Source organism: Papaver somniferum, chromosome 4 (genome assembly GCF_003573695.1).
Source record: "Papaver somniferum cultivar HN1 chromosome 4, ASM357369v1, whole genome shotgun sequence".
Taxonomy (NCBI): domain Eukaryota; kingdom Viridiplantae; phylum Streptophyta; class Magnoliopsida; order Ranunculales; family Papaveraceae; genus Papaver; species Papaver somniferum.
In genome coordinates this window covers 5074150-5126335 of record NC_039361.1, presented here as the reverse complement: position 1 = coordinate 5126335, position 52186 = coordinate 5074150, and the positions used below count along the sequence as shown (strand labels likewise).

The window sequence follows — 52186 nt, the reverse complement described above, 5'->3', positions numbered from 1 at the left end:
GAAGGAACGAGGTAGGGGGAGATCTTAGCCTCTTTGAGGTGGAAGAGTCAATGGAAGACGCACTAATTCGTCTATTTGAGAATAACGAAGAAATTCCTCGTTCTCCTAGGGAAAGTGGGAGTGTTCCACCTGATAATGGATTGGATCCATCAAATCAGGATCCCCAATCTCGGAGAAGTGAACGTGGAAAAGTCCCTCGTCGTCGTTTTCAGATTGAGGGGGAAAGTTTCATGGTTTGTTCACATGATGACGCATAGCCTAAGAATTTCAAAGAGGCTATGTCATCTCCTAAAAGGGAAAAATGGATTATTACACAGAAAGAAGAGATAGAATCAATGAGGATAAATGGTGTGTGGCAATACGTTGACCTCCTAGAAGGGCGCAAGGCTATTGGAAACAAATGGGTTTTCAAAGTCAAGTGCAATGCGGATGGTTTATATGAAAGATATAGGGCTCGCCTTGTGGAGAAAGGCTACACCCAACAGGAGGGTGTTGACTACGAGGAAACTTTCTCCCCTGTGGTGAGAATTGCCTCGATACGCCTTATGTTAGCTATTGTTGCACATATGAATTTGTAACTTCATCAAATGGATGTTAAAACTGCATTTCTCAATGGAGAACTAGATGAGGAAATTTACATGGAGCAACTATAGGGCTTCGTGATTAAAGGTCAAGAGCGCAAAGTTTGTAGCTCCAAAAATATATTTATGGCCTAAAACAATCATATAGACAATGGTATTTAAAATTTTATCGAGACATTATTTCCAATAGGTTTACGATGATAGAGGAAGACCATTATGTGTACGTTAAATGGTCCGATAAAGGTTCCCTTATCCTGTCCTTATATGTTGATGATATCTTTATAACTGGAAGTAACGTGGAAATTGTTGTCGCCACAAAAGAGTGGTTGTCCTCAAATTTTGAGATGAAGGACATGGGAGAACCAAGCTATGTGCTCGTTGAGATCGTTCAAAGAGACTTTTGGGTATGTCACAAGAGACATACATTAAAAGGGTCCTTGAGCGATTTCACATGAAAGATTGCAATCCCATAGAGACACACCAGTTGCTAAAGGTCAGAACTTAAGCCTTAAGATGTGCCCTAATACCCCTGAAGAGAAAGACAGGATGTCGCGAGTACCCTATTCAAACGCAATTAGGAGCCTGATGTATGCTATGATGTGTACTCTGCCTGATATAGTTAGTCGGTACCAGTCGAATCCCGGTTTTGAGCACTGGCAAGCAATCAAGAGGATACTGAGGTATCTCAAAGGGACGAGCGACCTCATGCTATGCTACAAGGGTTCAGATCTACGTCTCAGTGGTTATTGTGATGATAACTAGAATGGAGAAATGAGAGAGAAAAAATGCACATCAGGGTATGCTTTCTTGCTAAATAGCGGGGCCATCACATGGAGTAGTAAGAAACAGTCAATTGTCGCTATGTCATCAATGGAATCTGAGTTTGTAGCTTGTCAAGCTGCAGTACAAGAATCTAATTGGTTAAGGAGGTTCTTTGAGAGTTTTGAATTTGTCACTGACGCTACTGATGCGGTGAAAATTCACACTGATAGCACATCAATGATTGCTTATGAAAAATACCCAAAGTACCATTGTAAGACTAAGCACATTGATAGGAGGTGTTGCTTTATTAGAGCTGTTCTTGCGAAGAAAGAAATAGTTTTGGAGTACATGCCTATAGAATTTATGATAATTGATCCTCGTACTAAACCTATACCAAAATATGTTTTCTTGTCTCATGTTAGAGCGTTAGGTTTACGTAGGTGGTAATGAATGTCTCTATATTTATTTCATTTTATTTTTTAAGACATGATGATCGTAGATGCATATGTTTTATGGATATTTATTAATGATCAATACAATTTGATAATGGATCATTGTTATGATTAATTATTTATTTATGGAGATGGATACACACGCTGAAATTGGTGCATAAAGAATGTATTATGTCAAAACTTGATTGATATGTCACCAGGTATGGACTGGCTTACTCACATAAGCAGTCACCTTTTGGCGCTAAGGAGAGCGAGCAAAGATGAGATGATGCATCACCTTGGCAATTCCAAGATGAGATCTATATAGTGAACATCGATGATGAATGTACCTATTGTTCATCTTACCTTAAAAGATAGACAAATAAGAAATATCTTTCACGACACTTGTTGAAAGAGAGCAGTTAGAAATTTCGGATTAGGCACAAGAGTCGTGACTAAGTTAAGATTTGTATAGTGTAAGAGTTTGTGACATATACTTGTATAAACTATTAAAACTCCACTCTACCGCATTTTCATATTATGCGTGCTTGCGACCACTACAGAGGTGCGAAAATGGTTCCCTGCTTTTCTCACCATGTGAGTCCGTATGATAATTAGATTGTACACAGGTAACCTTACGACTTTTGACTTTGTTATTTAGTAAAGATTCAATGATTTCTACTTTAGTATGTGTCATGTGTCCATGGATGATCCGTATTAAAGTGTACATATATGGGAAAGCAGTTGATTATGAAACTTCATGGCAATAGGGCGAGAGGAAGGTCACCAAACTCATGAATGTTTTATATTCACAGTCGACAACTTGAGTTGCAACACAAGTGTGACTGGCAATTCTAGGTAATCTTTTACTGTTATCTTTTTTTTTATTTTTTCATTATCACTAATAAGGTAACTGAAAATTAGTGATATTCCATAGCATACACAAACAAAACACAAGATAATTGTTATTTATCAACAAAATTGAAGATTCAACTGGATTTATGCAGCAATATCACTATGTCCATGGCTTCCTTTATGTGTGTGGCATCAGTAACCTGGAATTCAATCAATTTCCATATCTAAACATACCATAAGATAAGGCTGAATAAAAAATGAATGTACTTTCGGCTAAAGCACACAAGTTTTATTTCCAAATTCATAATTTTTCATAGGATTGGGGCATAAAGTTAGTTCCCATAAACAACCTAACCAATGTACTTTTTAGGGTAAAAAAATATCTCTGAATAATAAATGAACTTAGATAGTGAGTCCAAAAACATCTGAAGGTTCCAATAGTATTAGACTAAGTGAAAACAATAACAAAACATAATCTAATTCCCAACCTGGCCTTGAGCGAGACAACCCTTATCCATTTCTATAACGAATTCTGTTACACTGTCCATGGCTTCCTTTAAGTGTGTGGTATCAGTAACCTGGAAGTAGATCAATGTCCACATTTAAACATTAGAGAAGGATGAATAAAAAACGGATGCACTTCCTGTGAAAGCAGCCAAGAAGTATCATTTCCACATTCAAAAGTGTTCTTAGGATTGTAGGTTAAATATTCTTTCCAGAAACAACCTAACCAGTAGCCAGTGTATGTTTCAGGGTTAAAAAAAGTATGTCTGATCAATAAATGAACTTAGATCATGAAACAAAGCACGTCTGGAGTTTTCAAGAGTATCAGACAAGTGAAATAAAATAACAAAAGGAAATTTTATTCCCAACCTAGCCTTGAGAAAGACCACCCATATCTCTTTTTGTAGCGTGATCCGTTGCTTTGTACATGGCTTCCTTTATGTGTGTGGCATCAGGAACCTGGAATTTAATCAGTTTCCACATTTAAGCATACTATACATCAAAGTTAGAGAAAGCTGAAGTGTCAAAATTCAAAAGTGTTCTTAGGATTAAAAATGAGTATCAACATGAAGTTGATGTGGTAATCTAACTGCTATGTGGATTAAAAAAATGAAGTATAAACTAAGCAATCTGGTATTTATGAAGATGTGTATGCACATTATCCATGCACATAACTCTCTACACATTCTCTATTATTTGTCAAGACTTTCTTATAACTCTCTGTTTATGCACATTCTATATCATATATAAGAATACAAGTCTTAATGTTTGTCGTGTGAAAGATGCCATGTGTATATGTAGGATGTGGTAATGTTTTTCAACTGTAGCAATACTTTAGGTAATATGCATCTTTATGTGGTATCAGCTCTTGTTTAGAGTAATACTGAAATTGGACAGGTCTACAAGAATGTAATGCAAAATTGAGAATCGTTAGGTGTAATTTAGTGAAACTAGTAATTTCATAAGAGCATGAATTTATAGTGCGACTTGATAACTATGTCATTTACATTGGATAAAATTTGTTTGTTGTTATATCTGCAGTGAGGAGGATAAGATATAGTTTATGGAAGCTATGCAGCTCAGACGGTTGATGTGGTCAAAAGGATGAAAGAGATTACTCTTGTTAAGAAGACTCCTGAGAATATATTGGAAGATCAAGGTGTTACTTCCGCAGAGATCTAAGGTATACTAGATTCAACATGAAATGTTATCGCTTTGGGTTTTGTTATGTTATCATTGTGTCAGTTTAAGTAACCTACTTATTGGTTGTTGATTTTGCAGATCTGTTGGACGAATTGCAAGACCATGTTTAATCCATTGACATGGCGAACGGTAAGTTGATTCCTTTGTATGACTTAGTGATATTTGATTTCGTGTTGTATGTAAATTAATGTTTTGGTATGTGCCTGATAGATTTGCGTACAATTGGTAATTGAGTGCACGCATCCAGGAAAAGCATGTCGAGGTTATAACTACCATAGTTCAAAGCAATCATAAAATTCAGCAACTTGTAATGGAAGATCGAACCCCTGCTGGCTAATCTCATATCAGATCCAGATGTTACTGCTCGAACCGCACTTGGTGTAATATCATGCAAGTAATATATGCCGTTTGTTCTGTATGCATGTCATCGGTTTAGATATGCAGCTTTATTATCTATACTGAGGCTGGTTGATGTTCAATGGCGTCACTTGAAATACTTATGACCTCTTATGTATTTTCTATGGATGTCTTTCATCTTTGATACGATACAACAAGCCTGAAGTTGCTGCATTCAGTCTGGAAAATGGTTATGGAGCTTTGAGGGATGTACTGGATTCAGACGCTGTTAGGTTTCAAAGGTAATATGCTCCTCACTTGATTAATTTTATTTTTTTTTACTGCTTCCACACTGGAAAATACGGTATTAACGTTTAGATAGCTTTTAAACATGTCTTCCTTTGTTGATATCTATGATTGTGAAGGTTAAGCTGCTAATTAACCACCAATGGTTTTGTGAATTCAATTTCTGATGTTGTTATGTGTTCTTGAATTTTGATGTTGATTTTGTTGTTGTGTATTCAGGCCTAATTAAGAAGGTGGTGACAGACTCGCAAGATTTGGTGGTCCAAGAGGTGGAGCACCAGGAGAGTTTGAAGGAGTTAAGGTTGGTGCTCCAGTAGAGTATCAGCCATAATTTAAGGTTTAAACCTAGTCCCTTGGTTATCAATGAACTGTTTATGATTTTTGATTATCAGTTGAATGCAAAGGATTTTTCTTTTGCAGGGTTCACAGAGACGAAGCCGGTTTCTGCCAAGAACTTGTTACAAGCTGCAGGGGTTTTGCTACTTTGGATCCCAGGAACTCATTGATAAAATGGATATTTTAGGTGAGTCATTAGAAGATGGCTGAGTTATTTACCTTCAGATTGAGAACAACAATGCACCTTTAATTTTGTGAATGTCTATTTTCCTTTTTCAGGGAATTCTACTAACCCAAGTGAAAGAAAGAACCTATAAGGATCCAGACTTGAGTATGAACCATTGATGTCATGAATCGATTTATTGCTCGAGGGCCGAAGAAACTTCTGTTCCTGCATATATTTGTCACCGAGATGGATATAGGTTGAACATATTGAACTTACCTTCAAGTTTCTTGTTATGAACTCAGAATTTCATCCATTTTTGTGTAAATTTAAACCCAGTAGATAAAGGAATGAATGTTGAATTCTCAGATTGAGTTTATTTGGAGTTTCATTTCAATTTGAGTCTGGGTGTCATTTGACTTTAATTTAAATTCCTTTTGAATGAATGAGTATGGAATTCTCAAGTTTGAGTTTATATTTGAATTTCAGATTGGGTTTCATTTGAGTTTAATTTGAGTTTCATTTGACTTGACTTTGGCTTGACTTCCATTTGACTTGACTTCCATTTGACGCAGTCAGATTATTTCAGATTTAGCCATTCAGGCATTTCAGCAAATTTGAATCAATTTTTTTTATATTATAATTTAAATCTGAGACTCACGGTTTAGGGTCTGTACCTCATACCCTTAAAATAAGTCGTTATTTTGAGACACACGGCTAAGGGTCGTACAAAACAGCTACGCTTTATCAGAGGCCCCAACAGAGACGGTTAATAATGGTCGTATAACTCGTATATATGACTTGTCCTGACGGTCGCGGAACTTCCGTTTTCCACTAGTGACAGTTTGATTAAGGTGATCGAATTCATAAGCTTAGAATGACAAGGAATAATTGGATAGTTAAGTTTGAGCTTAAGGTAGGATGGTATCGTATTAATCTCAAACATGGAGATTGAAGAGTTTGTGGCAGAAACTTGGAAATCTTACAAAGTGTGGCAGACTTTGTGATAGTTATTGCTTGTGGCAAAAGCATAACAAGAGAAAGATTATGAGAGAATCTTGTAAAAACAAAGAAGTGTGAAAGTTTCGACTCTAACAAGCGTCACTGGAACAAAGAAGAAAAGAGAAGAAGAAAAAACAATAAAGTTGTGAAGAAAGAAAAGTAAGAGAAGCAATCACCAAGGGTGATGTGTGAAAAGACAACAAAATAAGGTTATAATACCTATGAGTTGTGGAATAGACGTCACAAGGGTGTGATCGTGAGAAGTGAAGCAATCCCAATTTGGGGATTTGAGAAGAGAAGTGAAGCAATTCCATTGTGGAATTTGAAGATGAGGTTGAGCTAAAATGCTCAGTGCAGAAAGTTGAATATGAGCTACAATGCTCGGTGATGAGTTAAAGAATTTGGTTTTGTGTTTGGTTAGCAAGTTTGAATAGAGAACAAAGAGGTGATTCTAGCTTGTTAAAAATGGTGAAGAATGTGAAAAGAAGTATGATGATTGCTGTTAAGCAAAAAAAAGAAGTTTGTTTTGTGAGTTAATGATGACGGAATTCTGGAATGAGAAAAGACAAGAACGTGTTAACGTTTATCAATGGAAGAAGAGGAATAGAAAATGATAAAAGATAAGGACGTGCAAACGTTTATCAATGGAAGAAGAGGATTACAGAATTATCGTTGAATGATATTTTGGTTTAAGGAAGGATGTTGGAAGTTAAACCAAGATATGGTGTTTTGGTTCGTGGATCAACATATGATGTTGATCCAGTCCGAATGGATCAACTGCTGGAGTTGACACAGTCAAGTTGTATCAACAGGAACAGTTGACACATTATGCGATATTTGGAAGTTCGAGTTAACTAGAAGACCAAGTTGTGTCGGTTCCTTGTTTTAGAGTTTTACTATATTTAGAGTTTCTTTGTATTTCTAGAAGTGTGCTTTATTTAGAGTTTGTTTTTATTAGGAAACTACTTTGAGTGATTCTCAAGTTTGTGAGACTATAAGTAGGCTAGTAAGCCATGAGATAATGTACACCGAATTTGATTATCAATGTAATCGTATATTTGCTTCCGCGTGTGCTCTCCTCTCTCTTGCTCGATCCTACATGTATACTGTTCAAAATAAATAATAATGTAATGATGATGTCACTAGCACCACCTTGAGCAATGTTTTGCCTACCGGTGGTCTATGGCTGAAAAGTTTAGTAGGTAGTTAAAGCTTTTACCTGGTATGCCTTTATACAGATCATAGAAGTCATCAGCATAAGAAAAGAAAAACAGAAAGCATAGTCTAAGGCCAAGTCCTATGGTCTTCTAATCTAGCAGCTAGATTGGTAATTACGTCATCTAGGACAACCTTGTAGGTCCTACGATATTGCTAATCTAGCAGCGAAACGCTGAATAAAATAGCGTTGAACACTGAACCAAACAACGCCACATAATTTTATTTTTCAAATAATTAATCATTACCATTTTTCTCTCCATCTTTTCCTCTTTCTTCCCCTCTTTTTCTTCTCTCTCCATTTTTTCCTCTCTCCCTCTTTTTCTTCTCTCCCTCCATCTTTTCCTCTCTCTCCACGTTCCTCTAAATTTTCTTTCAACTTTTTCCTCTTTCTCTCCATCACGTTCTCGCTCTCCATAAGAAAAAAGTACAGAGCACTGATCCATTCAGCCGTAATATCACTTTTCAAGCGCTTGATGATTCAGCGTTTCAATCTCGTTGCTAGTTGAACTGCGAGCAAATGTTGAGAGAGAGAACTAGCAAGTACAAGTGTTAACTTTTAAACCACACTTTTTTTTGAATTGCAACACTTTTTGGCCAATCTAGCAGCTCAATCTAGCTCATAGGGGTTAGCCTAAGGTAAATGAACCAAGTAATTTTGTACATGACAATAATACAAAAAACTGATGAAAGAAAGAGTTAAAACTAAATATCATTTCCATACAAAAAACCCATAGCAAATAAAAAATAAAAACTTGTTCATTCAACGGGTTGATCATCATTTCAATACCAAATACCAGCATACAGAAATCACATTCTGACTCAATCATATACTGGCACTGATATTGATTGAATTACTGGACTAAAAATCATCCTCACAATATTAAATATAAAAGTGCCTTTGGGGTTCATATCTCAATTCTATTGCTACAGTTTTCTTTTACATATAATTCTAAAGGAAGTCAGACCAAGGTTTTAAACATTTCATGAAAAGACATAATAGCTACGAAAATAACCAGGAAAGTTAACCTTAACAAGAAAAATGGGTGTTGTACTGCTATCCACCTTTTCTATGCATCAATATCCAAGCCAGCTTCCAAAGGAACTGAAAGTCGTTGCTTATCTGGAATCTCAATATTGCTTTACTTTTAGATGCTATCACGAGGATGCTGCAACTCCTGCCGAAAAAAATATTTCTACTTCTTCTTCTTGCCTTTATTCTTTCCAGCCTGCTTCTTGGACTTTTCTCTTTCTTCAGTCTTGATTTTCTTACTATAAGGAGTATCTTTAATAATCATCCCAAACAAACCATCGATTAAAAATTGTTTAGTTCCCGGAGGCACACTCAACTTCTTAAAGCAGTCGTCAATTTTTGCATAATGAATATCGGGGTCCTCATCACTGAAACAAATTAGTCACAAACTCGGTGAATAAAAAGTCAAGTATGCTCAAACACAACAAATTGATCCTAAGAGAGCTAGATAGCACATGCTTCTATGAACCAGACAGTAAGTAAAATGCTCTAAATACATTGGCCGGGAAATGGAGAGATACACTTTATTCATATGGTATTCCTTGCTAGAGCTTATCTCTGTTTAGAAACGAAGTTGATCAAAAGAATTGAATATGCTCGTAAGAATGAGAGCTAAATCGTAGAACAGTACTAGTATTTGTTTGGACCCAAAATTACTTTTAGGCACTAAACACGATGATTTGATGATGATAAATTAGGGCTAAAAAACGATTGAAAACAAATAAGAAAATAAGAAGACAAAGGTTTAACGTGTTTCGGCAAGTGTTGCCTACATCCACGGTGGAAAGGAGATATGTTTTATTGATTATGATGATACAAAGGATTTTCTCCGGGTTAGCTAACCTAAATTCCATTTCTTTTTAGGGTTTAGGATACATGTATTTATATAGTTTATGTAACCCTAATTCTGGTTTAAGCTTGATGTGCAAGCAACTTGGGCAACAAGACTTCTGGAATCTTCTTTACGCGCTTGACTAGCAAGCTTGATTAATGGGCCTTCCGTGTATTTTATACACGGTACAAACATCGCCTCCTCTTAACCTCCAACTTGTTGGTGGTTAAGAAATTTTTTTTCCTTTTGCGTCGATAGTTGATGATGAAACTCGCCCCCAAGCGTGAGTAGAAATATTACAAGGACGCCCCCAACTGTAATTACCTGCAAAAAATTTGCTCACGTCGAGAGCTAGTCGAGTCTTGAGACGAATGTATTGTGTGTGCTTTCGGCTGGGGAAAGGCTTTTTGTTCGCAACGTAACAAGGATGTAGTGCTCGTTGCTCGGGCAGGCTGGTTGTATTGCTTTTGCTCACAAAAGATGACATGTCTATGGGTTACGCTTTCATTATTTACTCCGTAAACCACGAGTCTTTTATGCACGTTTCAGCGGGTTCGGAGAAGGCGTCTTCGGCTCTACATGCGGAATCAATAGCCTTGTTAAAGGATGTAATTTGGTTGAAAGAGAACTTATTGTCAAGCGTCTCAATAGTCTCTGATTGCAAAACTCTAGTTGACACTATAAATTTGATGAGCGCAAGCTTCTCTTGGTCAAACGAAAACACTCTACGGGAGATCAAGGTACTTTTGAAAGACCTTCCTCAAGCACATGTAAAATTTATACAAAGGAAACACAACTCAGCAGCGGACTACATGGCTAAAGAAGTAAGGATAAAAAATATTCAGCACATGTCCTCCAAATTGCAACAAAAGGTTCTGAAGACTAGCATTCTTTCTAATGTTTTTGATAACAAAGAAATTATAAATCTCTTGTATTATATTTGATAGTTAATAAAATTACCTTTCTCATAAAAAAAAAGGAAAGATAAAATTTACTGCTTCCTATTTAACTTTCACAAAAAATAATGATTTCCCCACATCTTATGATTTTTTTTTATTAGGCATACTGTTAGAGCAAGGTTTGTGGTGGAAAAATTTCATCGTCCACACTACCTTAGCATTTGGAATAGTTCACGAAAGGTCAAGTGTAGTGGTGGAATCGTAAAAATGGTAATCAAAATAACGTTTTACGCTAATAAGAATAGCGTCAGAAAAACGATGTTTAGAATAGCGCTTTACGCTATTAAGATTATCGCTTTTTCTTCAGCCATTAGATTTTCAACGGCTCGTTTGAAATCTACTGATAAAAAAAAAGCGTTATTCTGAATAGCACTTTACGTTATATATTTAGATTATCGTTGGACACTATTTTTATTGGCGTTTTCCGTCTTCTACCGCACTATTCTGATTAGGGCTTCCATGGATTCCACTGACGATCCCACGAAATCATAGAACATGGCTTGGAAAAACTGTGGAGGACCCCAACTTGGAAGCCACTAGACTTGACGTTCCACAATTTTTTCACACTTGCAATAGGTTGGATTCCAATATAAGGCTTGATCCTATGCACATGCCAAACATCAAAATTTGCCACTTTTTCATCCATTATTATGGGTATGCCAGAGTGGTAAACGTATGTGATAATGTGTCAAATATACCATATAGGCGTACAAGGTGGAGTTTCCACCGAACGATAGAATGCCCACCGCTATATGGTCTTAATATCGCTCGCTGACCATTATAGTGCCAGAGCTAGTCATGTTGTCCCTCGCTGATTAAATCATCGCTCAACAGTTCCTCATCCAACGGCTAGAAATTCCCCACTTTGTGAATACCTAAGTTCAAAGTCATTTCAAATCACACCAGAATTTCTAAGTCTCTTAGTATTCTTCTAATCTAAAACAAGATTAACTAATCAAATTAAACTTCTCTACACTTCTTAATTTCTTGTAATATGGATTCACAATCTCAAAGTCAAGGCACTGGTAAAGGTAAAAAGGTCAAAGTTAAGGGTGAAAAACTCAACATCACAGAAGATGAATGTGTTTGTCGTACTTACGTTTATTTTACCCAAGATTGTATCGATGGTGCTTAGTAACATGGTAACTTCATGTGGGAGAACATATTTTTTAGATATCAAAAGCAAACCATGTACATCAACGATCATGATGCGAGTGGGTTGGCACAATGCTTTGTTGTAATCAATAAGGAAGTCGCATCTTATGTTGCTTTGTTAATGCAAGCCAAGAGAGGGCGAAAGAGTGGTCTTGTGGATGGTGATATTTAAAGACAGGTTCGTACAGAATGGCAACGCAAAAATGGCAAAAAAAATCCAATTCAAAAGTTGTTATCATATTTTGAAGGTGTTGAACAAATATAATCCAGACGTGTTAGCATCTAATTAACAGGCACCTGAAAGGTCACCGTACAATTCTTCACTCTCAACACCAAATTCTACACCATTTTCAGCAGGTCCATCAAACCCAAATTCTTCACCGGATATCGCCGGAATCCCAAATTCCAACTTAGTTCTCAATGATGGTAAGAGAAAATTACTATGGAGAAACAATGCAAGACTGTCTAGAAAATTAACTCAAGAAGGAGGAAGCTCTGATTGATTTAACATGGCGGAGTTTATGGAACATCAGAAGACCATTGAGAAGAAAAGAGTGGTTGACAGAAAATTTGAAAACATGGAAACTAAAAAAAATCGCCATTCTCCCAAATATGCTCTTGTAAAAAGGAATCAATCATTAGCGAAGAAAATATGAGAGAATTCGGTGCTTGGTTGTTGATTTTTAGCCCAGAGTTTTTCTTTCTGTGATAAATTTATCAAGGAGTCTAAACAGAATTTCCATCCAGATAAGAAATAGGTATGTGGAGAGAAGATCACTCTGCCGAGTTCCCCTTGAATTGATAAAAATTGATCCCGGATAACCATTTAAGAGAATAGAGAAAAATGTTGTGGAAATCCATTGCATTATAAGGTTTACTCATACATCATTGAAACCAAAGGAAGTCAGCGCCTTCTTTATAAAAGACCATTCCACCCGATCAAAGGTTTTTGAGAAATCTAATTTTAAAGCCAAGAACCATTTCTTTGCTTTTGAAATTTTCACTGAACGAAGGAGCTCATGTGCAATGATTATGCTGTTATTAATATGTCTTCCAAGAAAGAAAGAAAAAAACCGATTAACCTATTTACTATCAAGGTTTTTACCTATTTAATGATAATAAAAAATTTATAAATGAACAAACAAAAAAATTGATTTTTTTTTTTTTGATCAGAAAAGAGATTATATATTAGAGATTAAGAAGTTACAGGGCTACCAAAGGTAGCATGAAAGAAGAAAAGAGAATTACAAAATCTTACAAAAACAGATTATCCCAGTCCATGACAACAGTGCTAATAAAATTCAGGTGCACTAGTCTTCCCGCAACAGCAGCCCAAAGAAGAACAGAAGTTTTAGCTTCATTCCCCATGTCTTCATCCGTTTTGAAATTACTATTATTATCAAAACAAATTGATTTCCTGATTATCAAGCCGATGATAAGTACATGGGCCGTAAATAACGGCTCGTGTAATAAGAAAGCAACCACGAGGTTCTACTCAGTCTATGGCTTAGATTAAAAGAGACCCCACTATTTCCACAAATTGGCCCTTCTTTTTTCTGGCTCCAATTGATTCAATCTTGACAAAAGCTCAACAAAAATCTGTGACAAAATTTCTTGAGTTCCAGTTAGCAGAAAATGTCTTCAATTGTTCCATTTTCCACCATTAACAATCTTCAAACTAATTCAGTTCACAGCGGCGTCATCATTCGACAAACAAATACCCGGAAATTCCACACTGTTCAGTGTACAGGAAAGAACACTAGAAGCACCAGTTCTTCAACGAGCAGTCCAAATGATTCAGATAAGAATGTGTTTCTCAAACTAGCTTGGTATGGATCAGAACTACTCGGAATCGCTGCTTCCTTTCTCCGACAACCTCCTTCTAGTGAAGTTCAGAAAAATGAGGTTGAGTTAATTGGAAATGATGAGTCCGGTGGTGTAATTGAGCGTGACCAGGTTGTCAAAACCATCAAACAAGATTTTGAACGATCTTATTTCGTCACTGGTAAGCTAATTACATCTACTGCTGCACTAGTCTTTTCGTAAGATTATTGAAGCGATTTGACAATCTTTGAGTGGAATCTCTATTTTGTTTCAGGGAATTTGACACTTGATGCCTATGAAGAGGAGTGCGAATTTGCTGACCCAGCTAGTTCATTCAAAGGGCTTCGACGTTTCAAAAGGAATTGTTCGAATTTCGGGTCCTTAGTTGAAAATTCTAAGATGAAACTCATGAAGTGGGAAGATTTTGATGTGAGTTTAACATTTAATTTCAATGTTGCATTAGCTTGTAATCTTGCCGACAAACGGTAACCATTCTTACATACATAATTGCAGGTTAAGGGTATTGGGCATTGGCGTTTTAGCTGTACCTTATTGTTTCCTTGGAGACCCATTCTTTCTGGTAAATCTGACATGATCTTTATTCTTCTATCAGAATTTTTTTCTGGTAATTTTCAATTTCCAATGCTTACTTGCTTTTTCGTGCTTCTTCCGCAGCTACTGGATATACCGAGTACTATTTTGATCCACAGTCTGGAAGGGTTTGCAGGTAGAGAATGATATTCGGGATCGATCTAGTTTGAATTGGTTTGGATTCATCATGTTTTCACTAACCTAGGCAAGCATGTTTCAGGCATATTGAGCATTGGAATGTTCCAAAAAGTGCACTTTTCAAGCAGATGCTGCGGCCTGGTCGGCGAAAGAGTAAAAAAACAAGTGCTTGAACATTGAACAATACCAAGTTGTGCAATATAGTCATTCATCCTCAGCACTCAATTACTATAAGGCCTATGCAGGATCAATAATTTGGCTGCAAGTACATGGAGAAATCAGATGTTCATGTTAACTAAGAAGCTGTACGCATTGCAATTCACGCATACAATAAGCCGTGCATCGAGGCAGCTACTGCATATGGTGCAGCAGGATATGGTAATAGAACTATGAATATTGGATTATTGATCTGCTTCTGTTTGTAAGAAATTAGAAGATGCTGAAGCTAATGAAACCAAGAAAAGTATCAATGAGGCAATATCACAAGCCAATTCAATTTCTTGGAAACAAAAAAATACCAATCCAAATATGTTTATGTTTTCTCACTATTAACAATCAAAAATCTATGAAACACAACTTTAAGTTTTGTCATTACAACATAAAAGGTGAAGATTTACCAGTTGAATCCACAAAACCAAGAACCTCAGCCCTGCTCCTGACAATCCGATGAAAAACTTCTCTAACCTGACGCTGCAACGGAACCAATCCTTCCTCCATCTTCCTACAAATCTCAGACAATTCATTCGTCCGCGCTTTGATTTCGTCCATTTGTTCCGATTCGACGGGATATTGAACTGTATCGGCCAGTTCAATCAACGCTTGGCTACATTTCTCTAACCTTTGAATCTCATCTAACAACCCAACCGACCCTTTCTTCTCTTTCTTCTTCCATTCATCAGAAATCCGATCCTGCAATCCAATTATCGGACCCGTCCACGAAAGCTGCCGCGGAATTTGGAAATGATTCGACAATCCAGTCCTGTCCTGACAAGGAATCGCTGCAACAAAAACCCACATTACAAACACCAACACGGTACTCATCATATAAACCGGCAACGCCAACCCCGTCGATTCACCGCCTCGGGGAACGACCAAATTCGCTGACATTGATTGAATCTGTTTTGAAGCCGACCAATTTCTCGAAACACCCCACCAAAACGATCTCGGATTTTGATTTGCAGCATGAGCAGCACTGTTATTACCTCTTCTACCAAATGACCAATTCCGTTCGGGTGTTTTACCACTACTACCATCTTTATCATCTACGGCCATCGACGCGACCAGAGACGTTAACGCCTTTTTAACACGACGAAGTTGACCTTCACCGATCAAATCCTGTTCAAGAACTGATACGGCCAGCAATGCCAATTGCTGCCAATGAAGAATCGAATCGATACTATTCGTAATCGCGTTACAGAAATCCAACGCCTTCACGGCACGATCCAGCAATTCAGGAATCAAACGATCTAAAGGCGGCTTAACGAACTGAGACGGGTCGCGTCCTAATATCAAAACCGCTTTAAATTCTGCCTCGCAACATAAAAACACGTCGAGAAGGTTTCTTAGCCACCCGAGCGAAAGAAAATTGTCGCCACCGCCGCCGTCGAGACTGGTGGTGGGATCATTTGAAAGGTGTAGAAAACGTTCTGAAGTATGTTTCTGAAAGAGTTCAAGATCATGAGTATCTTGATCATTGTGGGAATCCATTGAAGAAGAAGAAGATGAAACAACAGCAACCTGATTTCTTCGGAAACTTAGAATCGAACGGCCTAAAAAGGCTGAACGGGAAGAACTTCTTTGGTACTCAGTTGTAGGCATTTTTTGTGGAGAGTGTTTTTATTTTTAGACATGAAAACGGTTTTGGCAGTTAATATACGTTGTGTTATGTGCCTAGTGTTTGATAGCTTCTAGGAGATGAGTGAAAGACCATTTCTTCTTCTTTCATTTTTCGGGATTTTAACTTTATCTGATTCTTGCTTATGGAGATTGGTCTGTTTCATTTTCTGATTCCCAAAATGCCCTTTTGGTTAACGTATATTTACCATAACTGGGTAACTTATGCTTTTGTTGAATTTGTGGTTTACATAACGAGGTCTTGTAGTTATCAGGATTAATAATCATTGTGTTTGGCAAGGTTTGAGTCACATAAACTGTTTGAATCGGTTTTAGCTCATGCTGCCTACCAGGTTAATTTTAGAAATCACCGCTATAGATTTATCATAGTTCTAAGACAATTGTATCTAAAAACTATGAAGGTTTTTCTTTTAGTTGCGGCTAATTATCCATTGCCAAATGAAACATGGGCTTTCCTAACAATCTCGCGCCCGAAGGGAGAGGTATAATTTTTACCTTGCAATATGTCAATTGTTCTTGATTTAAATCCAAAACTTACCATCCCTTTAACTATCATTTCGAAAAAAGTTCAAGAATCAGCATATCACAGAAAACGTGGCAATTTGGATGATATCGAGAATTAGTGAGGGCAAAGTTGTCCAAATGATAAATATTGCCTGCGCAACAAGATTGACAGGCCCGTAATAATCGAGTGCTTTGAACTGGTACTACTTTTCTATGACGAAAGTGAGATAATGACACTCTTTCTGACTTCGTCTCCACACCTTTGGATTCTTCTTCTTCTTCTTCTCGGAAGAGACTAAAATTACAAACAACAACACTTCTTCCACGTTCTACTTACTAAATCTTGATTACTTAATCAACGATTCGGATTCTTCCTCCTTGCCGGCTTCATTTAATATTTCATTTTTGTGGATATTTGAGTGAGTCCTGTCAACAAAAATATCATCATCACCTGATGGTGACATGATATGCAAAAGTCTGATGTGTTGTTGGTAATGGATTATGGACCTCACTATCATCATCTGAATGTCCAAGGCCGGTATATTGTACTTTAGCTTCAGCTTTTTGCTTAACCAAGCTTTTTGTTGTAATTGGTGGTTTGCTGCGTTAGGCAATGTGATGATGCACGCAGTTGCGAGCCCCTGTTGTCAAATTCTTAATCCACGTACCTTTATAATGGGGGAGTCATCTCAGGAAACAAGATAAAACACACACTTGGATACTGTCAAGATACGCAAGCATTTTCCATCCTGACATTGTTTTCAGGACCCCTTAACAAATGTTCGGGCCCCTTTAACAGATGCTATTTTTCGTGAAAAATTGTGATCCTATCAGCGATGAATTGAAGATGTCTGGATGCTATTTAAAAAGTTGATTTTCGACTTAAAATGACTTGTAAAATGATGCAATTCTCATCCAGCCAAATGTTAGATAATCAAGTCTTTAATTAATTAAATACACACCTCAAAGCACGATTTATAGTAGGGATACCAGTACTGCGTGGGGATACCATTTCACATAAGCAATTGATCCCGACGGTTGGACCGACCAAATGATATCCCCTAGTTGTCCTGGTATTAGCCCATATAAGTCGCAGCCAACAAACATGACATGAGTCATCAAAAAACTACATTTACGTAACATTGTAATGGTGTACTTGCATACGGTTTTCGTGTCCAGCTATCTTTTCTAAATAAGTGAACTAGCAGCAGTCACTTAATCTTGGAGGTGGCTTTTGGAAAAGCGTGCGTTATTACTCTCAAAAACAAATATATATGTGAAAACTTGATTTAGCGAAAATATGATACGAAAATCGATGGCAATTGAGACTTTGAGATGTTGGAGGAAGCTAACCAATGAGGCAATAAATATATTTAAGTAGCACTGCACTGATACTTAATAAGAGATTAGGAAAACTTCAAAAGCAAGTTGTTTGAGAGTAAAAATTAGGGGTGAGCATCTTATCCAACGGATTAGGAAAACTTCAGCGGATTTAGTCGGGATCATCCGTATTTTTGTGGATGCCCAGACCGTTCACTATTGGATTGGACGCAGATGAGATTTTTGAAATCCAACGGAGTACGGATTGGGCCCGGATATAACCTTGAAAATTCGTTGGACATCCATATCCGTTAGATTAAAGGCATCTATATAGTTTCTAGAAAATATATAAATAGTTTTGGAATTTTTAAGGTGTTTGCTTGGAGTGTTGTCCATGACACTTCTATATTTATATACATATATAAAATGTATAGGTTCTATAAGAAGTCATCTATATTGGTTTTATTGTTTCATTATAAATTTTAACTAACACAAATCCATTGGATTATCCGCACCCAATTGTCAGGATTTTCTTGGGGAATAATCACTGACAACCGCGGAATAACGGATCTTGAGATATTATGATGAATAATAAGTAAACCAAGCATAACCAACCATAATAATACGAGAAAGATAAATCAACTCACAAGACACAAGATTTATAGTGGTTCGACCAATACATACAACTTGTATATATTGTCTACGTCCACTTTGAGCCGCACCAACTCAAATCCACTATGAAGAAAAACGATTACAACGTCGTGAGAATCCCAGTAAACCCTTGGTTACACCGCAACAATTACCCGAGATGATAACCTTGTCTCTTGTTCCTCACCAATATGCTATCACAACGAAACCCTAGTTTGAGCCCTAAAAGCTATACAAGAAATCTCTCACCGATCTCTTAATCGTTTTCTACACCATGCACAAATTATACAAGGCCTAACTACCTATTTATATAGGTTACAAACTTGGCCACCAAGAATTCTAACCGGTTTAGGAAACCCCTTCCCTAAATAACCACGGCTAACTTTAGGAAATATTTAATTAGTCTTCAACAACTAACAATCTCCCACTTTGAAGACTTATTGATTGTCTTCCATTCTTCAACTTAGGATTGACGGTGCTAAAACATCTTCCTTGTTAGTGCGCCTTCCCTCTCAGATCCTCATTCTGAGAGACCAACTAAAGCCTTGCAGAGCTTTAGCTTGTCTGATGTAACTCCCTTGGTAAACATATCCGCCGGATTCTTCGAACCAAGAATCTTCTCGAGCTTCAACTCTCCTTCTTCTAAGAGATCCTGAATGAGATGATAACGAATATCTATATGCTTTTTCCTAGCATGATAGGATGAGTTCTTGGCTAAATGTATAGCACTTTGACTGTCGCTAAACAAAACACTATCTCCTTGTTCCTTGCCCAACTCAGCTAATAATCCTTGTAACCAAATCATCTCCTTGCTCGCTTCCGTCACCGCTACGTACTCCGCTTCCGTAGTAGACAATGTCACCAACTTCTGTAACCGTGAGTTCCAACTCACTGCAGCTGACCCCACAGTATAAACATAACCTGTCATACTTCGCCTTTTATATACATCACCTGCGAAATCTGCATCCACATAACCTCTCAAAATAGAACCACCTTTTCCATAACACAATGGTACGTTTGTGTTACCTCTCAAATATCTGAGAATCCACTTCACAGCTTCCCAATGTTGTTTTCCTGGATTGCTTTCATATCTACTCACTACTCTCACTGCATGTGCAATATCCGGTCTCGTGCACACCATAACATACATAGACTCCCAATAGCCGAAGAATATGGTAAGTTATACATGTACTCCTTTTCTTCATCTGTCTTCGCACACTGCATACTTGAAAGACGAATTTGACTTCCAAGTGGAGAACTAACTGGTTTAGCATTCTCCATATTGAATCTTTTCAACACTCGTTCAATATATTCAGCCTGACTAAGCATAAGTACACCCTTAGCTTTGTCTCTTAAGATCCTCATACCAAGAATCTGCTTTGCTTCACCAAGATCTTTCATAGCAAACTCACTTGCTAATTGTTTCTTCAAATTCTCAACTTCTTGTAGAGATGTTCCGGCAACCAACATATCATCCACATACAGTAGTAATATGATGTAGTCAGAACCATTCCTTTTGAAGTAACAACAATGATCTGCATTACACCGTGAGTAACCACTTCTATGCATGAAGTTATCAAACTTCTTGTACCACTGTCTCGGGGCTTGTTTTAAACCATACAAACTCTTCTTTAGATTGCACACCATCTCTTCCTTGACTTTTATTATGAATCCTTCTGGCTGCTTCATGTAAATTTCTTCATCTAGGTCACCATGAAGAAAAGATGTCTTTACGTCCAACTGTTCAAGGTAGAGATCTTCAGAAGCCACTAGACTTAACACTAATCGAATAGTAGTCATCTTCACAACTGGAGAAAATATCTCGTTGTAATCAACACCAGGTTTTTGCTGGAAACCTTTCACAACCAACCTCGCCTTGTAGTGAATTTCTCCATTTGCTTCAGATTTCATCCGATAAACCCACTTGTTATGCAATGCCTTCTTACCTCTTGGTAATTTTACTAACACTCAAGTGACATTCTCATCAAGTGAATTTATCTCATCCTCCATAGCAAGTTTCCACTTTCCTGAATCATCAGCCACTAGTGCTTCCTTAATATCTTCAGGTTCGCCTCCATCCGTAAGTAATAGATAATTTAAAGCATACCTTGGGTTTGGTTTAGGAGTTATTGACGATCTTCGTACTGTTGGAGTATGTGGATCGTAACACCACATACGTATAGCTATATAGTCCCACATGGAATAAGAGGAGTACATGTGGCGCTTAATAAGCTTTGGCATCTCCTTACATAGCACCGAGGCCTTTTAGATTAAAACCCCACACCTGCTGCAACAGGTGGTCAAGTGGGGACAATATCGGTGCTATGTGGTTGGTCCCAGAAGTAGGGTCCGACGGTCCGTGAAGATCCTAACAACTGGTATCAGAGCGTATGGTTGGGGCTACTGTCTGAACGGAGAAGTGGTTGTGTATGTCACCCGGTTTAGGGCGCAAGTGGAGTCAAACTCATGGTGGAGCAGGCAAGGCCCAATGTAGAGTTGGCGCTCAAGGTGGAGTTAGTGCCACACCCCATTAACTCAGGTAGAACAGGATTCTATGGTGGGAAAGGTTGTGCTCAAGGTGGAGTTAGTGCTAGCCTTCCCATTAACTCAAGGTGGAATAGGGTTCCAGGGCGCGTAGTGACAATAATCATGTTCGATGGGTAGCTATACGGACGGTGATCATATGGTGGAGTATGATTGGATTGGTGAGGTGGTTTAATCTCGCCAAGGTGGAGATTGTTGGAGTATGTGGCTCGATAAACACCACATATGTATAGCTAGGATAGTCCCACATGGAATAAAAGGAGTACATGTGGCGTTTAATAAGCTTTGGAATCTCCTTACATAGCACCGAGGCCTTTTAGATTAAAACCCCACACCTGCTACAACAGGTGGTCAAGTGGAGACAATATCGGTGCTATGTGGTCGGGCCCATAAGTAGGGTCCGGAGGTCTGTGAAGATCCTAACACGTACTTCTTGTGAAACTGTAGGAATAACTCCCACTGCAGTAGAAGTCTCTTCAACTTGTATTTCTCTTCCATCAGCAACATCATGCTCTTCTTGTTCCACACTTCTTCCAGAAACATCATCAATATCGATATGCAACTCCTTATCGACGTTGCTTGACCTGACATCTTCAAATGGTATTGTATTCCTGTCCTTGTACAGTTCATTCTCATTAAAAGTGACATCTCTACTTCTAATAACTTTGTGACCCTCATAATCCCAAAGTTTATACCCAAAAGCGTCAATTCCATAACCAAGGAATATACACTTCTTTGCTTGAGCACCTATCTTAGACCTCTCACCGGGACTAAGATGAACATAACCAACACAATCAAAAACTTTCAAATAGGAAATATTTACCTTTTTGACAGTCCAAACCTCCTATGGTATCTTCATATCTAATGGACTACTAGGTGTCCTGTTAATTAGATAAGCAGCCGTCTCTGTTGCATGTTCCCACAAGGTCTCGGGCAAACCAGACTGCAACCTCATGCACCTTGCACGTACATTCAACGTCCAATTCATACGTTCTGCTACTCCATTCTCCTGTGGTGTCCTTGGAACTGTCCTCTCCAAACGAATTTCATTCGTAGCATATAAATGTAAGAATTCTGCTTTGTCATACTCACCACCGTTGTATGACCTTAGACACTTCAACTTCAGACCAGTTTTTGTTTCAACCAAAGATTTCCACTTCTTAAACACTTCATACACCTCGAACTTATTCTTCATGAAGTAAAGCCACACCTTCCTTGAGTGATCATCAATAAAGGTGGCATAATACTGGAACCCGCTGTGAGATGCAACATCAATTGGTCCCCATACATCCGTGTGAACCAAATCAAGTTTTGCACTTCTCAAGTCTCTTCCTCCTCTGCTGAAACTAACTCGTTTTTTCTTTCCAAGAACACAGTTTTCACAAGAACTCATATCAATAGACTTCACCTTAGGTAGATATCCTCCTGAACATAGAATCTTCATGTTCTTCTTACTCATATTCCCTAATCTTCTATGCCATAAGTTAGTGTCTTCACCACTACTAGCCACTACTAAAGTAGTTCCATCTGAAGTCCGGTATACAGTACCGACTCTAACTGCACGAGTTAACACCATAGCCCCTTTATTTACTTTCCAATTGTGTTTCGTTAACACAACTTCACAGTCATCATCACAAACTTGGCCCACAGACACCAAGTTCTTCTTCAAATTTGGAACGTGTCGTACATCCTTCAATTTCCATGTCGAACCATTGACTTTCAAGATCACATCACCCAAACCGATGATGTCGCATGCTTCACCGTCACCTAAGAATACTTGGCCATAATACCCTTCTTTATAAGAGATCATAATACTATTATCACCCGTTGCATGGCAATAAGCTCCCGAGTCTATAATCCAAGACTCATCTTGCTTATCCTCAGAGAGTAGTAGAAAACCTTTCGTAATCGCCTTCTTGTTATCAACAAGGACCTTCACCGGTTCCGCAGCTGCAACTACGTTGACCTCTTCTTGATTACCTTTGTTTCCACCATTATTAACACCTTTGTTTTCTGTACAATCACGCTTGAAGTATCATACTTTCTTACACGCCCAACACTCAACAACACCTCTAGGCCGGGATTGAGATCTCCCCCTAGATTTCCCTCTAGACTTCCATCTGGATTTGTTGTTGTTGTTCCTATTTGAACTCCTGCCTCTATCTTCTTCATGCATACTTAAGGTCGAGCTTGAAGAACTAGAAACATAACCTTGTTTTATTATTCTCTCCTCTTCAGCAATTAACCTTTGTTGCACATCATCAAGCTTCAACTTCTCGCTCCCTGCGGAATTGCTAATGGTTGTCCTTACAGTCTCCAAACTCTTTGGTAGTGACGACAACAACCGTAAAGCTTGAACTTCATCATCAAAAGTAATACTAAATTTTGAAAGCTGAGAAATAATTGATTTAAACTTCCCAAGATGTGCTGAAATCGCTTCGCCTTCTTGCATCTTCAGATTAAATAATTGTTCACACAACATAATCTTTCCCGAGGCAGATGACTTTTGATACAAATTTTCAAGTTTATCCATAAGATCCTTCGTACTAGTTTCCTCTTGTAAGTTATTGTAGACTTCCTCCGTTAGACATCTATGGATCACGGCTACACACTTGCGATCAAGAGTTGTCCATTAATCGTCTTTGCGTGCTCCCTTTTTCGCAACTCCACCCAAAGGATTAGCAATGTCTTTCTCATATAGGTAGTCTTCCATCTGAGACTTCCAAAACGCAAAGTTCTTCCCATTAAAAACTTTAACCCTAGCTACCGTACTTTCGTTATTATCACCCATAACTCCCACTCCAATCGTACTACGATAAACCCTAAAGCTCTAACCCGAGCTCTGATACCAGTTGTCAGGATTTTCTTAGGGAATAATCACTGACAACCGCGGAATAACGGATCTTGAGATATTATGATGAATAATAAGTAAACCAAGCACAAGCAACCATAATAATACGAGAAAGATAAATCAACTCAGAAGACACAAGATTTATAGTGGTTCGACCAATACATACAACTGTATATATTGTCTATGTCCACTTTGAGCCACACCAACTCAAATCCACTATGAAGAAAAACGATTACAACGTCGTGTGAATCCCAGCAAACCCTTGGTTACACCGCAAAAATTACCCGAGACGATAACCTTGTCTCTTGTTCCTCACCAATATGCTATCACAATGAAACCCTAGCTTTATCCCTAAAAGCTATACAAGAAATCTCTCACCGATCTCTTAATCGTTTTCTACACCATGCACAAATTCTACAAGGCCTGACTACCTATTTATATAGGTTACAAACTTGGCCACCAAGAATTCTAACCGGTTTAGGAAACCCCTTCCCTAAATAACCACGACTAACTTTAGGAAATAATTAATTAGTCTTCAATAACTAACAATCCATTCATCTGTGCATCCATTAGATGCAAATCCGTTGGATGTTGAATTGGATGCGGATGCCAAATTTGAAATCCGTAGGGAATTGGATTGGATGCAGATGAGGTGAAAACCGGTCCATACCGGTCCATGCTCACCCCTAGTAAAAATGGATGTAAGCAACTTGGTTCATAACTGTTCAAACATGAAGCCCAGATTGGATAATCACCATAGCCATAGGTAAGGGGTTTCACTTTCAGCCCAAAATTGGGGGATCGCAGAACAATGCATGGCTGCCTAATGTTTGTAGACGAAGTTTAATGTCTGGTGTAGGTTTAATAGGAAAGATTCCCTACCTTGCCGAACTATATGTATACCAGCAATACACATTAATTTTCAACAGGGTTCATTTCTCTATTTGAAACGACAAGGTAGAAAATCAGAAGATTTTCTTATTATGAAAAATTTGATTACAAAATTTGTATTCCCTTAGGCTAAATAGGAAGATGACTAAAAACATATTAGCTAGCATTAACTCAAAATAATATCTTTCCTAACTATTATATTTCTTAACCATATAAACAATATATACATAAATATACAAAATCTCTTAATACTCCCCCTCAAGTTGGAGCATGGAGATCGCGAATGCCCAACTTGCGAAGAAGTAGCTCAAACTGAGGACGACTCAGAGCTTTGGTGAAAATGTCTGCAAGCTGAGCGGTTGTGCGAACATGAGAAGTAATAATAACACCAGACTGAATTTGATCTCGTTTATAATGACAATCAATCTCAATATGTTTGTGCGTTCATGAAAAACAGGATTAGCCGCAATATGAAGTGCGGATTGACTATCACAGTAAAGACGCATAGACTGAGAGTGAAACACACCGAGAGATTTCAATAATGCCTTTAGCCACGTGATTTCACTACAAGTATGAGCCATAGAACGGTACTCGGCTTCAGCAGAAGAACGAGATACTGTGTGTTGCTTCTTTGTCTTCCAAGATATAGGTGAGCCTCCCAAAAAAATAAAATAACCAGTAAGCGAACGACGACTAAGTGGGCAGGAGGCCCAATCAGAATCACAATAAGCAGTAAGTTGGAGAGCACTATCCTTGCGTAAAACAATCCCTTGACCCGGATGGCCCTTTAGATAACGAAGAACTCGAAGAGCAGCTTCCCAATGAGATACCCGAGGAGACTGCATAAATTGAGCCAACACATGCACTGAGTAACACAATTCAGGACGTGTAATGGTCAAATAAATCAAACGTCCAATAAGCCGACGATACTGAGATGAGTCAGAATAGAAAGGTCCATCATCTAGAGCTAGACGATGATGTTGATCAATGGGTGAAGAAGCTAGTTTGGCTCCAAGAAGTCCATTCTCAGACAGAATATCCAAGGTGTATTTCCGTTGAGATAAAAACAGACCATCAGAATTATATTTAATTTTGTAAACCCATTTACAACCAATAGCTTTCTTCCATGGCGGCAGATCAATAATAGATAGCGTGTCATTCTTATCAAGAGCACCAATTTCCTTAGACATAGCTACGATCCAAACCGGAAGACGAACAACTTATGCATAACTCGTAGGTTCTTTAAGAATAGTTATCGCCGCCAAAAAACGAGTATGATTAGTAGAAAATTTTGCACAAAACACATAATTAGTTATAGGATAAGGCGTACATGAGGACGTTGAAGAGTGGGAAATGGAGGAGCCGGGGTCTATAGATTTGACAGTATTACATATATAATCCTTCAACTGAGTATTAGGAACCCGAGACCGAACACTTCTTCGAACTGTTTTATCAGAAATGTCACTGATAGCAGCTTGTCTGTCGGTAGAAGGCAATAAAACTTCATCAGAAATACTGTCAGGTATGTGTGCACTGTCAGTCACTAAACCTGCATCATAAGACCCCCCTGCCAGTGAAGTTACTCCATCAGGTGAGTTAAAAACATCACCGTCCGACTCCGTCGGTGAAGGTACAGCACATGGGACAGTATCATAATCGCAATGTTCTTCACATGGGACAACATCAGAATTGACCTCCCTTGTCACGTTTTCTGATGGTATAGCAGTGACCCTTGGACTTCCGTTAGAAGCAACCCCACCTGTCACGTTTTGAGAAGGTATAGTAGTGACTCTTGGACTTCCGTTAGAAATGATCCTACCTGTCACGTTTTGAGAAGGTGTAGCAGGGACGCTTGTAGTTCTTTCACCCGTGACCTGTTGAATGTTAACAGTGTGAAATATTAACTCTATCAGACGACGGTAAATTTGTCTGTGTTGCTATCTCATGAACCTGCTTATTCTGTCTTGTACAGTCTCCGGAAGCTGATAACCCTGCAGTTCTGCCACGTTCTGGACTGGCTGGTACCTCATCAGAATTTTCCGTCCTTGCACTTTCCGCAGAAATCACCGACCAATCTTTCAACCTTAGCTGGCATTGTTCATTAATATTATCTTCATTATTGTTATTATCATTGTCCGAGGAAATAACTGTGTAAGGAAATTTATCTTCAAAGAAAATAACATCACGAGACACAAAAAATTGTTTCCTTTCCAAATCAAATAACCTCCAACCTTTTTTTCCATGAGGATAACCAACAAAAATACAACGGCGACTTCGTGGATTAAACTTGTTTCGATCACGAGGGATAATACTTGCATAACACAAACATCCAAATACTCGAAAATGAGTATAAGTAGGGGACTTTTCATGTAACAATTCATACGGAGTTTTTCCATTGAGCAAGGGAGTAGGTGTGCGATTAATAAGATGAAAAACACTTAAGATACATTCACCCCAAAAACGAAGAGGTAAATTTGCTTGAAATCGTAAAGCACGCCCCACATTCAATATATGACGATGTTTGCGTTCAACTCGCCCATTTTGCTGTGGTGTATCCACACATGAAGTTTGAAATTCTATACCATGTTTAGCAAAGAAAGGAATTAATGGAAGAAATTACGTACCATTATCACTGCGCACCTTCTTAACTTGTCTATCAAACTGTGTCTTCGCCATAGCACAAAAATTCTGAAAATTTTGCACCACCTCAGTTTTATGTGCCACTAAACAAACCCAAACACAACGAGAATAATCGTCAACAATGGTAAGAAAATAATGTGCGCCACAAGAAGATGGAGTACGATAAGGTCCCCACAGATCACAATGAACTAAATCGAATAAGTCATCAGCTTTATTCTCACTAATAGGAAAAGTAATCCAAGTTTGTTTAGCCTTAAAACAAATATCACACGGTTCATTAAGAAATTTCTGACAATCAGCTTTATTCATACCCGGAAGTAAAGAAAAATCGATTTTGATTCACTCGAATCAATTCATGAACATCATAGCCACGGTTTGCAAAAGATTGCATTCCTTATTATACAAATGTTTTAGTTCATGAACAAACCGATTTTAGAAAGTAACCTACTTAAGTATGCAAACGGGTACGCATACCTAAGTAGCCAAACCGAGTTTGGTTACACCAGTATGCGTACGGGTACGCATACCAATTCACACTTCCAAACTCCAACATAAATTTACGGAAAAAACTTCCGCCAGTACACGTACGGGTACGATACCTAGGTTCCGGACTTCCTACAACCAACCGGTACGCGTACGAGTACGCATATTTAGGTCCCCGGTTTTGGATTTTACATAAATGTGAATACACGCTATGTTTATATCCAAACATGGTTACTTGTTCGAAACTCTCATTTCAATCATTGAAACTTTCTTAGAGGATGACAATAGTTGTTATCCACAAACTATTAGCATCTAAGCGATTTTCAAGTTATTAAAATAATCAATATGACTTTTGTCAAGAGTTAAAGATGAACTTGGTTAAAGCGAAAGCTTACCAACACATATTTCGAGAAATAGATAAGCGAGTTAAACTCGGCTCGAAATAGCAAATGTGTATAATTGAAGTTTATATAGCAATACGACTTTTGTCTCAAATAGGAGATAAAGTCGATATACTTTTGAGTGATAGATAAGTTCAAGTCTCCACATACCTTTTGTTGATGAAGTTCCACAAGTTCGCTTGAGTAGTTCTTCGTCTTTATTCGATGAACACCGTGGAGTCTAAATCTCAACTACACTTACTATCCTAATCCGAGACTTAGATATAAGTAGACTAGAAATCAAGACTTAAAGTTTTGGCAACTAAACTTGACAAACAAGTTTGAGATAGCAACGCTTGCGAGTTTGACCGAGCAGTGCTCTAACAGTACTGACCAAGTTACACTGCTTTTGAAAAAAGAAAAAAATAAATACTAAAAAGTAATAATAATAAAACATTGGTATTACAGAAATCAGTGGTAAAATTTCTTTTGGTGGTTTCCTATTTGCTTCTTTCCAAATGTTTTATGTAGCATAAATATTACAAGCGTGAGATATTAACAACCCAAATTATATCAAGTTAGTTAGCCTAAATAAGAGAGGAAAATTTTATGTTGGTAGCCTGTTGGGTTTGTTTTCAAAATCATTATTAATTGTGTATCTAAACTCCCTCGTATTAGTATACTTTTCCTTGAACATCATCAAAGTAGGTTCTGAAATATGTAATCAATGTCAACCGACATGGGGAGATGTTGTCGAGATTTCCGATCTCGGTCCATAAACGAGACTAGTTCCTTAATCTTAACGAGACAAAATCTTGTCGAGCAACTCGTCTAGATGGCCGAAATCTTGCTGGGACGAGTTGCCTAAAAAACTCGATTTTCTTTCATATTACTTGAGCAAGTTCAAATTAGTCTAAAATCACAAATGTCTTCATTGATACGTTGAACAAGTTGTATCGGTTTTGAAAATGACGGCACCGAGTTTCACCTTGGTAACTACGGAGACAAGCTCGAGATCTGTGCTTTACCACATTATCACTTCGAAATATGATATTATGGCCACTCCTTTTTGTTTCTTGTACGTCGTTTCGATCGCTTTCATTTTTCTAGATCCCTCTTGGTAAAACGTTTCAGTTGTTTTCTCGTGCAATAAAGACTTAAAATTGTTTTATATATTGTGCATTTAAATGTTTTTATTATTATTTGACTAGCAAACATGACATGAATAGTTAAAGAGGAAGGATCCCCTCACACCTTTATTTTCACACTATCTAACCCGTTTGGAGACATTTTTTTTAACCAAAATTGAATGGTAACGTATTTGAAGTTAATATTTTGGGAATATGTTCGTCTTACAAAGGTCTACATACTCACAAAGAATGAGCTGATTCTGAAACCTATAGCTCCACCATCTACTACTTTGAAAATTGACCGTCGAATGTCGACTAATTCTTAACCGTCAAAGTTAAGATTGGTGGATGGTGAAGTTTATTATTTCAGAATGAGCTCATTTTTTGTGGGTATGTAGATCTTTGTAAGACGACCATATTTACAAAATATTAGCTTCAAATACGTTACCCTTTGAATTTGGTTAAGAAAATGTCTCTCAACGTGTGAGATAGTGTGAAAATAAGGGTGTGAGGGATCCTCCCTCGTAGTTAAAAACCTTCATTTAACATAAAGGTTAATGTCAAATTTTGCATATAATTTTCATGTCTAGCTATCTTATTTGTACAAGCGAGTGAGAAATCTTTCAATCTTGGAACTAACTTTTAACAAAAGCAATATATGATTATGATTTTACTTTCCAAACAAAATATACACAAGAGAATGTATTGAGAAAATCGATAGCAATGGAGACTTTGAAATGTTTGAGGAAACTAATCCGTAGTTCATTACGAAGATCTAAGGATTAGTGATGGTTAATAAGAGATTAATAAATCTCCAACAACAAACCTTGTTGGGAAGAAATATGACGAAGGACTGTAAGCAACTGGGTTCGTACTTGTTCCATCATGAAGCTCAAACCGGATAATCTCCCGGAGTAATGAGTTTAATCCCAAAATAGGGGAAGAGTAGAAGAATGTTTTCTAATTGTAGATGAAGTTTTATGTTTGGGTAGGTTTGATACTAAAAGATGCCCCATCATGGTGAACTATATATATATAATAGCAATGCACATTCAGTAGACTTATTTTCTATATACGTCTAATCGAATTTTATTTTATTTTTATGAAAGCGTCATGTATGGCGTGGCAGCTTACGTTAAGAAAATCTAGATCATTGATGACTCTCTGACAGAAGAGTATCCTGGCTCGAGTGACGCATATTGTGATGAACCAAATAGTTTGAATACTTGATTTGAAATAAATATTTGAAGAATGACTTTTACAAGGAAATGTATATTTGTTATCATTCGTTAATTCAGTTTATCATAGAAAGTAGTAAAACTGCAACTTTGAAGAGTCTCAAGAGAGGTGAGACTTATCTACAGATTGGTAGAGTTAAGAACCAAATCGCCTTGCTTTGCTGCCTATGGTTCTGTAATTTTAATATACACGCAAGCCTGTCTTTAGAACATTTTTAGGTTATCACCTTGTTGCAAGGTTTGAAAGTTTGCATTAAAAGGTTAAGATGGCTGAAATTTTTCCAATTCTAGTCTTCGCAAGGTTATGGGAAGTATGGAAAGAACGTAATGGTAGGATAATTGCGGCAGAGGTAAGACAGTAGATGAGATATTAACTGTGTAATGTCTTGTTGGTAATGGACCTCATCATCATCTAAATGTGAAAGGACGGTATATTGTACTTTAGCTTGAGATTTCTGTTTAACCGATCTTTCTGGTGTAACTTTATTTTTTATTTTTTATTTTTTTTGACTTAAAAGGTTGAGAATATATTGATGATAAAAAGTAACAGAAAAAAGGAGCGGAGCGCCTAAGCGAGTCCAACGGGGAAGGCAACGCCAACACCTACAATAGAGAAACTCAAACTAAAGAGCGACAAAAGACGACTCCTAAAACAAGCACAAAGAAAATTCAGCAGGCTAAAAGCTAAGCTGAAAAACCAAAAGGAAAATACAAGTTACTTATGCTTCCTAGCAACAGAGCGTTGGCCTTTACCCAAATCTTCGGGATTTCGCTATTCCATTTAAACCTTGAACGTTCTTTTTCCGTTTTCTTACTAGTTTTGTCTTTATAAGCCAAATGTTGAGCATATCTATCCGCTTCTACATCATAGAATTCTTCACTATCCTCTTGGCACTCTTCTATTATAACTCTATCTTCAACTTGAGAATTTTGCACATTACTCAACACTTTGAAACTGGTATTTACTTTGAGAGGAGTGTTGATGCGACTTGTTTTAATAGGACCATCCTTATTAGGCGCAACAACCTTAGCAGGAGATTTCCTACTTGAGTCCGTCTCCCAATTCCCATGTCCCTTTAAAAGAAAGGGATTATATTTCTCTTTACCACTTTGTTGAGTCTTAGTTGGAGATTTCCGGCTTGAAGCTGTCTCCGGCTTGAAGCCGTCATGTTTCACTTCCCCACTCTTCTGAATGTTAGCAGTCTTGATTGGACTCTTTGTAGAAGCAACTTGAACTGACTTTGTTATTGTAACTTGAGTAGCCTTGTCAGACAAATCTTTCCATTGGTAAGGCAAGTCGCTAGGCAAATAGAAAGGTTTGTGCATAAGTCCATTCTCTGTAGCCTTTTACAATGCTGCAGATGTGGAAGCCAAGGTTATAGCAATTTCCTTCTCCACTGTTGCTCCATCCAATTTTTTACAAACTCCACTTGTATCTTTGACATTGGTCTCCTTTGCTATTGAAGATTATTCAAGCACAGGGGGTGTGGGTCACTTGATGCTCTCTCATTTGCAATAGAGACAACAACTGAATCAACCTTTTCAATCCCATATTCACTGCCACCATCCACAGTAGTCAGCTGATGGTCATTGACTGGTGCATTGGGAAGGTTTTTGTCTCCATCTTGAATTCTCAGATCATGATAATCAAATGGCAGTCTCAACAACTCTACCCTAGATCATATAAAAACATTATTGACAAGAAAATCTGTATCCAAGATGATAAAAAGAAAAAACTCAAAGACGTAAATATATATGATGAAAATTCTTACCTCTCTGTACTGATCAAAATCGAGTGGTTAACCTCACGAATCTTGTAAAATTGGTCTTTTTCCTTGAGAGGGAAGATGGGAAATGGAGCGACCTTTGGGTCTCCGTGTTTAGGTGGTATATTTACTAGATTTCTGATTTGGGCGGTATATTTACTGGATTTGAGAAATTTCATATATCAAATATATGCCGTCGATTAAGACGTATGGCTGAGAATACACAGTGAAAGTCAAAAAGAATTTTTACTCTTAACTGCTTGTCGGGTGACGTGGTGTTTAGAGTTTTTTTACTTCAGTTGTGCCAGCTCATACTGGGTGCACTGGGTGCAGATTTCTGGGCGCCATAAATCATTTCCGTTAATCGTATGCTTTCTGGATACTTAGAAGTCAACATCTATCTCTACACAAACTCTAGCATAAGATAGCCTTGTTAGAGTGTAATCGTCCACAAATATAGGTTTTCCTATGAAACTTGAGATAAGATTTGACCCCTCAATATCCCACATGTGAGCTGCACATTATAAATCAACACCGAAATGGGTACTGACTTGATGCTAGCAATTGACGATTCTAGCAAATTCGACCACGGTATCACTGTAAAAAGACTTTTCGAGATGTAAAAAGAGTCTAATTCTAATCTCTTCTACTATCCTCATCATCTTTAAACTCAAAAATGAAAGAAAAATTTCCATGTAATTTGATGCTCACCTCATTCTTGAGTTTCCAATGGTTGTCTAGCTTTTTTTACTGCAGGAAAAGATAATCTTTTTACCACACAAAATCCCACCATATATTCTTCACAACGTTTAATTCCTGCTGAGAAATCAACTGCTGCATAATCTACCGCCTTTTTGCCATCTAGATCAGTAGATGTAAAGAATTTCATAGAAGGATGAGGAGTAATTGGCTGTGAAGAAGGAAACAAAGTTCTCCAACCTTTAGAGTTAGGGTTAGAAGAACCCCCTTTTGAAGGACACCCAACTGTTCCATTAGAATTGATGCCTCCAACCTCTTTCCTTGGTGAAACAATCTCTGAATTGTTAGAAATCAGAGTATTATCAACATCATCACCAACCCTCCGAGAATTTTCATTCTTTTTAGGGTTTTCAGAGAACTACCCTCCTTAGAACCGTAAGATTCGATTAGAGAAGGAAAAACAGACGAATCAATGCTTGATTCAACATCAAAGATCTGAGTTGAGCTAATCTTTGGATCAATTTCAGAAGAAACATGGGACGAATCCATGAGAAAAATTCAAAAAACTAGATCCGAAAAAAGTGGCATATGGTTTCTCTGCCATGTCATCACTCACTCTCTTTTTTCTTTTTTATCCTTAAAACTCTCGGAAATGATAAAGCTACCGACGCCAAATCCCGAAGCCGACAGAATTCGTGGTGGGCCCAAACCCACCCCCTATTGTCTCCCGCCGGTACCAGAGGTTATGTCTGTCAGGACACAACTCGGGATAGAAAATCAGGGGCTGTGTCTAGGGCTGTCAATGGATATTCGATATCCGGTATCCGTTTCCGAACATCCGGATTCCGTTAGGTTAATATCCGACGTAACGGCTATCCGATATCCGATAACCTTAACGTAACAGATATTCGTTTATTAACATAACGGTACCGGTTAAGGGAGTATCCGTTAGGTTAATATCCGATATCGTTAGTGTATAACTATATCATAAAATTTTCGGAAATTTTCGATACCTAATACCCTTTAGGTTTACTCTTTAGCCATTTGATTACGTCTCTCCTAAGTAAATATCGGAAATTATCGGATATTAACGGAAATTATCGGAAATTATTGAATATTAACGGAAATTATCGGAAATTATTGGAAATTTTTTGTATCATGAGTAGATAACGGAAATTAACGGAATAATATCCGATATCCGATAGCTTATCCTTAACCTTATCGATATTGAATTTTTGAATTTCGACGGATATTATCGGATACCGGATATTCGATAACCCTTAACCTTATCGATATTGCCAATATCCGATGGATTTTTATCCATTGACAGCCCTAGCTGTGTCCCAGGGGCCCAAACCCACCCCTCTCTTTCCATGTCATCACTCGCTTTCCACGTCATCACTCGCATTTGGTTCGTGGTGTAACAAAAATTCTTGCCGAACCGTGAAAGCAAACTACACAGAAACCGTGTACACACAACCAGCCTTTAAAAAGGACCCCTACGGCGGGGCCCACCAATTTTTTATATCTAGACGGTTTCTGTGTAGTTTATTTTGACGGTTTGTGTAGCATTACTCCTGGTGTAATTGGTGGGTGCTTTGGGAAAGAATCTTGAGAAACCGTGCACACACAGACGCAGTTGCGGTTACCTCATGTGGAATCCTAACAACTTTGGAATGGGAGATTCTGGCGGAAGAAAATACACAGTTATTGGTTATTACTGTCACGGACTCATCGACAGCAAGCATTTTCATTTTTCTTTGTGGACATGCTTCGTAGGGTTTTAAGGACCTCCTCAACAAAATGTCAGGTCCCTTTAACAGTCCCCAACTCCCCATTTTTGGGAAAGAATTTTATTGTGCTTCAAAAAAAGATGGATATGAATTACTGGTATGAAATGATTTTGATACCCAGGTGGTTTATGGTGGAAAATGGTGAAATTTTCGACGACTGTCTCAAAAGAGGTGAAAGTATATGGAAAGGTCAAAGCTAAGCACCAACTCGGTGCTACGTAATTTCAATATAGGTAAGCTAATCTTGTCTTTTCGGAACGCGGTGTGTTCTTTCCGCTGTGGTCTGCACGTCCTAGTAAACAGCGTCAGATCCGCAGATCCCAAATTAACTTAATTTTATTTCGACAGCCACCTGCCATTTTAAATATATTTTAAGTTCTAATACCATGGGTCGATTTATTAGCACATTTTTGTCAGCTAGCTTCATTTGACTTTTCTTCATTTGTTCTTCGAGTTTACTTGTATCTTCACTTGTAGCTCTTGTAACCTACTTTTAATCATCAAAACAAGATTAAGACTTATATCTTCCACTTGATTTTCACTTCTTGGTTTTTGTTTCCTAAATTTTCCTGTTGTATTCATTTGGTTATCTTGTTGAGATCATTTACTTGTTATTATGGCGTTGGAAGAGATCTTTGTTACCGGTGCCACAGAGTGTATGAAAAAATTGGTCTCTGTTGCTTCCAAAACAATTGGTATGGCTGGAGTTGCAGATAAAGATTTGCAAAAGCTTAGAAATACTTTGGAGATGATCGCGGCTGTAACATCTGATGCGGAAATGAAGCAGGTGAAAGACCAAGTTGTGCGACTCTGGTTAAGAAGGCTCCAGAACATTGCGTATGATATTGATGACGTTTTGGATGAAATGTCCTATGAAGCCACACGACGTCTCTCTATAAAATGTGGAAATCTAGAAAAGGTACGTCGCCTTTTCATAGACAAATTTGATTTCAAAATGGTTAAAAGGTTCAAATCTGTTAATGAAGAATTAGATGATATTGCCAAGCAAAAGGAAATGTTCTTTTTGGAGCATGGTGATGATAATCAAAATACTGAGAAACTAGACCGAATGACAACATCCTTTGTAGATGATTTTGCAAATTTTGAGAGAGAAAACGATAGATCTCGTATAGTAAAGAAGTTATTGATGACGGATCCTTCTTCGTCATCTTCTGAAAAATTTAGTCCATCCGTCATTTCAATAGTGGGTATGGGGGGACTTGGGAAAACAACCCTCGCTCAATTGGTATACAAAGACCACTCTATGGAGAGAAGCTTTGAGCCAAGAGCGTGGCTCTGTATTTCTGACAACTTCGATATCATTCTAATTCTTAAAAATATTCTCGAGTCTATTACTGGAAAAAACTGTGATCTGTCTAATGTCGATGTATTGGTTAGAAAAGTTCGTGAAGAGATTAGTGGGACGAAATATCTGTTGGTATTAGACGATCTGTGGAACGAAAATGCTGAAGACTGGGAGAAACTTAGGGATATATTAAGAGTGGGTGCTCAAGGGAGCAAAATATTAATAACCACACGTAAAGACGATGTTGCTTCTATTGGACGATGTTGCTTCTATTGTCAAGGGCACAATTCCACCTTACAACCTGACAACCTTAACGGATCAAGAATGCTGGTCTATCGTTGAGAAAAGAGCTTTTTCTCCAGGCGGAGCAGTCAAGACTCCAAATAAGTTAATTATTGGAGACGAGATCGCGAGACTTGCAGCTAAATTTCTCGGAAGTCTTTTGCGCTTGAAAAATGACGAGTCTGATTGGTTGGCCATTAGAGACAATGACGTTTTCAATACACCAGAAAACCCAAACAGCATAATTCAAATTTTAAAAATGAGTTATGACAACTTACCCTCCCATTTGAAACGGTGTTTCTCATATTGTTGTTTATTTCCCAAAGATGGGAGATATCAAAGAGAAACATTGATTCAATTGTGGATGGCTGAAGGATTCCTTCATCCATCTAATGGAGGCGGAAATCAGAACTTACCAGAAGATATTGGTAACCATTACTTCTGTAGCTTGTTATCAAATTCCTTTTTTCAAGATGTGGAATATGACCAGCTAGGTAATGTTAATGAGCTCAAAATGCATGATTTAGTACATGATCTTGCACAAAGTGTTGTTGACCGTCATGAAGTGGCAATTTAATTTGAATGCAAGTGAAATGGGAGAAAATGCATGTGATATCCGTCGTCTACAGTTAATAATAGGAGGAGTATCCAAAACTGTTTTTAATGTTTTGAGCAATGCGAAAAAACTGCGAACAATATTTTGCAAGGAAGATGCTCATCTGTATACGAGTCCGGTTATCAACAAGCATTTACGTATTATATATTCGCTTTCTCATTCGTTTCCAAAAGCTTTTTCGTTTCTTCCTAAAGGTGATGGTGATTTATGAGTAAGTCCATCTTCCAGTTTTGAGTTTATACACTTGAGGTACCTTGACCTCAGCAGGCTCGATTGTTCAACAGTTACAAATGTTCAAGTTGGTTCCATTAGCCAACTCTACAATCTGCAGACTCTCAATCTTCACCTATCTCTACAGGTTGGAAACGTTCTCAGAGGTATTGGTTCTTTAGAAAATCTGCGCCATCTCAATCTCTCTTATTCAGATGTAAAAACGTTACCTGATTTTATCGTTAGGCTCACCAATTTGCACACTTTAGACATCAGTGGTACGTATATTTGTATATTACCCACTGATATTGGTTCTCTTCGAAATCTAGTGTCCCTTCAATTTAATAAAGTGAAAAATACTAGAACCCCACTAAATGGATCCTCTCCTGTTATATAGGTTCAATATATATAAAAGCCCCATTAAATGGATCCTCTCCTGTTAACTCCATATTTTCACTTTCTAATATTTCTAGGTCCAGAATTTTAGATTTCAGGGCTTGGTAATAAAGTTTAGGATTTGGGGGAAATTCGTAATACCAAGAATGCCCTTTATTATATATACCTAATGAAATAGGTTATAGGTTTCATTTCCAGATTCATTTTCATTTTCACTTTTTCTCACTTCTCTCTCGTCTCTGCTCTGAAGAAAATTAGGGTTATTTCATCAAACCGAAGAAAACGATTGCAGAGAGCAAGAAAACGATTCTCACTCCATCGAGAAAATCATGGCACTATTGTTGGAGATCTCTGAAAACAAACTACCGGAAGGAATCTTAACACAATCGATCTGTAAATTACTACCTGGATCTTCTTCGTATTTCTTCTTACTTTACTCAAAACTCCAATTCAAACACCTCGCAAACAACGAAACCCTAGGAATTCATCAACTCCTCCAGTGAAACGAACTTCAAATCTTCTTCATAACAAATCCAAAGATGTAAGATCGAGACCAAAACAAAACCAAAATCTCTATCTTAACCTCTTTCTTCTTACTTCGTATACTGATTTTGTGTTTTATTTTTTTGTTTTATGAAGATTGTTTCTCCAATTCAGATGATGATTTCACCCGTTCCTGAAGAAACTAAAGTAACGTCACCAGATCTCAAATCATCTATGGAGTCTATAGAGATTCTTGATTCTTATTTTCTTGTTTCTCCAAAAGCAGATGATCAGGTAAGTTTGTTTTGTGCTCCGATTTCAAATTACTTAATATTTTCTCAAAATTTGATTGATAAATGCGGAATCAAATCGATTATGATGTTGTTGTTATCTTTTCAATTCCAGAATCTCGTTTTCGATACTGATTCGTCTCTCTCAGATCTATCTGAAATCACCAGTTGCACCGTGACTTCGGGTCAAGCTAAATCTTCACCTCTCTTAGCTTCATCTGAAATCACCAGCTACACAGAAAATTCAAGTCAAGATAAATCTGACGAATCTGAAATCTCAACCACAACAGAAATTTCCAAAGAAATTATTCACATAATTTTTAAATTTCCTCACAATTCAATGATGTTTTTCTTCAATCTAAAGTATAATGTATTTTAGTTGCAGAATCTTGAGTTCCCTGATGATTCAACTTTCGTTGCTTCATTGGAAGTCATCAACAGCAGCGTCAACGTTTCGCCTAATGAATCTGCAGAATCAGAAGCTAAAATTTTGGTAAAATTTGAATTTTGTCTTTCCTTTCCAGATGTTAGGTGTACTTATTTGTTCTTATATTGTTAGGAACAAGAAAACTCTGGAGAGAAGTAGGTCCATTATCAGTGTCGATGTTTGTTTTTGGAAGTAAGCTTTGACTGCTTATTTTTCCTTCATAGTGAAGTAATAGTTTAGCTTTACATATACTTTGTGGTGTATAAGATATTAACATTTTGTTGTTTTTACAGATATATAATGAAAAGATAGGTGATTTACTTGATCCCACGCAGCGAAACCTTAAGGTGGATATGTTCGGCCAGTTAGTCACTCTCTTAAGCTTTCTTTTAGAAGGTCTTGGTTCTCTTTTTTCCTTTTCATGGCAATTTCAATTTTTTTTATTGACAGACTATGGATTCGATGGATTCGTCAGACGTGTCTTCATCTCAGATGGATTCGATGATCTTCTTCCGAAGTACCTGAACTTTTTGATGGTAACCAATTTTTTCCCCAAGATTATTTATGTAGGTTCATTATTATAAATGAGGCATATCCGCATAGAATGAATTGCAAGCTTTGCTACATGGATAATAGCTAAACATCACTTTTTTTTGGTATATTATGCATGGTTTTATGGACTCAGATACTTTACCACTTAATGTATCACATGAATTTTCTGATTTTATATTGACATATATAAGTATGATGCATGTGTAACTCCTAGTTACAAAATTCATATGCATGTGTATCTGCAAGTTACACATGCTAATTGAATGTGTAGCTTATAGTTACACATGCTAACCGAATGTGTAACTGCTAGTTGCACATGCTATGTGGATCTACTGGTTTGTATCTACGTTATGCTTATTTTTGGTTGAATTTACTGGTTTTGTGTTGTCTTGTGCAGGGAAACACATTAGGAAGTTGGTTAAAGATGGATTCATCAGCTGCAAACCAAACCACATTCACTCTCGATCTATGAGAGGTTTTCACTCTGGATATGGTACGTTATACATAATAATTCACAGTTTTTTTGCTTTTCAGTATTCATAGTGTGTATTTGGCTTCCAGCCTGCACTGAAACCTTAGCTAGACATGTACTTATGGATTAACTCTGTCATCATTTCTCAGTAGTATGCGCTATATCAATAAATCAGATTAAAATACAGCTGACAATGTTCTTTAGATTACTTGATTGCAGTACTAAAAGTATTACGACGTGCAATTCGGCAGTTTAATTAGTTAAGATTCATTGTTCTAACAATCACTGAATTTACTACCTTGTGAAACTCATTTGTAACATAATACAACTATTAAATTTGTATTGAGAATTTTAGCTGATGGTGTTTGATTTTCCTTTTGTATTTATTGGTATGCAAAAGTCTGTGAAACTTATAGATACACATGCTAATTAGATGTGTAACTTCTAGTTACACAAGCTAATTTGATGTGTAATTTCTAGTTACACAAGCTAATTAGATTGGTAATTTCTAGTTACACATGTCGATTGAATGTGTAACTTCAGGTTACATAGATTTTACTTACATATAGCTTTTACACAAGCAGTTGCCAAATTAGTAGGCCTTTCACAAGTAGTAGTATTGTGTATGATTAAACCTAAGTAGTTACTTGTAATCTTGTATAATAACGCCACTTTGAATGATTCAAGTTCAGTTAGTGATTGAGAATTTAGAGCAATTGTTCCTGAAACAACAGAAATCATCGCTTGTTGCCAATGATGATGGAGGTGATAAGTTAATGCTACTACGAGAAAATCCAGATGCCCCTATATATCTCTGCCTATAGGTAAGTAATTACGGCTCTCTTTGGAGGTGGTGGTGGTGCTGTTGTTGACAACTCTCTCTTGTACTGAAGTACAAATTACGGCTCCTATCGAAGGTAACTACTTCTTGTTAATTGACACTAACTCATCTTCTTTACCATGATATACTTATGACCTTAAACAATCCAGTTATAGAGGACAGACCAAGCATCGTTTCAAAAGAAAGTAAACTATTTCATGTCTCAATTTTACTAGAAGATTGTTTGGAATGTTTAATTTTGTGTTATGAAGTTATGAGTGGTGTTACAAGTGCTTTCTAGTAGGAAGTAGCATATACCTTGAAAACATTGATATGTTGCTTTATGCATTGACCCTATTCTGTCATTTTCTGCATATAACCTTGTTACTCATACCTGGATGCAGAATGAGGGCTCTGACTCGAGATACATTCACTTGCTTTCAAGTTTCTTTATTGTGTTGTGAAGAAACCGATCTCATGACGGATGTGTAACTTCTGCATACACATCTATATGGATGTGTAACTGATGATTACGCATGACGGATGCATGTGTAACTCCCGGTTACACATGCTAAGATAGGTTATCATGTGTATCTTCTGTGATCTTTGTTCTATAATTGTGCCTTACAATTTGTTCTATAATATTTTTATTTTTTTGCTTTTTGTTTTATCCAACCTAATCTATGGATATTTATTTCGTTGCAGATATGCAAGCATTTTGGAGGGAGGAAGACAAGAAGGAAAGGAAAAGATTTAAACTTCATAAAAGCACAAATCAGACGCATGTGTAACTCTCAATTACACTAAATAGATGCATATGTAACTCTCAATTACACTAGACAGATGCGTGTGTAACTTCTAGTTACACATGCTAAGAAATTATTGTAAATGAATATTAAAGTAATACATGTATTTTTTGTATGTGTTCTTTTTGATGTCTATTTTTTTGATGTGTAACTTTGCATTACACATGGCATAAGGATGTGTAACTTTTGTATACACATGTCATATGCATGTGTAACTTCTGTTTACACATTCACACTGTATTTTAATAATTTTGGGCCGAGATTTAATAATTTTGGCTTAAATTTAAATTTTATTTAATTATGGGCTTGACAATAAATAAAAGAGTATGGATGTCCTTTAACAATTCGGGGCCTAGATTTAAATTTCTTTTAATTAAGGGCCTCATATTATGGGTTATCCATGAGTTGGGCCTTAGCCTAATTTTCCCTTTAATAAAACCCGTATCGAAAAATTACCCGACAGTTTTGGAGAATTGACAAATTTAAGGTCACTGCATTTGGGAGGTACTGAAATAAAAAAAATTCCTGAATCTTTGACTAGCAACATCTGTAAATTAGAGTATGTGAGATTAGGGAACGCCTGTAGTTTTCCCAAAGACATTAAAGAATTGGGTTGGTTTGAGATGTTTCGTGAACAACCACAGCCATGAACCAGAGTCGGAATATCGAATAATGCCTACAGGAATAGAAATGCTAACTCATTTGGAAGTATTAAGGGTTAAGAGGCAAAATGCCCCAATTTGGACTACAAGGTTGTGAAAATGCCCCGGACGTTAGGCAAAAGATCAAAATGCCCCAAAACGGAATCAAAATGCCCCAATCTGTTATGTTTTCCGTCTGACATGGTTAAGTGGTCAAAATGGTAAGCATGTGGCCCCGCACGTGTAAATAAATATCATTTATACCCTTCTGTCAAAATACCCCACAAACACGTGATTTTGATTCCGTTTGCCACATTTAGTTAGATTGCGACACATGGCTAGACTAAAATTGGACGGCCATAGATGAAGTAGTTATATTTACTGAAATGGATGTTTCTTTTTCTAAAATGACCAGCATGTCCTGTTAACTAGGATTGCGACACGTGGTTATTCTTTTAGTTGGACGGCTGGAGATTTGGTTGTTATATTTACAACAATGGGGTTTTTTTAAGAGAATGACCACCATGTCCTACAATCTAAGATTGCAACACGTGAGTTCAAATCAACGGCTACAGATTTCGACCGTTTTAAATCCGACCGTTCTACATTCCGACCGTTGTAATAACAAACACTTTCTTGTCTCTCCTGACTTATATATATGGGGAATTTTCACAACCTTAAATCAGTATATTGGTTTTTTTCTTCAAAATGTCTCCTAGATCAAGTGAGAAAATGAAAATGGTAAGAGCAATTTCAAGATTTTTTCAAAGAAGAACATAGTTAAGGGGTGAGTATCTTATCCATCTTACTTTAATTTTTACTTAATTTGCAGGAATGTGAGATGTGCAACCAAAGTAATCATCAATCAATTGATTGTCCTTGGATCTACAGTATGTGTAAATTAGTTCCTTGTAATGGTATTCGGAAACTTTTAAAGGTCAAAGAAGGTGCTAATTCAGGGAAGAAATTCTTCTCTTGCTCTAATCCTATGTGTCCATACTTTGAATGGTTTGATGATGCTATTAAAACCATGACACCTCAGTATAAAGGAGGATGTAAAGCTTGTGTTAGTGATCACAAATTTGATGATTGTTCTTGGTCATATACTCCTTGTATCTACCCCAAATGCAATTCAACTAAGGTGAGGATGTTAAACATAGCTCAAACATCATGGAATTATGGTATTGGCTACCTAAAATGCAAAAAATGTGAAGATTTCCAATGGGTGTCTGATGCTATCTTTGTGGAAAAACAAAATCAATCTTATAATTCTGAAGATCAAATTTGTGCACAGTTTAAAGACAAAGTGAAGGTAAAGTGCATAATTAGAAGTTAATGTATGTAAACAAAAGCAATGTAACAAAATATTGTCAACATTCATAAAACAAAACTGAGTACTACTATCTCTGATATTACTGATATTTGGAGTTAGGCTTTCTAACCCTTTTTGATGGTGGCTCAGAAATGTTGATTGTTTGGCTAGAAATATTAACAGTACCATGATAAGTCTGGTTAAAACAGGCAGATGAAGGTGTAGAAGAAGTAGATGGATGTGTTACCTTTCTTTTGGTTGCAGTGGAGGAGGATGTTGTTGATTTCTTTGATGTAGATGTTGATGCAGTTTTTCCTTTTGACAATGGTGGTACCTCAGCTGATTTCTTTGATGCAGATGATGTTGCTTTCTTTGATGCAGATGATGTTGCTTTATTTGATGCAGATGTTGATGCAGTATTTGGTGCAGACAAGGCCTTCCTCATCTTCATAATTGTACTTTTCTTGTGTTTCTTCATCTTCACTTTCCTTTTCACTTTCATCTCCACTTACCTCTTCCTCATTATGTTCCTCAAACAAAAAATCAGGCCTATCATTAGGATGCAGTCATCTGATTGTAGATTAGGTAAATTCACCTGGTCATCATCTTCATTCCCCTGTACTTGGTTGTCTGCAACAGATGCTTGTGTAGCATTAACTTCTGCTTCATGCACTGGGTTTTCTGCAACAGATGCTTGTGTAGCATTAACTTCTGCTTCATGCACTGGGTTTTCTGCAACAGATGCTTGTGTAGAAACAACTGGGTCTTCATGCACAAAATCAAGTCTTGTTGGTCTCATATCACTTAGCCCACTAACACGAGCAGTCTTATTAAGCCTTGGACTTCTTTTAACCTCAACCCTTTTACTAACAGTTTTCTTCTTCACTGGACTCATAAAATTAGTCATACCACTTACCCCACTAACACTAGTAGTATCACAAACAAAACCCCGATGTCTAATTGTAGGAATAATTATAGTGAACCGCAGTCTTACCAAATTGTCTTTATCTAGTTTCCCTTTATTCCAAAATGAAATAAACATCTCATCTGATTCACACTTATCATATGGATTCCCATCATCATCATTAAATAAAAACAGTTCTAGTGTAGAATTCATACCCTGTTCATTCACCAACCTGCTTTTTAGCATAGCCATGAAAGCTTCTCCACTGGTACCAGCTTTACAACCAAAACAATAAAGGTCCTTAAACCTCTGTCCTATATCAGAAATCCAGAAATTCCTATCCTCACTACCCATTCTGAAACATTTAACAAAAATGAAATAATAATCAGTTATAACAGTACACACATACACTATCTAAACCAAGTAATACACACATACACTACGACGCTTTCAAATAATGAAAAGAGGAAGAGGAAGCAATTTTGTATCCAACACTTTCAAGTTAATACATCTACAGAGAATTGAATAATCTGATATCTAAAAAAAAGTAAGTAAAGACTTACTGACAAAACCAATACAAATTGTAAGTCTCTAATCTAGCTTACTTACTAGTATCAAATGAAGCTGAATTTCCAGATTTCAAATGACTAATATATTCCAGCAGATACATTATTGAAATTCACAACTGAAATTTCATATCCAATTGCTCACACTTAACCAAAATTCACAACTGAAATTCTCACGCACAGAACATGACTAATATATTCCAGCAGATACATTATTGAAGAGAACATGACTGAAATTCTCATGCCATGCCATCACAGTAATCAACAGAATAGACAGAGATACACAGAATTCATAGACAAAAAGATGGAAAACCCCCTAAATCATCTGCTAAAAATTCAATAACCCAAAATTTTTTGAAATTTTTTTGAACATAATCCAATACCATCTGAAAAACAATCGAATTAAAAGAATCAGAAGAGATGAAACTTACCCCAATTGTTGGAATTGGTTGATGAACCTCTTTTTTTTTCGATGATGTTCTTCAGTGAAAAGAAAAGAGATGATGAAATACTGAAACCCTAAAATCTCAGACAACAGATAGAAACATATACCTTCTAAGATGAGATATAAAATCAGTTAATCAAATCTCCAGATCTGACGAACCCTAAAATGAAATCGAAAAAAAAAAAGAAATTAGATAAAACCCTAAAATCTGATTTAACAGATAGGAAAACCTAAAATCGAAAATCTGATAATGACTTACACAGACCGAAATCCTAAACTCGATTAACGTTACACAGTTCTTCAAAGATCAGATGATTAACCTTACACAGTTGAGAGGTCATCTTATATATGATTAACGTTACACAGTTCTTCTCCGTCTCATCTATCTTCTCGATCTGCAATTTCACTATTCTTCCCCGTCTTCAATGTCTCTCTATGTCTCTCCCTGTCTCTCGATCTCTCTCTGTCTCTCTATCTCTCTCTCACCAAGGTTGAAGACACGAATTGAAGTATTTGTACGAACCACACGTGTGGTACAGGTGTCTCAGCCCACGTGTCCATCACATTCCACGTGTCGCCAGTTTAGATTGCACACGTGTCATCTGTTTGCAGTGCACACGTGTTATGAATTTATTAGCACACGTGAGACATCATGTCGGGCGGAATTTATGTACAAGGGAAAAAAAGACATTTCACAACACAGTTGACCAGTCAAAAGTTATCAAAATGCCCCATTTTGACTATTATAGGTAAAAGTAACGGAATGGGGCATTTTGATCTTTTGCCTAACGTCCGAGGCATTTTCACAACCTTGTAGTCCAAATTGGGGCATTTTACCTCTTAAACCAAGTATTAAATTTTCACGTTAGGAATAAAAAGTACTACATGAATGATTCTAGTGGGATCGAAGAATTAGCAGGCCTAACCTCTCTACGGGAGTTAATGATAACTCATCTAGACAATGTGAGAGGTAAAACGGATGCTGAGAGGGCCAAATTAGAAGACAAGCAGAGCATTCAAAAATTGTAATCTAATATGGTTACGGAAAAGAAAAGAAGAAGTTGGTAACGATCCTTTTATGGTGTTGGAAGGTCTAAAGCCGCATCCTAATTGTCTATACGATATTTCCGGGGTGTAAAGCTACCAAAGTGGGTGGGTTCTTCTTATTGCCTTCCGAATTTGGTGAAGTTATATTTCTCTGGGTATGCTCCCGTGCGTTAGGGTTCTTGGCATCGAAAGTATGAGGTCAGTGAAATGTCTAGGTAAAGAATTTTATCATGAACAACGAGGAGAAGGAGAAAGCAGTATAACAACATTATTCCCTTCGCTAATTCAATTGCAAATTTCTGATATGAATGAACTGGAAGAATGGGTTGCTCCTCCACCACCACCTTAGAGCAATTCCTATGGAATGAACAAATTCAGAGTTTGTTCATTTTGCTCCCACTATGAAATGAACAAACATGAGAACAGATCTGTTGATTTGAACATTGAGTCGAAACATCCAGTGCGCATCTGTTTTAAGGACGTGTGTTCTTGCCAAAAACGTTGCCGTTGGAAGAACCAACGCGCGACCATACCAAAAACGCCAGCGACATTTTCATTGAGTCCCGCGACTCTTGGATTGACGCCCAATACAATCCTGATTACTTTACTAATTTTTAATCATATTTTATCTCATTTCATCCTATTTTATCTCATTTCAATCCTATTTTATCTCACTTAAATATTATATTTTATTTTTCATCTTTATCCTACAAAATATTTTATATTAAAAACAAATACTAGTGGGGTCCTAAAAAACCAAATCTGTTCATTTTGTCCTGCTTTACCATAATGGAGGAACCTGTTTGGCCATCCACGTGCCTCAACAAAATTTTGAGTTTGAACATTACCATAGGAATTGCTCTTACGGTTCCTTCCCTGTCCTCAAGGATCTCTTTATCGAGCGGTATGGGAAACTGATATCTATACCAGATTTACGATTATGCACTTCTCTCGCGGAAATGAAGATAAGGAAGTGGAACTCGAAGGAGTTAATACCGTATAATTTGAAGAACCTCCCCTTTCTTGAAGTAGCTGATGATGATGATGGCATGACAATGGAAGATTTGTTTCATCGAAATGCAGCCAACATTGAGAGGAAATATGAGCGATGGAAGTAGGATTGAAAGTCTAGGTGCGCAGCATCAGAAAATGAGGTCCCTTTACTTTCTCTCTTTTCTTATTTTCTTTTTAATTTTTATTTTTTTTTTATTTTTGTGATTCTACTAATTTATTTATTTTTTGTTCATGCTGCAGTGGTATATTAGTTGTGTTATGTAATTCCAGAGCAGTTGGATTAATGTCTAGTGCCGTCCTCCTCTTCACCACCTAATGACCGCGACATGATATGCACCAAAAATCAAAAAGTCTGATGTGTAATGTATTGATGCTAATGGATTGCGGACCTCATCATCGTCTAAATGTTTAAGCCGGTTCTATTGTACTTTAGCTTAAACATTTTTGTGTAACGGTGCTTTTTTGGTGTGTAATTGGTGGCTCGGTGCGGTAGGCAAGATCTTAATGTGATGCACTCAACTACTGTAACGATGCTCACGGGATGCAAGCATTTTTCTGTGTGAACGTGCTTTGTAGAGTTTCGAGGACCATTAACAAAATGTGGGGGCCCTTTAAAAGATGCCTTTTTTTTCCCGAAATTGTGTCAATGAAGAAGTTGTAATTAGTAGAGTTCGTAATTCTATTTGCTGTTAATTATAAGCTTAGTTATATACTACTTCTATTATAATGACGTGGAGCTTGTTACTAGTAGAGTTCGTAATTCCATTTCCTCTTAATTATTATATAAGCTTAATTATGTGCTCCTTCTATCATAATGATGTGGAGCTTGTTACCACTTTTTGGACGGAACAGTTTTGGATGTTGTCTAGCCTAAAATGGGAAGGTTATTATTGGGGCGTCACACTCTATTAGAGGGGTTTCACTTGGATATCTGGTACCAAAAATTTGGTTAAGGGATATTTTTGATTCAATAGCAATTTGTCTAAATTACCCTTCAATTAAAATTAAAACAAAAACAAAATAAAAACCTAATCCAATCTTCACATTTTCAACCTTTTGACTCCTGCTCTCTTCTTCTTCTCCTCTTTCTCTTCTTCTTCTTCACGGTAAATTTCTATTTTCACATCAATTCATTTCATCGTTTTCGATTAATCGGCGATTCGAAAACCTTAACATCGTTGGATTGAAATCTGTATGAAAGATGAGGAACAAGCAAATTGATCCCAGTGATGGTAATCAACATCTCAATCAACCTCAATTTCATCCTCAACCCATTCCACCGATTCAATCAATTGAAGAATCAAGTTTTCAAACTCCTCAACAACAACCCATGTTGTATTTAAGGTAATAATCGAACAAACCCATCTTTTTGTACTCGTTTTTGTGCTTAAATCGAATGAAATCGAAGTAAAATTAGGGTTTTATTTACTTTCTGCTACTGTTACGCCTGAGTATGGTACTAGATTTTCCAGTCGTAATTTAGTTTTTGAAGAACTTACGCCTAGGTTTAGTTCAATTCAAGCGTAAACTTTGATTTGCATGTCGCTCACGTCTAGGTTTAGTTGATTTCCAGGCGTAATTCCAATTTCACGCCTAGGTTTAGTTACTGAATTTTCCCATGGCGAACCTACGCGTAATTCTAGTTTTACGTTTCGATTGAAACTTGGGCGTAATTATTCCTGGATGTTTTGAAGAAATTTGAACTTTAGGTTTACGCCCAGTTTCTTTCACACTTTTTCCAGACGTAATTTAGGACGTCTAGGTTTGCTATAGCTAGGCGTAATCTTCCTGGATGTTTTGAAGAATTCCAATTTTGGTTTACGCCTAGGTTCTTGCACTACACTTCCCAGGTGTAATGTTGGACGTCCTGGTTTTCTCTATGTCGATCCTTGGCGTAATTCTTCCTGGATGTTTTGAAGAATTCCAACTTTGAGTTTACGCTTAGGTTCTTGCACTACATTTCCCAGGTGTAAAGATGGACGTCCAGGTTTTCTATATGTCGAGTCTAGGAGTAATTAAGCCTGAACAATTTTTTTTTAATAGATTGGCCTGTGTGACTAATTCATCTATACTGATTCTATAAGATCTATTTCTTGTAGCTTGCAGGAATCGTGATATAGCAAATCCTAAAAAAAATAGAGGAAATAACTTAACACCAAAAGATACTCATCCACCTCGCCATGATATTCATTGTGGGGTAGATCATAGAGGTATCCACAAGGATGCTATGAAGAAGAAGGATATGATTCAAGAAAGTAGCTCAACATGTCCTGAAATTGAAGATAATGTTTTCCAAGATCTAGAAATTGAATGGGAACAATTTCAACTAATGGTGATATCGGGAGGTACACTCGTGATTAGAGATACACCAAATCAACAAGAAGAAGAAGAAGAAGAAGTTGTTCAAGGAAAAGGGAAACAAGTTGTTGTTGCTTCACCTGAAGCTACACCTAAACCTCAAGTGAAGGAAAAGAAGCCGAGGAATAAACCTTCACCAAAAGGAAAGCATATTCCTAAAGGCAGTAATTTGTTGCCTAAGAAGAAGAATGGTGCACTTTGGGGTGAGGCGCCCGATAAATCTGCGGTCTTATTCGGTTATCAACATTCATGGGATGCTAAGGTTTGCGAAAGCAGGGTAATAATCTATAACGTTCTCTTATTTTGCATGATTTTGTTCAACTTGATATATTTTTTATTTGGTATAATTTAGACATGAGTTTGATTCTATTACTGCCTTAAAAACTTTCTCTTAACAAATTTGTTGTTTATACATTCTCTATAGGATCATGAAATTGATAAAGAAACTGAAACATAAAAAGGCTGGTTATTGGTCGTTAGGTGAAGAATGTAAAGAGGTTCGTGATCTTGTAGTGGATACAGAGCTAGGTAATGTAATTCTCAACCATCAGCATGGGTTTGATTCTATTACTTTATGTGCCTTTAGAGAGCTATATTGGTTAGAAACTGATACCTTTGATCTTCCATTCGGCGAGATGACAATAACGCCGGATAATGTGAAGCAAATCTTGAACTTAAACGTTGAAGGAAAATTTGTTTCTGAAGGTTTTGACAACAATATGAGTCGGGAAGACCTTTATTTCCTTGTTAAAGACACACTTGGATGGGAGAAAGCTGAGAGGGAAAAACAGTTTAAGTGGGCTGGTGAAGATAAACCAACTGAACCAAGAGAAGGTCCAGCAATACCTGTTAAAAAGATATTGTTGAAGAATCTGAAAGATATGTTTGGAGGAACACAAAAGGCTGTAGTAGAACGTCATGAGGTGATAGATGAAACAAGAGCTCGTCGTATAGCCACCGCATTCCTATTGCATTCCCTTGGTACCATATTATTTCCTGATAACTCGGGGAATCGAGTTAATGCTCACTATCTACAATGGTTAAAAAAATTCCAGGAGACCAAAAAGTATGCTTGGGGTACTGCCACCCTCGCTTTTTTACTTGATATTTTTCGAAAAGCTTCGAGGGTTGGAGCCACTGAACTTGCTGGGAATGTTGGTCTTTTTCAGGTAATTTATATAGTTTCGGTTTTGTTATATTTATCATTTTTTTTATTGGTTTTATGTATATAGTTTTTATGGTTATATATAATTTGTTAGGCATGGTTATATGAACACTTTTAGACCATGAGACCTTCTACATCTTGGTCAGACGATGAGATTGGTCGTCCTACAAGAAAGAAGTTTGTATTCACTGGTACCCAAATAAAGCACAAAGAAGAGAAGATAGCTGATTTAAGGTTGAAAATAGATGCTCTCACTGTTGAAGATGTGATATTTGATCCTTACATAGATCTAAAGGAAGATAAGTTTGGAGAAGAGATTGATCATCGTGTTTTTTCACGTTTGGAATCTTACAACGGGCCTTTGTTTCATCCTCATGGGTACGTAATGTCCAATCCACGTCGAGTTCTCCGCCAATATGGTTATGTGCAAGAAAAAGTCACTCATGAATCGTTCAAATTGTTGGCTAATGCTTCTTCCGTAAAAAGTTCCAATGTCGTGCTCTACTACAACCCAGAGCCAAGTATTGATGTTTGGAACAACCGCAATAATGCACTATACCAAGTCCGCATGAAGGATCTCATTCCTATTCTAGGCACAAAGGAAGCCGAAGAAGGTTATTTGGAATGATATTACCATTTTGGTCATCCTCATGTGATTAATAATGATTCGGAAGCGGAAGCATATATCAAAAAGGCTCAAGAAAAGAAGAAGCGTGAAGCCGAAAAGAGAAGTATATTTGATACGGATTGGAAGGCGCTATATTTCAAGATGGTAAGTAAAGTTGTTATTTTTCATGACGCCATTTCATAAAACTATATTTGTTTGTACTAATATGTTTCATTTTGATATATAAAATAGAAAAAGAAATGCCTTCACTTGGCACAAACATTGACTCCATGCATCCAAAAAGGTGAGGGCCTCACAAGTGCACAAGTAAAGGTTTTCCAACAACAAATCAAAGACTTTCCGGATCCAAACAAGGATTACGAGAACTTAGAGAGGGGCACGAAGAAGAGTAGAGATGTGGGTACTAGTCAACGTCAGCCATCACCTAGTAGTTCTGAAACCAATGAAGAGGAAATGCATGCTCGTGGTCGGGGTCAAGG

The 52186-nt window shown here is 37.2% G+C and overlaps 5 protein-coding genes and 1 pseudogene across 5 annotated transcripts; 3 read left to right on the top strand and 3 right to left on the bottom strand.

Annotated features, from left to right (window-relative positions):
• The first annotated feature begins 4196 nt into the window (after positions 1 to 4196).
• On the top strand, positions 4197 to 5313 carry LOC113273456 (annotated as a pseudogene).
• Positions 5314 to 13255: 7942 nt separating this feature from the next.
• LOC113274631 lies at positions 13256 to 14809 on the top strand. Its single transcript, XM_026524025.1, has 5 exons — positions 13256 to 13678; positions 13772 to 13926; positions 14011 to 14077; positions 14173 to 14224; positions 14309 to 14809. The coding sequence occupies exons 1-5, from the start codon at positions 13309 to 13311 to the stop codon at positions 14397 to 14399; spliced, it is 735 nt and encodes a 244-aa protein (XP_026379810.1). The 5' UTR covers positions 13256 to 13308; the 3' UTR covers positions 14400 to 14809.
• Positions 14810 to 14817: 8 nt separating this feature from the next.
• Positions 14818 to 16044, bottom strand: LOC113271864. The gene has a single exon (XM_026521786.1). It carries the CDS (start codon positions 16042 to 16044, stop codon positions 14818 to 14820), a length of 1227 nt encoding a protein of 408 aa, XP_026377571.1.
• Positions 16045 to 25096: 9052 nt separating this feature from the next.
• LOC113271863 (uncharacterized mitochondrial protein AtMg00810-like) lies at positions 25097 to 26028 on the bottom strand. Its single transcript, XM_026521785.1, has 2 exons — positions 25515 to 26028; positions 25097 to 25182 (listed from the first exon to the last, which is right to left on the bottom strand). The coding sequence occupies exons 1-2, from the start codon at positions 26026 to 26028 to the stop codon at positions 25097 to 25099; spliced, it is 600 nt and encodes a 199-aa protein (XP_026377570.1).
• A 9555-nt stretch (positions 26029 to 35583) lies between these two features.
• On the top strand, positions 35584 to 40001 carry LOC113271861 (putative disease resistance protein RGA3). Its single transcript, XM_026521784.1, has 7 exons — positions 35584 to 36468; positions 36554 to 37123; positions 38417 to 38554; positions 38930 to 39043; positions 39271 to 39373; positions 39428 to 39513; positions 39927 to 40001. Exons 1-7 carry the CDS (start codon positions 35584 to 35586, stop codon positions 39999 to 40001), a joined length of 1971 nt encoding a protein of 656 aa, XP_026377569.1.
• Positions 40002 to 43680: 3679 nt separating this feature from the next.
• On the bottom strand, positions 43681 to 44082 carry LOC113271860 (cell wall integrity and stress response component 2-like). Its single transcript, XM_026521783.1, has one exon. It carries the CDS (start codon positions 44080 to 44082, stop codon positions 43681 to 43683), a length of 402 nt encoding a protein of 133 aa, XP_026377568.1.
• Positions 44083 to 52186: the final 8104 nt, after the last annotated feature.

Excerpts from the sequence above, each read along its gene's own strand:
- LOC113274631 (XM_026524025.1), top strand. The coding sequence starts at position 13,309 with ATGTCTTCAATTGTTCCATTTTCCACCATTAACAATCTTCAAACTAAT. Across the intron at positions 13,679-13,771 it reads ACGATCTTATTTCGTCACTG|GGAATTTGACACTTGATGCC; the intron begins GTAAGCTAATTA and ends ATTTTGTTTCAG. Across the intron at positions 14,225-14,308 it reads CAGTCTGGAAGGGTTTGCAG|GCATATTGAGCATTGGAATG; the intron begins GTAGAGAATGAT and ends AGCATGTTTCAG.
- LOC113271864 (XM_026521786.1), bottom strand. The coding sequence starts at position 16,044 with ATGCCTACAACTGAGTACCAAAGAAGTTCTTCCCGTTCAGCCTTTTTA.
- LOC113271863 (XM_026521785.1), bottom strand. The coding sequence starts at position 26,028 with ATGTCTAAGGAAATTGGTGCTCTTGATAAGAATGACACGCTATCTATT. Across the intron at positions 25,183-25,514 it reads TAGTCGTCGTTCGCTTACTG|ACATTTTCACCAAAGCTCTG; the intron begins GTTATTTTATTT and ends CTCAGCTTGCAG.
- LOC113271861 (XM_026521784.1), top strand. The coding sequence starts at position 35,584 with ATGGCGTTGGAAGAGATCTTTGTTACCGGTGCCACAGAGTGTATGAAA. Across the intron at positions 36,469-36,553 it reads AACTTAGGGATATATTAAGA|GGCACAATTCCACCTTACAA; the intron begins GTGGGTGCTCAA and ends TCTATTGTCAAG. Across the intron at positions 39,374-39,427 it reads CTTAAGCTTTCTTTTAGAAG|ACTATGGATTCGATGGATTC; the intron begins GTCTTGGTTCTC and ends TTTTATTGACAG.
- LOC113271860 (XM_026521783.1), bottom strand. The coding sequence starts at position 44,082 with ATGAAAGTGAAAAGGAAAGTGAAGATGAAGAAACACAAGAAAAGTACA.